Source organism: Zingiber officinale, chromosome 4A (assembly GCF_018446385.1).
Source record: "Zingiber officinale cultivar Zhangliang chromosome 4A, Zo_v1.1, whole genome shotgun sequence".
Taxonomy (NCBI): domain Eukaryota; kingdom Viridiplantae; phylum Streptophyta; class Magnoliopsida; order Zingiberales; family Zingiberaceae; genus Zingiber; species Zingiber officinale.
In genome coordinates this window covers 125119683-125191601 of record NC_055992.1, presented here as the reverse complement: position 1 = coordinate 125191601, position 71919 = coordinate 125119683, and the positions used below count along the sequence as shown (strand labels likewise).

The following is a 71919-nucleotide window of genomic DNA, read 5'->3' as shown; positions in this document are numbered from 1 at the left end:
ACCAAAAATAAGTGATATGATTTTCTAGTTTCAACCAATACTTGACATAACTGAGAAAGAGAAGCAATATTCTGAAAATCTACATGACGAAGCACTGCATACTCATAGTGCTCCAACTGTCTTCTCCAAGCATCTAACTCAATTCGAGTAAAATCTTGAGGATAGAAAATTTGAGCAAGAGTATAAATATCCTTAATATGGAACGATTTGAACCCATCAATAAGATCCAAGGCTAAGCTAAGAGTTAGGAGATGCATTATTTGTTCAGTGAATCTATTATTCAACTCCATCAATTGAAAATCTATCACAACATTGAATATGTTAATGTGATAATAATGCTCAACAATGATATATTTCTTTTGTTGACAAGAACGTCTTGTTCCTTCCAAATATCGAGCACTCATATTGGGCATTTCAATGTGATGCCTTTCAAAAAAATGAAAAGAAATATTATCATCATATAACAAATTTCATGTAAAAATGAAAAATAAATAGTTAAATAAATAAATAAATCTATACCTTTCACAAAACTTCAATACACTTTCCAAAAGTTTCTCCCATCCAACTTCTCGTAACTTTTGAAGAAGTCTTGGTTGATGAGACCAAATTGATTGCATTTAATATGTCTTGAGATTTCATTTGCAATGCTTGACAAAGAATATTAGAGATTCCCAAAACTTCATTCATCAGGTGCAAGATAAACACAAATTCAAATGACATCATCTCTTTGTAAATGCTTTTAGCTTCTCCACGTATACTACTATTGAGCCCATTATCAATCATTCTTTCAAGAAGTATAAAAGTTGCACCATACATATCAATTAAATTATTGACAGAAGCAAAATGAGAGCTCCATCGAGTAGCTCCAGCTCGTTGTAAAGTATGAATTTGATTAGCCCCTGTGCCAGTTTTAAGTTCTCCCGAAACTATCATATCGGTGGTTTCATCTTCTCGAATAGATTTTAACTCACATTGACATTTGAAAGAAGAACCAAAATATTGATAATGGAACTCAATTTTGAAAAGAATAACCATACCTCATGCACTTCTTTAGATACCGCAACTAAAGCAAGTTGCAAGCAGTGGGGAAAACAATGCATATAATAGGCATACGGGCAATCTTTGAGAAATAAGGCTTGTAATCCATTCCATTCACCCTGCATATTACTAGCTCCATCATATCCTTGACCTCGTAAATTTTCAACCAAAAGATTGTAACGAGAAAGCACATTGCATATTTCTTTTTTAAGCGTTAATGCATTTGTGTCAATCACACTAAAAACTTTAAAATAACATTCTCGAACAATGCCCTTGCAGTCCACATATCTCAAAATGATGGCCATCTGTTCCTTATTAGATTCATCAAGAGCTTCATCAACAAGAATACAGAACTTGGCATCCCCCACTTCTTCATGAATCATATTTCGCACTTTATTAGCAAAAATATGCAATAATTATTTCTGAATCTTGGAAGATGTATACTTGGCATTTTGAGGAGCATTTTCTAAAACAACTGAAGCAATTTTTTCATTCACTCTTGCTTGCAACTTAACTAATTCAATGAAATTTCCACGATTATTAGAATGGATAGATTCATCATGACCTCTAAATGCACACCCTTGCATAGCTAACCATTTCATACTCTCTATTGAAGTCTTTAGTCGTAATCGATTACTCAGTATTTTTTGAGAAGTTACCTTGTTTATAACTTTGTCAATGCGATGATATGAATCCACTAAATTATTTCACTTTTCCATAGCAAAATTATGTAATGAATTCGCATTGCCCTCATGTTGTGCAAATGGCCATTTCTTCCTTTCTTTGACTCTCTTCCAATCTTGAAATCCTTCATGAGTAAATGTAACATACTTCGAAGAACATTTGTCAAAAAGATAACATGGAAAACAAATGCACTATTTTTTGCTTTTGAGTACTCTAACCATGGGAATTATGCAAACCAACCATACTGAAAATGTCGATTTTGATTTGAATATGCAATAGGTGGATACTTACTCAATTTAGGTTGACATGGCCCCATTTTGATATAATTCTTTCTAGCATCATCACGCATATCCACGGGATGCGACCATATTAGCAAACGTAATCCGGGATCACATTCCAAGTAAGGAGCATCAATCATTGATGGAATATCAACTTTCTCAACTTCAATTTTTTGAGATTCTTGAAAAGGACATGGGGCATCATCAACATTCATTGAAGAATTAACTGTACTTATTTGGCCATCATTTGCTTTATTGTAAAATTGATGAAGAGTTAACCTTGATTTTGTTTGCTTGGGGATATGTTCACTTGACATTGTAATCAATAACATATATACATATTCATTAATAAAATAATTAAACACAACCAATGGTCAATGAGTTAGAAAAATAAAAATTAAGAATCTGAGTTTTATACAGATTTACACTATTAGATGCGTGATCAAGTGGAGCAAAAAGTCGCTGACTCGCTGTTAACCATTGCAGATAGGGCTGTAAACGAGCCGAGCCGAGCCAAACTTTGGGGTGTTCAAGCTTGTTTGATAAGATAACCGAGCCGAGCTTAAAATGAACCAAGCTTTTGAAATGAGTGTTCAAGCTTGGCTTGGTTTATTTTTTATGAATTTGAGCTTGTTTGAAGCTTGGCTTGAGCTTGGTTCGTTTAGATGTTATCAAGCTCTCAATTCAAGCTTGGCTTGGGCTTGGTTCGAGCTTGGCTTGAGCTTGGTTTGAGCTTGGTTCGTTTAGATGTTATCAAGCTCTCAATTTAAGCTTGTTTGATTGTTTGAAACTTTTAATTGTTTGATTGGTTATTAAGATTGATAATTTAAATTTATTTTATTTTATTATTTATTTAGCATATTGAAAGAGTTTTATTAATAAATATGGTTCGTGAACATTGTTCATGAACATTGTTCACGAACGTTGTTCACGAACGTTAACGAGCCGAACACATATGTGTTCAAGCTTGTTTGTTTAGCTTAATGAGCTGTTCAAGCTTGTTTGTTTAATTAATCTTATGTATATTGAACGAACATAAACAAGCTCTTACCAAGCCGAACACCAAGCTTGTTCACGAACGCTTGGTTCATTTACAGCCCTAATTGCAGAAAAGAATCTCCATCCTCCACCCTTTAAGAAGGAAAGATCCAAAGGCAAGGAGCAAAAAGTTAGACGCTGATCAAGTGGAGCAAAAATTTTCTGCAGCAAGCGGCAGACCCATAGCCACAAGGTGAGTGAGGAATAAGAAAGAAAATGGGGAAAAAAGTCAAATAGATTAACATATGCCCTAATGGGCTTTGGGTCGAGCTAGCTTGGGCTAAAGCCCAGGCTAGCCCCCTTATATGTTTTGTCCTTGGCTGCGCGCTTCCTTCTCGTCTGCCAGCGTACTTTTCCGTAATATCTCGTCTCTCAGATATATTGAGTTCATCGACTCTCTCCCGTGTCATTCTTCTAACTAGCTGCATTTTTCACTCGAGCTCCTGTGCTCCTAAGTTCTTGCACACTTAAATACAAGAAAATCAAAATATAATAAAACTTAACTTGACTTATTTGATCACATCAAAATTTTTAAAATTCTCATGGGTACTTACACAGCTTTCTTGGTTGACGACCAATACTCACTGCTATCGTGTGTCGATGGGGGCCACACCTTATTTTCCTATTTTATTTTTATTTTATTTTTGATAATTTTAATTTTTACAATCCAATTAATTTGGGAAGCCATCAAATAAATCTTATAAAATTTTTCTATCAAAATTTTCAGGATAAATTATGAAAATGTTATGATAAATTGTCACTACAAGAATATATGTTTTTAATGATATTTGAAAGTGTCATCATATACTACTTATATTGATATTTTTGATATAGTGACATTAAGTAAAAATGTACTTTATAGTGATATCGTCTAAAGTCTTATGACATTTATTAATGTCATTATAGCATAAAAATAATCACACCTCTGATATCATGAATAATTGTTATAATAATAAAAAAGTGTCATTATAAGATTTGTAATGATACTTATACATACCTTATTATTATAGTAATGATGACAAATTTATATGTCCTTTAAAATCATTTAGTATGACAACGTCGAATTAATACTTGTCATGATAAACTTACAGATTTTTTCCATCCATGAACATTTCGACCCACGACCACCGTCCAAATTTGTCCATCAATTTCAACGTCAATACGCATCCCATTAAAAATCAAATCTCGCAACTCCGCAACCTCTAGACCACTACGTCATGTCCGGGCCCACATCCTCATTCCCCAATCACACAAAACTTGAGCCATTAATTTTTTTTATAATCTAGATTTTAAAACTTTATTCTGGACTTTCTAATTCGCTATGACTCCAAGTCTTTCAGAAACATGAGGCAAGAAAAGACACGCTGGCCCGGTTGATTAGACAGCAGCCTAATCTTTAGGCAATAATCTCTGCACCCTTCCCTGGGGTAATGACTTTTAAGACCTGAGTTCAACACTCTGTTTAACCGTCGGTGCAACAGTTGAGTACATATTTTTTTTCTTACTGATTTTAATGAATTAACCGATAATTTTTTAATAGATAATTTATCTAAAAACATTGATCGTCTGCTATGAATGTTTTCTAATTTACCGATAGAACTTTTTTTTAAAAAGAAGCTTTAAAACACTAAAAAAAAAACTCATTATATCAGTCTTTTTCCACAGATTCTGGTTATGTAAATTTGTCGCTAAGCAATGCACACGACAGATCACCTGCGCGACTGTTGAACATTTCAAATGGAGACCATGTTCTAACGACAGCCGTGAATAAAATCACAATTAAATCGATTTAATTGAGAAATTAAATTTTTGTTAATTTAAAAATTATTTTTTAAAAAAAAATATTATTTCAATTTATTCTATTCGATTTCAGTTATAAAATTTGAGACTCAATTAAATTAATTATATTTTTTTACAATAGACAGATAACGATATCGATTTGCTGTCCAGATCCGTGATAGTGCCACAATTGATTGACATTTATAAATCAAATACAGTAGATTCAGTCTGTTCACATAGTCGATCCTTATATTATCAATCAATCGTTGCATACTTGCATTGCTTCACTGTTATAATTAATTTATTGTTTTTTTAAAAAAAAGTTTGGTTAATTAAAGCGGTTACTGAATTACTTGATTTTATATAATTCAATTTTAATACTAAACTTTGATCCATTATACTTGTTTTTAAAAACAAAAAATCGACTAACGATTAATTCAATCAAATTGATTGACGAATGTTCAACTCCACTGTCTGTCTTTTCAACGCAAGCTGCACTCCTTCCACCCTTCCAGCCTACGCCTCTATTCTCTGATAACCGTCGACAAGAGATTGGATCCTCTTATCAATTTTTTATAACTTAGAAGATGATCTATACTATAATTATAGTTGGATCATAATTGTAATACAGTCATAATTAATTGTAATCTTTTCTTAAATATTTTTTTATTTAAATTATAGTTTGAGTTGGAATAGATAATTTAAAGTCGCCAACAGTAGACAGATCGCTGGATTATTGGAAGCCGAGCAAGGGCATTGGTGGCCTCTGGACAACCTCTTATCGCCCATTCCAATTTAAATTATAACTTAGATTGAAAAATAAATTAAAAAAATTTAGATAGGTGCATCATGTGGCAAAAGGCGATTCGCTCGCCTCCAGCGCCCCCGTCAACCCGTCCCTAGGCCAACACGAAAGAGGTAAATCACGGATGACTACTAACCATTAGTGCAAATGGCTAAAACATAAGGGAGATTATGCTCGATCATATCGAATTTCGACCCTAAAACCTCATATGATAACACCCCATATTTTTAACCATCACATCGCCCCGAGCACACAGGGTAAAACTTTAGACAGGTGCATCATGCATGTTGATATATACATTTTATATTCTGCAATTTTTCTGTTCCAAGTTTTGGGCCTTCGTAGATGAAAGGGCACGCATAAGTCAATTTTTATTGATCTGTAGAAATGGTATTTGCGATGCTTTTGGCAGCAGCAAATGCAGGAAGTAGACAGCCTCGCGTAAAAATTAAATTTGCATGAAGCAGATGGTGAACGTAGGCCCCCATGTTCTTCACGAAAGCGTGAAGCTGTTCAACTCGCGGTGTGAGTTGAAAATTTGAATGGAAATAAAAGAGGCGGATGGGAAAGACTTCCAAGTGCATAGGAGTTTAATCTCACGACGTGGAGTTTGTGACTCTACGATTGATTTATAATGTATATGTCCATTGAAGTTGTAAACATACACAGGGAAGAGAGTCTCTCTCACTTAGCACTGTGACTTTGTGCTAGTGCACGTATCAAATGTTAAATCAGAGCAAAATTTGCCTAAACAAATTAACCAATAATTTATCATTCAAACTATTCTTTTATTTGTTGCTCAACAATTTGAAATGGACGACCATTGATGATCAACGGATGACTTTTAATCGGTTATTTACTAATATGAAAGGTCAGAGCTATGTATAAGGAAGTCATGACTATAAGTAGAAGAGGGTGAAAGAGCAAACGGAAAAGTAAAAAAACTCTATTCCCCCTCGCTTCCGTTCTTTCAATCGTGCACTTGCTCGACAATTCTATGATAATTAATATTTTGATGTATTATTTTAACTTTTGTATTTGTCGTTTATATCCTGTTGATTCATATCATATTTTACAAATAGGATTCATTTTGAGCTCATCATGATATCTCGCTATATTTATGACACTAATTCATTCTTAGGATGTGAACTTGATTTGGTAGGAAATTAAGATTTCTGATAATTAAGAAAAAGCTCAGTTCAATTAGGAACTTGGTTCAATTCAATTGAAGATAATTCACGTTCAAATTAAGATAAGTCAATTGGAGCTTAGCTCATCCCAATGAAATGGTTCATCTCATGAAATCAACTTGGTTCACTTGAAGCATTAATTGGTTTGATTCTTCCATATCATGGGGGGTTTCGTTAGGGAAGTAGATTTCCTTCAAGTAAGGTCGTTGAGACAAGGGTGTTGCCATATGAAGTTTTGGGATTGAAATTCGAAGCGTCTGAGTATGTCTTTCCATATACCTTGGCCACTTGCACTAATCACTAGTGGTCACCCATGATTTACCTCTTCCGTATTAGCCTAAAAACTTGTTGGTGGGGGCACTAGGGCGAGCGAATCGCTTTATCTCCATGGCAACGACTCCAACTTTTTGGAGGCGCCTCGAGTAGTCGAGGGCGCCTCAAGTCTCGTAACTAGCAATGACACCAGTCTGCATACGAGGTGCCTCGGTTCTATCTGAGGCACCTCAAATCTTCAGATCATCATGGCCTCTCTGTTCAATCGGAGACACCTCTAATGGTCAACTTCTATGTTGATCATTTTCACTCCACTCGCTTGAGTGATGCTCAGTTCATCCGGAGTTGAACTTAACTCTGACCTTCTCCTCAAGCAAACTTCCTCTCGATTTTTTGTCCCTCTCGGATGCACCTCATGTGCACTTCTCACTTCACTGGTGTACTCTTCCGTAGCTCCTCGTCCTCCGGATGCACCAAGTCTGTCGGCTCTTTTTCCATGAAATCCTTCTTGCTCGTTATGTCTTCCACTCGACTTCTTGTATTCCTATGTTTCGACACACCTAAACATAAGACATCAGACATACAAAGTATAACTTAACTCAGTTGATCAACATCAAATCAACCCAAAATACTTACAATATCTTCCTTTTTGATGTGCATGAATCCGAATTAAGTTAGATAAATCAAATAAGAAATTATATACTAAAAAATATATACTATCATAACACAAATATTGAAATTAAGTCCTCCCTTTAACTTAACACTTATTAGTTTTCCCCTTTTTATTATATTAAAAATATGTAAAAAAATAAAAATAGTAAAGAACAAATTTGAAGAAATTTTCTAGGGAATGTACATATGCCATGTAACTATGTAAGTTTGCGTATGCGTACAAAAACTATTTTTTAAATAAAATAATGTTGAAGAATTAAACTTCAGATTTGCTACAAATAATTTAAAAATTATTTTTAACATTGGAAAAATATTATTATTTTTTAAATGTAAAACATAATCAATCATAGAAAAAAATTATAAGAGAAATTATTTTTCTGATAATGTGATAATATTTTTTTTTACAGAAATAATTAATTTTAAACTTAAATACTTAAAAATAGGCTTCAGCATTAAAACAATTTGCTAATTTTTATGAACATTCATCGTATAATGGTTATTTATATAAAAATTAAGTTTTTCTAAAATCAATATCCAAAATTTTTCAATTTTAAAAATTTGATTTTTATTAAAAAAATATTTAATAGTTAAAAAATGTTGAAATTTTTTCTTATAGAAGATAGCATGCTTTTCTGTAAAAAAAAAAATCAAAATTATGTTTTTATAAACTATTTTCAAGTAAGTCAGAATTTTTAATAATAAAATTTCTAGCAAATATTAAAGGAAATCTTCTAGGTTAATAGAAATTTTATAACTCAAAATAATTTTTTTTCTACTAAATTAACTAAATATTTTCTAGAATATCATTTTTTTAATACTTTTATAATTTGGTCCCTATGATTTTTAATATACCAATTAAGTCTTTCTTTATATCTAAATTTTTGTTTGAAGCATATGAATTTGAAATATTTTTATTTGTTATTTTTGTTTTGCATTTTCATCTTTATTTTTATCAAATTCTACTACTAAGTATGCATATTCTTTATTCGAATTTATATATTTAGTCATTGTTTTACATAGTCTTCTAGGTAACATTTTTACTGCTTTATATAATTTATCTGAGAGAAATATACGTACCTCACTTACCATTTTTAACTTACAATTTCTCCCCCTTCATTGTTGCTCTCCTTCAAAGAGCTTTCGCTTTCGTCGTCTTTAGGTAGGAGGTTGGTCGTTAGTACTAGTCCGGTGTATTTCTCGATTTCATACTCTTCTAACGATGAGTCGTTTCAAGTTGCCTTGAAATTGTTGTACTTGGACTGTCTTGGCCTTTGTTCTTTTTTTTTCCCATGTCTTTAATTTGGGATATTTGTCCTTGATATGTCTGTCCTCTTCATCACAGTTGTAACAACAAACTTTCCTTTTTCTTCGTAGAAGCCTTTTTGTTTGTCTCTTATCAAAATTGTTAAAATTAAACAATCTTTTAAATTTTCTTACTATATATGTTTCTTTATCTTCGTCAAGAAATGACTCTAAATCTGGTTTATTTTTCTTAACTTTTAGCGTTATATTCTGATTCAGCTCCATTTATTTTCTTAGTCATGTACATCGAGATTTGTAAAGTTCTAAAATTGAAAATAATTTTTCTAAAATACTTATCTCAAAGTCTTTAGAGATGTAGTAGAAATCTACAGCTGAAGTTCATTCCGGAGTTCTTTAAAATACATTTAATACATACCTTAGCGAATCTCTATTTGTTACTATTTCACCAAGGTTGTTGAGGCCAGTTATTAACTCCTTGAATCTGGCTTGCGATTGTACTATCTTTTCTCCCTTTTATATCCAGAGGTTGCTTAGATGATTTCAAAGCAAATCTCGTCTTGCTAATTTGGCCTCCAAGATTCCTTCATGCAACTTTAAAAAATTTTCTTAAAGTTATTTGGCGGAGTCATAGGCACTGATCTGGTTGATTTCTTGAGACAGTAGTATGCTCGAAAGATGGAACTTGACCTTACCGTTTGCCATGAACTTGGTTTGTTGCTTCTTGTTCTATTGTTGCTCTTCTTTTTCTTTTTCGTTCTAGTCCTTGAATGTTTCAAAAACCATATCTAATAATTAATAATATGTCAAAATCAGTTTTAAAAAATATTTCCATTCGATGCTTCCAAAGCATGAACTCCCTCTCGAATTTTGGTAGATAGATGCTTGCTCCGACCATCTTGTTTGTTGTTTTAGTCGACGGTTAGTCCTGATGGATCGTAAAAACGCTAGAGGGAGTGAATAACGACTTTTGCTTTTTCGGAAGTTGAGAGTACGCAACGATAAAATGATAAAGAGAAATAAGCTAGAAAGAAAAAGATAAGTACGCGCTAACACAAGTAATTTTTTACTTGGTTCGGAACCTTTGATAACTCCTATTCTAAGGTCCGCACTTGTTGAATATTTTTGTTAGGCAATCCACTAATAGTTTGAAGTGTTATAAAATTGAAGTATAAGAACTATAAGAAAATGTTACCGACAATAAAGATAATGAATAGAACTTGATCGCCGGTTGTCGTAGGAGCATTACAGCATCTAGGGGTGAGCAAAAGTTCGGTTAAATCAAATAAACTGATCAAACCGATCAAATTTAAAAATTCGGTTCAGTTTATTCGGAAATTCAATTTTTTCTCCAAAATATCGGTTAATTCGGTTCAGGTTCGGTTTTGAATTTTTTTATTCGGTTAAACCGAATTGACCGAATTTTTTAACCAAATCGATTTTTTACACCATAAATTTTAAACCGAACCAAAATTTTATTAAGTCAAACCAAATTTTTGGAAAAAATTGATTTATTTGATTTGTTCGGTTCGGTTTGTTCGGTTTTATTGAAAATTCGGTTTGGTTCGATTTTTATCAAAAATTGGTTCGGTTCGGTTTGTTCGAAAAAAAATTGGTTCGGTTCGGTTTTAGTCGAATACTCACCCCTAACAACATCATAGTAGCTTTTTTGGAATGACGCACAGGGATGAAAGTCGTAGCACTTGATGTTCTGAACTTGCTAATCGAAGGCCACTTTTATAACCTCGTCCGGACGCCTGGATCCCCTCCTGGGCTCCTAGACCGTGTTGATATGGCGAGCTCTCGTCAAAACTTCATCCCCGAAGTTTATCCACCTCTGGGGGCCCGAACCCCCTTCGGCGGCCTGGACTGTTGATGTGGGATGTCCAATCGTCGCGCTCCAACTCAATTTTCTGGATGAACTTTTTTGTCCAGGCACCTGGACCAACTCCGGGCGCTTGAACTGCCCGGGTGTTGATGCAATCGACCTAGGTTTTGATCGGTACGATCATAGTTTTGATGTGTGTGTCAAAGAGTTTAAGTTAGGTTCACCCTTGTATCTGATATGTGTATTTGAGTTGTGCAGGTTCACATGATACACATGCGACTCAAGTTGATGGCTTCGGGTCCGGTGAAGGATGAAGCATCCGAGAGACCGTGGACAAGGCAGCGAGGACAAGGGCCGAGGGAAGCAATTTTGAGACATACGTGAAGGATGACATTGGGGACGAGCCGCAGGCTTGAATGCATCCGAGGGACGAGAGCCAAAGAAAGTATGCTTGAAGGTTCTATCAGAGCTGAAAAGGAAGCGTTAAAAGAGTTGTAAGGGTGAGGGTACGAGTGCACGAGAGATTGTACTCGGAGTAAAAGCATAAATTTTAGGGGTGATTGTAGCAGTACTGTAGCGTTACTGTAGCAGTACTGTAGCAGTCGACTGCATGTTTTAGCAGTCGACTGGTGTAGTCGACTGGTAAATGACCGTTGGTGCTGGAAAGTAGCCGTTGGCTACCTCTAACGGTAACACCAGTCGACTGATGGTTTTGCTAGTCGACTGGTGCCGAGATGAGTTGATATGATGATCAACTCTCTCCTCTTATTTAAGGGAAGCTTTGGGGCTTGAAGGAGGTTACTCATGCTTGTTGAATAACTCCTTGTCATTGCCCAAAGCTTCCAAGCCTACTCTCTTCCTCCTAAACCTAAGTTCATCATTGTAAAGAGGAAGACATCCTTTGTGAGAGGTTTGCTCCACCGAGAAGGAGAAAGCTCTAGCCGGAGATTACCGGGGATTGATCCACCGAAGGATCAAGGGCTCGTCCACCTCAAGGACACGCCGTGGAGTAGGAGCAAGCAATCTCCGAACCACGTTACATCGAGATTGTTAGCGATTTGGTATTCTTTCTTTATTGTTTTCATTAGTTAGTTGTATTTCCGCGCGTGCACTAATCTTTTGTAGAGAAGAAAAGAAGTTGGGGTGACCTAGCTATCCAACCCCCCTTCTAGCCGGTCGTCCGATCCCCTACAAGCACCCCATCCGGATGAAACTAGTCCGGGCACCCGGACCAACTCTAAGGCCAAGGGTTTGGGCGCTCGGACCACTCTTTTTCAGTTTCTTCTTTCCTATAAAAAAGAGTTAGTCCAGACAACCAAAATATGTTTATCCTGCAAAACAAAGTTAGCACAATACAATAATATAGTAGTAGTAATTAGATCATATCTCCCCGAGATCAGGATCTAATTAAGGTCTCAGCTTAGGTTTTCCAAATGAACCTAAGCTGGACTGGCGTCTATTGTTCCCTCAACTTGGAATGCGCCCTCATTGAATCTCTTTTCCAATTGGTTACCTTGTACTTACCAACTATAGTTGCTTGACTTACTTTTGATCTATCATGTCTTCCAGCTAGTTGTTAGGTCCCGCGGACCTAACTGAACTTGGACTTCGTCCAGTTGTCAGGTCCCACGGACCCAATCAGATTTCCCGCCAGATATTGTATCACTCCTTGACCTATATAGACTTCACACTAGCTATCGGGTCTTGCAGACCTAGCTGGATTTCAACTTGGTGTCAGGTCCTCCAAATCCATCAACTCCTACACACATGGTAAAACAATTAGATCACAAACACTTTAACTTCAATTCACTTGTCATTCATCAAAACATGAGTTAGATCATTAGTGTAAATTGCACGAATAAGTCATTCTAAAACGGTTGGACTCTGATACCACTTATTACAATCGGGTGGATTAGGTAGAGGGGGTGAATATCCTGCAAATAAAAATTTTTAACTTCTCTTACTAATTGCTTTGTAAGGACACACAAATCAACAATAAAAGAAATGCATAAAAGAAAGTAAAGACTCGAGAGATCTCTTTGGTTACAATATGATAATTATTAATCCAAGACAATTAGAAGCACTATGAGTCTCCTTTTTTGACAAGGGTTGGAGATGAAGTAACCCCTTACACAAATTCAAGGCTCAAGCACTTAAAATGAAGTTACAGAGTTTAGAGATTAAGACAAAGTGTGTTCTATTTATAGCTAGCTTGAGGGCACAACTTATAACCCACTACTCAAAAGTGACCATTATTGATGTGGCACTAGAGCTATCAGTAGGGATGATCATGGGGTAGATTGAAACTCAGACCCTTAACAAACTCGTCTCAGCGAGGTGGGTTTAAATCTGCCTAAACGAGTCTCAGGCGGGTTCGGGGGCGGGTCCCAGGTTTAACCGGACCTGCCTCGTATAGTATTTTTAATTAATTATTAATTAAATAAGATTTATAATTAATTTTTAATTGAATCAAAATTGATAGATTTTAATTTGTGATAATATTTTTTTTACAAAATATTATTAATATAAATGTTGAAAATAAAATTAATGTTTAATTAGTTTTTAAAATTTTTTATTTTGTATTTAAAAAATTAAAAAATAAATATGGTGGGTCTAGTGAGTCTAACCCGAACTTGCCCCACCGGGTTCGCTGGGCGGGGCGGGTTCCGGGTTTGGCCAAACCCACCCTAACACAGACCCGTTGCCATCCCTGGCTGTCAGACTAAACAACCCGTGGCGGGGCAGGTCGGCCCATGGCTGGTCAGCCATTTGGTGTGACGAGGTGGACCGACTCGTCATCTTGGCGGGTTGAAAAATTCTCAATTCAACCCAATCAAAGGTGGGTTGCAGGTTAGACGGACCAACATGTGGACCCATTAAAATTTTTTAAATTTTTTTAAAAAAAGTTTAATATCTTCAACGTTTACTTCAGAAAGATTCTATCAATCAAATATATCTAGAAATAAATATTTTAAATATAAATAGATACAAATAAGTAAACATATTTGATAAAAACTACTGCTTTTGTTTTAAAATTATAAAAAAGAAAAATAATAAATTGATATAAAATTAACTTAGCTTACATGTGTCTCTCAATCTGTAGGCCAATCCTAACCCATCATGGGTCGACTTGCATGGGTTGTGAGCCAAGGCAGGTTGGGCCACAATGGACTTGGGTTGTTAAAATTTCAACCTAATCCACTTAAATTATTTGACAGGGTGAGCAAAACCAACGGGTGAACCCAATCTAAATTGACGGCTCTACGTGACACATTGGGGACGCCTCCAGTGAGTTAGGGTGCCTCCAATGAATTGACTCTTATCCTCTTTGTAATGGTGCTTTGGTTGATTTGGTGGCATCGGAAGCGCCTCGGTTCATCGAAGGTGTTTCAATTGTCCTGAGCTGGACTTCACACCTTATCTCCATGGCAACAACTCTAACTTTTTGGAGGTTCCTCGAGTAGTCAGGTCGCCTCCAATCCCATAGCCGACAATGACTCTAGTCTACATGTGAGGCACCTCAGTTACATCTAAGGTGCTTTGGACCTTCCGAGTTCAGATCATCAGGGTACCTCCATTCAATCAGAGGCACCTCTAATGGTCATGAGTTGATCATTTTCTAATTTCGCTCGCTTAAGGAATGCTCTATTTATTAAAGTTGAGCTCATCTGAATCTAATTTTAATTTCATCCTTGAACAGACTTTCTTCCATTTTTTGTCTCTCAAATATGTCTCACGCACCCTTCTTATTCTATTAATGTATTCTTCTGTAACTCTTTATCCTTTAAATGCATCAAACATGTTGACTTTTTTCTCATACAATCTTTTTTATTTAATATATGTTCTGCCTAACTTTTTATATTTCTTAAGTGTTTATAAATCTGGACATAATAACTTAACTCGATTATTAATATCAAAATTACTCTAGGATACATAATGGTAACTCTCGCAAATATTTTTTAGATTATATAATATTAAAGTAGACCGATAAGCAGATAAGTCTCATTCCGATTATAATTTTAATTCATACTATTTTAACTTTGACAAATATCTATAAGATTATAGAATATTAAAGTCTATCGATAAATGTGATTTCGATTGTAATTTTAATTTAGATTATTGTAACTCAGATAAATATTTTTAAAATAATAGAATATTTTCTAAGATTATGGCGCGCATAGCAGTGCCGGCGGCACACCATCTGGGGAAGGCGCCATCTGCCATGCAAACGCTATCGGATAACTGTTAGAAAAAAAAATAATAATTTCAGTCCATTTCATTGATTATTTATGATGAATCTAATCCCATAAAAATACACATAATGATTAACTTAGAAATCCAATATGTTATAACTAGGATTCGAACTATAAATATTTAAGAGACAATTTAGATATTTTATCATGGTACCATGGCTTCGGGACAGGCTAATTGTTAGAAGTTCAGTATGCAGATTGAACATCAGTATATTAAAATATATTTTTATATTAATTTATCAAAATTATTTAAATTTAATTAAAATATTTGAATTCAATTAAAATTAAGCTACATGAAAATAACTACAGTTGCTTAGGGCATTGCAGTAGTTAACCTTTTACAAGACTTATGTTCCGTTGTATAATTGTTGATGCGGTGATAAGGATCCATCAAGTAGTGCAGGTCAAGAATGGAGATTGTAGATGATGTGGAGGTATGTTATAGCTATCGATCAGGTATGAAATGTTCGATCGACAAGTGACTTGTTCGAGCAGAATATTTGTATAACCAAGAGCACTACGGTAAGAATATCAGATGTTCATCACGAAATGGTGGAACGCTAAGGTGATCAGAGCACTGGTCCGGTTGGATCCCTTTCATATATCTTAATATCCCTTTGAGAGATAATGCCGCTGACAATGAGGCATAGCCAATAGACGGATTGTACGACGGAAGCTTCTACTGTCTTGTCAGATATTTACATGTCTTGTTAAGGTACGACGATGTCAGAGTAATTTCTGAAATGTCTTTTCATAGGAGAATTTAAAGAATGTGCCCACACCTTGAGGCGTGTGCACGTTGCCTACTGGGATGCTATATAAAGGGAGGTCCATGTACCGACGGAGGTACGCATTATTTACTATTCATGCTTCTGCTTGCTATTGCTCAGCTTCCTTCCATTTTTCCGATGGCCGACTTGAATGACGGAGGACCAACGCCGAGGACTCCTTCCCTTGCCCGACACTGACGTTTAGTATATTGCAAAGCGGAGCGGATTCTATAAGCGGTCAACCTAGAAATCACATCTCCAGCAAGTCTTCTTCACGATTTTCGGACATGATCAATTGTCATATCAAAAGTTTAAAACTTTACTCATTTTTAAAACCTTTCTTCACTATCATAAACCTTTTCAATAACATTTTTACAAAGAGACAGAATATCCAAGTTGTTATTCAAAAATTCACGATTCGATCCCTAACTATGACAAATTTATAAGATTTTTTTCTTCAAATAGGGCGTGCAATCAAAGGATGCTGGACTTCTAGGTCATCCATCGTGAGCGCTTCCCGATTTATTCTGTTAACTAGTGGAAAATTTTCGTGGGGCCAGCCGATCACCCCGTTAAAAGTTTTTTTTTTCCAAATAGGACACACAGCCAAATGATACTGAGTTTTGGACTGCCCACCATGAGCATTTTTCAATTTATCCTGATGATCGATGAAAAAATTTCATAGGATCAAGATCAATCATCCAAGGATTAGACAATAAAGCTAATTGAATTTATCAATTTGTTTTCAATAAATTTTTTTATAACCCCACTATCCATTTAGTTATTTTTATTTATCTTTATTTATAATATTAATTAATATTTTAATTTAATATTTATAATTATATTAGTATTTTAAAATTTGTATATTTATTTATTAAAAATAATAATTCTATATAAATAAACAAATATTTAACAAACATATAAATAAATAAAAAATTAAAAAAAACATTAAATAGGGTCGCTGACCCTTACTGTCTACTACCCTCACGCGTGCGTCAAGAGGGAGAGTTTAAACTCATTTTTGTAACTTTTTTAAATGTATAAATCAGGTTTAAGATTTTAGCTTCCATTTATAGAAAAAATGATAAACCCTACATGTATAATGAGGGTGGAGTTTATAATGATCTCACTGTAGATGTCCTTAAAACAATTATAATAACAACTTCTATATGACTCAAGTGAGGGAGCTCACTCAAGTGAGGGAGCTCTTTGTTAGCTTGGAACGGATCAATGGAGGCGTTGGGATGAACGTATTTATCTTTTGTCATCACAAGTAAGGGAACTCTTCCAGCGCATGAAGTGTTGCCATCGAATTTCGACAAAGTCAAAGTAAATATTTTCTTTACGTGCTAATCACTATTCTAAAAATTAATTGTCACCCATGATTTACCTTCTCATATTAATTTTAAAATGAATTTATGAAGATATTAGGAAGTACATATTCATCATTTGCCATTGTAACTCCTCCTATAACTTATTTATTTATGGCAAGAAGCAGCATTCTGTTTCGAAGCCGCTCCTTGCCTTTGTTTTTTCAATTTTTTTAAGTTTACTTTATTTTTTAAATATAAAAATATGGACCATAAAGAAATTGATAAAAGATTTTATTGCGGACAGGTATATGAGATTTTTTATTTTTCGAAGTGATACTAAAGACATGTTTGATTAAGTGACTATACATAGTCAAAATTAATTTATCACATAATCACATAATCAAAATCATAAAAAATAAAATATAATTTTAATATTATTTAATTGATTATAGAAAAATCTAATTTAACATTTACTAATTTATCTTCATACATCCTTCGTTCTTTATTTATTCCTCACTTGATAACAGAGGCATAGGGGACTCATTTTAGGGTAAAAATAACTCTTTCGTGTGAGAAAGTGAGGGATCGATGGAATTACCATGGCTGAGAATGAAACCTCAAGGCTCAGCTGCGAAGGCTTTGAGGTTCAGATTCAACACTTAGACTTCTCTGTCGGGGACCAAAATGGTCGAAGAACCTCCAGATTATAGAACGAAAAGGGAAGTATGATGTTAGGGCGAGAAATGGCAGATTGCGACCATGCAAGCTGAAATCAAATGGCGTGCATGTCGCCGGTGCCGGTGGAATCCTTTTTGGCCCCTGCAGCGTGAAGGAAATTAAAACCGCATGCATGTTGCGGTCGAGGAGCAAGGAGGGCGACGCGCCGGTGCCGGTGGAATCTTTTTTTGTCCCTGTAGCGCGAAGGAAAACGACGTGCATGCTGCGGGCGGTCAGGGAGCTAGAAATGGCAGATTGCGACAATGCAAGCTGAGATCAAACGGGCATGCATGCCACCGGTGCCGGTGGAATCCTTTTTGGCCCCTAAAACGCTCATACCCTTAAACATCTTTACCAGCATTTTTACCGATAACTACGAGAGTGTTGTACGGTTTGACAGTTTATTGAGCTTCTACTTAGTCGACTCCATCACTCGTCGACTTCAGATATCCAATTTGCTCCGTCTATCGACTTTGCTTGATTCATTGACTTGCCATTTTTGCCCGACATGCTCATCCCATTTGACTCGCTCAATTCATTCAATTCGTCCAACCCCAATGGACACAATAGCCCACTAATCTCGCAATGCTCTGACTTGGTTAAACTATTACTAATTCCCACTACACTCTCGTGCAAACCCTAGAATTATTGGTGGGATGTGTCCTTCATAGTTCTTTGGAGGTTGACGATCTACCACGACAACTACATCTCTAAGCATAAAGAAGCTCCACACCTCTGATCGATTGCTAGCTTTGCTCCTGATTCCGCGGTGAAGAAGCTCAGCAGTTGCTTGCAGTAGTGAGTGTATCAGACAATAAAGAACAATAAAGCGTTGCGTTCCTATCACTGAGCGATGGATTTACACCTTCAGACTGCAACACATTTTGCATTTGCTCAAACTGTGCCTTCAAGCTGTAGCAACCACTAGTTCATCACCTGCTCAGATAATGACGAGTTTTGGTTGCTCAAATGGAGCTGCCAATCTGCCTGCCCACCTACCCAATCGTTTAGTTTAAGGAAGACAATTACTGTGGTGATTCAGACAGTGATAGAACAACAACATTGTAATATCCTTGAAGGTAAAGTAGCTATGGATGGAGTAAATGTATAGTTTACAATCATTCCGAAGAGACCATCTATCAGCTCTTCTAGGGTTAGATTCCACTGGTCCAGTCATGTTTTTGGAAATTCTTGTGTCGCCTTCGGGAACATCGCTATATCTAAGCGAAGAATCTGATCAGAAGAGGAGCCATGACTGATCCAGGAGAACAAGGATGAAGTCTGCAAGGAATCCTTCACTTTCACGGATTGAGGCAAGGAGGGCAGGCAACGTGCTCATCGTTGCCATCGTGATCATGCCTCTCTGCATCCTCTCCCTCATCAAGGCTCGATACTGCGCAGCTCCGTTTGGTTCGTGTTCTCTGTTCATCTTTCTTTCAGCTAGCAATTTAAGGAATTTATGTTCTGAAGAGAATACTGTTCTTGCTGTTCTTGCAGCAAAGCCACAGGCTTTGGCAGGAGCAGAAACGATTTCGAAGAGTGAGGAGGCTGCGATAACAGGTAATTTGAACGATTTTGAAGCAAAGATCGAATTTTTAAGAAGAGGCGAAGATTTTGAAGCTAAATCTGGAACAAAACCCTACCTGTTCTGTGCAGAGGATGAAGATGAAGAAGAGACCACTGCAATAGCTCGAGAAATTGTTGCAGAGAAAGCTGCGATCGTCTCGCAGGAGCCAATTTGCTCAAGAACAAGCAATAGATCCGTTGTTTGCGAAGCGGAAGGAGATGTGAGATTGCAAGGAAGGTTGCAGACCGTCTTCCTGCCCCCTTCCTTGACGGAGAGAGAATGGAAAAGCAAGCCTTACTGCAGAAAACAGAATAACTCTGCGACCATGAAGCACATCAAGGAGTGGACTTTGAAGCCGTTCCCCGGCGGTGGACCGCCGCCGGAATGCACGGTCAACCACAGCGTCCCGGCGCTGGTGTTCTCGCTCGGCGGGTTCACCGGAAACCACTTCCACGACTTCACCGACGTGCTCGTCCCCCTTTTCATCTCCGCCTACCGATTCCGCGGTGAGGTTCAGTTCGTGGTCGCCGACAACCAGGACTGGTGGGTGACCAAGTTCGCCCTGATTTTTAGGCAGCTCTCCGATTACGAGATCATCGACGCGGACATCGAAGAGGAAGGAGCGGTTCATTGCTTCCCGCGGGTGATCTTGGGGCTGAGCTACCACACGGTGTTCGGCATTGACCCGGCGAGGACGCCGACGGGGTACTCGATGGTGGATTTCAAGGCGATGCTGAGGAAGGCGTACGGCCTGGAGCGGTCGGCGGCGGCGGCGGCGGCGGCGGACGACCGGCGGAAGCCGCGGCTGCTGATCATCGCGCGGAACAAAACTAGGGTTTTCCTGAACATGCAGGGGATGAGGGATATGGCGGCGCGGCTAGGGTTCGACGTGCGGGTGGCGGAGCCGCACAAGGGCACCAACGTGAGCGACTTCGCGCGGCTGGTGAACTCCGCCGACGTGATGATGGGCGTCCACGGCGCCGGACTCGCCAACATGGTGTTCCTCCCCGACGGCGCCGTGATGATCCAGGTAGTGCCGTTCGGGGGGCTGGACTGGCTCGCGAGGGAGACTTTCGGGGACCCGGCGCCGGCGATGAGGATCGAGTACTTGGAGTACTACATCGAAGCGGACGAGAGCACGATCGGGGAGGAGTACCGGGCGGATGATCCGGTGATCAAGGACCGCTACGGCGTGCACAAGAGGGGGTGGAACGAGATCAGCCGGATCTACTTGGAGAACCAGAACGTCCGACCGCACCTCGGCCGGCTGAGGAACACTCTGTTGGAGGCGCTCAAGCGCCTCCCCAATGGCCGCCATGCCAGAGGTTGACCAAGTCATCGATTAATTTATAGTTTTTTTTTGTTTTTTGGGATTGATCGTAAAATTGATCGGTACGTTTGACTTTTGGCTTTTCTGTACGAAAAACAAATCTATATTGTCAAGTTTGTGGATGAACTTTTCTTGTTCAACTATCACCAAGAAATTGATCCAAACAAAATTCTCATCGCCTCTGTTCCAACTGTTCATCGTAGGGTCGATCATCAAATCCTCGTCGGCGGCGTAGCGACGGCCACCGATTTCATCCTGCTCATCACGCTAGGTCCCGCTTCCGGGCGGCGGGCGCACGGGTTCACCTTCGGCGACTGTTGCTCTGCGGCGACCACGCGGACAGTCTCCGGCATTGTGTCACTCTTCCGGCGTCCTCTCATTCTAAACTTCGACCAAAAATAACATAACTGAACAAAGATAACGTAACTGACATGGAATAACATAACTGAACAAAGAAAACGTAACTGACATGGGGAGTATGAGAGTCCACGTGTATTAGCCTATTAGGAAGCATTAGGAAGGTCAATAGATGTAGTCAAATTCAAGCGGGATCGTTCCTAATCTGTTGGTCCGAAACGAGAAGCTTTATTATGCTCGTCAGTTTACTCGAGACGATATTCTCCACTAATTTGATCATCGTCTCAGCGTCACTGACTCAGCACCATTGGCTTAGTCCGTTCGGCTCCATTGATCGGACATCCTATTCCTTTCTATTTGACCCTGTCGATCGGACACTACTCATTCCCACTTGACCTTGTCGATCGGACACTCTGATTATTCTTGCTTAGTCCGTCAATTTATCTTGATAATATATGCGTTGTAGATAATCCCATATCTCCTTAGCTGTACTGAAGGAACGTAAATTTTTCATCATATGAGGTTCAACAGAATCTAAAATCCAAGAGATGATTCGAGCATCCTTCGTCTTCCATTAACTAAGTTTTGTACGTTCTTTAGAAGCAGGAGTACACCCGTCAATATGATTCCAAAGCTCTTCCCTTTCAGAAACATTCTGAACTGAAATTCTCAAGTTGCATAATTCTTTTCTATGAATTTGATAGCCAAAGTCTTTGTAGATATTCTTCCAAGAAAATTCTTAGCAGACATTATTCTAAACAAAATAAAATCTCAAAGTCAAAGTTGTTGATTAGAAATTAATCAACACAAAAAAAAATTATAACAAACCAGAAAACTTTTTTAATACAGAAGCAAAAAGAAACTCATAGAGATTCGAAGATTCAATTATGAATTTTAGAAGCTTACTTTGATACCATGACAAAACTTGATAAAATGATTTTGTGCCTCTTTTTTTGACGATCTCTTTTTTAAATAAGAATTACAGTACAACCTATTTTAAACAAAAAATTATTTACAATTGATCCGGCGGTAAAAAGCCGGAACCCCACAAGGAGTCAACGCTGAGGGGAGGTCAAAGGGTCCAGTGGCTCACCCGAAAGGGGCGAGCCGACCGGACTCGGAAAAAAGGGAAATCTGATAGTAAAAAGACACCCTGGTAGGGACCAGGGTTCCGACGCTCAAATGAAGCAGTGCACAATGACCGAGCGGAAGGAAGCACCCCCCGGACGGCGCAAATAATCAGGGCCGTCCGGACGACTTTCACCGCGTCCGGACTTTCACCGCCCGCTCGGTGGGCCGGGCTCCCCAGACAGGTGGTGGGTAAAAGATGGGAACATTTTCTGACAGCCGTCAAGTCGTATGGCTATGCCATACGACTAGCCTGACAACGGGGGTCCTGCCGTCCCATCAAAGAACATTCTCTCACTGTAGCAGTATGGGATCAGGTAAGCTCTCTGACAAGTGCATACCGTGGTATGGGTTGCTGACACGTACGCATCTCGATGGGCGTGCATCAATTCTTTCTCCGTCCTATATAAAGAGGCTATTACTTCGCCAAAGGTACGCATGATACAGATTTGGCAGCCACTTTCTCCATAGCCTACCTGACTTGAGCGTCGGAGGACCGTCGCCGGGAACCCCTCCCGGCCCGGTTTGTTGCAGGTTCGCCGGAGCACTCGAAGATCCAGCAGAGAGCGCCACGTGCCCAGCGTCCGCTGACTCTTGGTTCGGACAGGATCAAATTGGCGCCGTCTGTGGGAACGCTCCTGCATCCGAGCAGAGACAATGGACGAGGCTGGACGACAGCACACGGTGACGCTTTCAAGGGAGGAACTCGACGCTCTGGTCGAGATAAGGGCCGCCAAACTCGTGGAGCAAAAACAAAAAGCATCCGTCGAGCGGGCGGAGCAGCAAGCAACATCTGCGTCAGGTGGCCGAGCGGAAGCACCTCCAGCCACCGTCGCATTCCATCGGGCCTTATTTCGCACCCCTGGAGCCACGCCGACCCGAAGAGATATAGGATCTTCCTCAGATGAAATGCCAAGGCGGGATGACAGGAAGGGGAAAGCTCCCCGAGCGGACTCCTCCCCCGAGCAGATCAATCGCCAATTCTCGGAGGCTATACTACGGGACCCTCTGCCCAAGCACTACGTGCCTCCGACAATCGGCGAGTACAATGGAACAACGGACCCGGATGATCATCTGGGTAAGTTTGATAACACAGCCACGCTCCATCAATACACCGATGGAGTGAAGTGCCGAGTCTTTCTTACCACTTTCTCGGGATCTGCTCAACGGTGGTTCCGGAGGTTGCCGGACGGATCCATCACGAGCTTCAAGGAATTCCGAACGGCCTTCCTCCACCACTTCGCCAGTAGTCGGCGTTATCAAAAGACAAGTGTCAGCTTGTTCGCCATCAAGCAAGAGCCGAGAGAATCGCTTCGAGCTTACATTCAGCGGTTCAACCAAGTGGCGATGGACATCCCAACGGCCACCTCGGAGACGATGATGAACGCCTTCACGCAAGGCCTAGCGGATGGAGACTTCTTCCGGTCGCTCATCCGAAAGCCGCCCCGAGATTATGATCACATGCTACATCGAGCCAACGAATATATAAATGTGGAAGAAGCGCAAGCCGCTCGGAAAAAGGAAGCTCCTGCCGAGCGGGCACATACTCACGCCGAGCGGAAACAGCAAGCCGCTCAGCAGCCGCCCAGAGGACCGAGGGCCGATGCAATCCGACCCCCCCATGCCAGATCTCACGTACAAGAGGTGGCTGCCGCTCGGCCCAAGCCAAAGAGGAGGTGGACCCCTATGTTCTGCACCTTCCACCAGACGGATACACACAACACGAGGGATTGCCGAAGCATTCCCTTGTTGTCCAATCCCGTTCCCAGGAAAGCCGAACGACGGTCTCCTCCCATCGACAGGAGACATAGGACTCATGAAGCTGACCGGACCCACATCGAGAGGCGACATCAGCAGACACCCGATCGGCACCGATCTCCGAGGCAGGAGAATCGCCGGGCGTCCAGAGAACGGTCACGACCGTCTGCTCGGGAGGAGGAAAACCGGAACAATACTTCCCGGGGCGAGATCAACGTTATTGCCGGCGGACCGACCGGAGGAGACTCCAATCGAGCCAGAAAGGCGGGCGTCCGACAGCTGCAGATCCACGCGGTCGGCTGTAGTCAAGAACGGGCAAGTGGACCGGAAATCACTTTCGGACCCGGGGACTTAGAAGGAGTAGAAGTGCCCCACGACGACGCGCTGCTCGTTAAAGCGGTAATAGCAAATTACACCATTCACCGCATATTTGTTGACACAGGGAGCTCGGTCAACATCATATTCAAGAAGGCGTTCGACCAGCTGCAAATTGATCGAGCCGAGCTGCTGCCCATGACGACCCCGCTCTACGGGTTTACGGGCAACGAAGTTCAGCCGGTCGGACAAATCCGGCTGGCCACCTCGCTGGGAGAAGAGCCGCTCAGGAGGACCAGGACAATCAACTTCGTGGTGGTCGACTCTCCATCATCCTACAACGTCATTTTGGGACGACCGGCGAATTCCGAGCGGTTGTCTCAACCTTCCACCAAAAGATAAAGTTCCCAGTGGAAGACAAAGTAGGAGAAGTGCGGGGAGATCAGCTAGCAGCTCGGCGCTGCTATATAGAGATGATCCGAGCGGAGGCCTGTTCCGCCCGGAAGGCACCCCGAATCGAGGTACACGCCATAACTGAGAAACCTCCTGCTTTAATTTATGATGAAAAGGAGGAAGTCCAGATCCATCCAACCCGATCGGAGGCCACGACTTTTATCGCCTCTGATCTGGGGAAAGAACAGAAGGAGAAGCTGATCCAGTGCCTCCAACGAAATTATGATGTCTTCGTCTGGTCGACACATGAGTTACCTGGAATTTCGCCGAGCCTGGCGCAGCATGAATTGCATGTCCGACCGGACGCTCGGCCGGTGAAGCAGAGAAAAAGGGATTTCAGCGCCGAGCAGAATACTATTATCCGGGCAGAAGTAGAAAAACTTCTGAAGGCCGGCCACATACGCGAGGTGCAGTTCCCAAGCTGGCTGGCCAACGTAGTCTTGGTCTCCAAGCCGGGCGGCAAGTGGAGGGTCTGCATCGACTTTCGAGACTTAAACAAAGCATGCCCCAAGGATTTTTATCCTCTGCCCCGGATAGATCAGCTGGTGGACTCTACGGCCGGCTGCGAATTAATTTGCATGCTTGACGCCTACCAAGGATATCATCAAGTCCCGCTCGCCCGGGAAGATCAAGAAAAAGTAAGCTTCGTAACGGCCGACGGCACATATTGCTACAATGTGATGCCGTTCGGATTGAAGAATGCCGGGGCCACCTATCAACGCTTGATGAACAAAGTGTTCAAGGAGCAGATCGGGCGGAATCTGGAAGTTTATGTGGACGACATTCTTATCAAATCCGTCCAAGCGGCCGATCTTTTCAAGGATATGGAAGAAACCTTCCGCACACTGCGCAAATATGGAGTCAAGCTAAATTCCCAGAAGTGCTTGTTCGGAGCTAAAGGAGGGCGTTTCTTGGGGTACATAGTGACCGAGCGGGGAATCGAAGCAAATCCCAGCAAGGTAAAAGCACTGCAAGACATGCCGCCCCCAAGAAATACAAGAGAAGTGCAAAGGTTGACCGGTCGGATAATTGCTTTATCCAGATTCATCTCCAGAACCGCCGATCGGAGCCTGCCATTCTTCAAAATCCTGCACAAGGCTACTAAGTTCCAGTGGGATGAAGAGTGTGACCGAGCATTTGAAGAATTGAAGACATATCTAAATTCTCTGCCTGTGCTGGCCAAGCCGATCGGGGGTGAGTCACTGTATATGTATCTGTCGTCAACTGAGCATGCTGTAGGCTCAGCACTTGTGAGGGCGAGCGGCGAAGAGCAGCCGGTGTATTTTCTAAGCCACATTTTAAAAGATGCTGAATTTCGTTACACTGGGCTCGAGAAGTTGGCTTTAGCTTTGGTTTTAGCCGCTCGGCGCCTTCGACCGTATTTCTTGGCTCACACCATCATTGTCCGGACGAACAGTCCACTCGGAAGAGTGCTGTTGAATCCAGAAGCGTCCGGACGGCTTATCAAGTGGACGACAGAATTAAGTGAATTTGACATCCAATATCAGCCCCGCTCGGCGATTAAAGCCCAATCTTTGGCTGATTTTGTGACCGAAGTGCAAAGACCAGAGCCGGAAGCTATGTGGAGAATATATGTGGATGGATCCTCCACTCGGCTCGGAAGTGGGATCGGAATATTACTACTCTCACCTCAGGAAGAAAAGATGCACCTATCCGTCAGGCTAGACTACAAAGCTACTAACAATGAAGCAGAGTATGAGGCCCTCATAGCCGGATTGCAGGCAGCACGGCATGTGGGAGCCGGTCGGGTGGCACTCTATTCTGATTCACAGTTGGCCGCTCAGCAACTTTCCGGCACCTTTGAAATCAACAGTGTTCGGCTCAAACTCTACGCTGAGGCTTTTGAAAAACTCAAAGCTGCTTTCCGAGAGGTGCTTATTCAGAAGATTCCCCGAACGGAGAACCAGGAGGCCGATGAGTTAGCCAAACTCGCGAGCTCAATAACGCCGGTCGCCGTTCAGCAACCAATTGAAAAAACGCTGCTGGTGGCGCATGTCGACCGGATGCAAGGCCTCGCGTTTTCAAATGACTGGAGGACACCTATTATAGAATTCCTCCGTTCGGGCACCACACCATCAGATGAATATGCAGCCCGGCTCCTCAGAAGAAGAGCCGGTCGGTTTACACTAATCGGAGATCAACTTTACAAGAAAGCTTTCTCGCGCCCTTTGCTGAAATGTGTAAGCTCGGAGGACTCAGCTTACATCCTCCAGGAAGTACATCAAGGATCATGCGGAGGTCATCCGGGCGGACGCTCGTTGGCCAAGAAGATTCTCTTGGCCGGATACTTTTGGCCAACTTTACAAACAGATGCCGCTCGGACAGTATCTACATGCCTTTCGTGCCAGAAGTATCACAACTTCTCCCACCGACCGGCAGAGGAGATGAAGGCATCAACCATCTCATGTCCGTTCGATCAATGGGGAATGGATATTGTGGGTCCATTTCCGATGGCGACCGGGCAGAGAAAGTTTTTACTAGTGGCAGTAGACTATTTCTCCAAGTGGGTGGAGGCCGAGCCGTTGGCAAAGATCACTGAACAAATGGTTAAAAAATTCATCTGGCAACACATCATTTGTCGGTTCGGCATCCCTCGCCGACTAGTGTCCGACAACGGACGGCAGTTCATAGGGAAGATGTTAGAGGATTGGTGCAAAAGCTACGGCATTGAGCAACATTTCACGTCCGTGGCCTATCCTCAGAGCAACGGTCAAGCTGAAGTCGCCAACCGGGAAATTCTTCGTATTTTGCGCGCTCGGCTCGACCATATGGGAGGAAGTTGGCCGGATGAAGTGCCGAGCGTCTTGTGGGCCATCCGAACGACGCCAAAAGAAGGGACAGGAGTCACACCGTTCCATTTGGTATATGGCGGTGAGGCTGTCATTCCGGTCGAAGTCGGCATTGAGTCAGCCCGGATCCAGAGCTATGGTGATGGCAATGCCGAACGAAGAAACATGGAGCTGGACTTGGTAGAAGAGGAGAGGGCAAAGGCGTCCGTTCGGCTGATGGCATACCGTCAGCGGATGAGGCAAAACTACAACCGGCGCGTCATTCCCAGATCGTTCCAGGTCGGCGATCTTGTCTGGAAGAAAGTGAAGCCGGTCGGCGATGTCGGCAAGCTTGAAGCTCCATGGGCAGGTCCCTTCAAAGTCATCGAAAAGCTCCGCTCGGGCGCGTATTATTTGGAAGACGAGGACGGTAGGCAGCTAGGTAGACCGTGGAGCGCGAACCACCTCCAACCTTATCGGTCGGGGTGAAAGGTGTATCACTGTAAATCACCCTGTGTACTTCATTTTTCGACTAAATACTTGAAATGCAGAGATGAAAAGTCAAAAGAGCGAATATAAGGCATTATCATCGTGACCCGAAGGCCCCCGAGCCGATCGGCCGGGAGGTTTATGTCCGAACCGGGAGCTCGAACTCGAAGACCCCGAGCTGTTCAGCCGGGCTGCATACTAGTGTGGCAGGAAGGAAACCAAAACCCTACGCTGATCAGGATGATAGAGGGAGATTATTGCCTGGAGCGAAGGCCTGAGCCGTTTGGCTAGGTACATTTTAGCCGAGACTACCTCGGATGATTATATACAAGCCAAGCGCTCGACGACGAAGGCCGCGCCGTTCGGCCGGGTGTGCAGTCTCACTGGACGCGCCGACGAGCTCCGTCGTTAAAAATCGAGAGCCGCGCCGACCGGCTATAAAAACCGCGCCGTCGAGCTCCGACGATAAATATCGAGAGACGAGCCGGCGTCGTTAATGGCGGACGAGCTCCGTCGTTAAAATCGAGAGCCGTGCCGACCAAAACCGCGCCGTCGAGCTCCGATGATAAATATCGAGAGACGAGGCGTCTTTAAATAATCCGAGCGGACGCGCCGACGAGCTCCGTCGTTAAAATCAAGAGCCGCGCCGATAAAATCCGCGCCCTCGAGCTCCGACGATAAATATCGAGAGACGAGCCGTCTTTAAATAATCCGGCGGACGACGAGCTCCGTTAAAATCAAGAGCCGCGATCGGCTATAAAACCGCGCCGAGCTCCGACGATAAATATCGAGAGACGAGCGGCGTCTTTAAATAATCCGAGCGGCGCGACGAGCTCCGTCGTTAAAATCAAGAGACGGTCCGGCATCCATGCCTCGAGCTCCGACGATAAATATCGAGAGACGAGCGTCTTTAAATAATCCGAGCGGACGCGCCGACGAGCTCCGTTAAAATCGAGAGCCGCACCGACCGGAAAACCGCCGAGCTCCGACGATAAATATCGAGACGAGGCGTCTTTAAATAATCCGAGCGGACGCGCCGACGATCCCCGTGCCGAGCCGACCGGCTATAAAAACCGCGCCGTCTATAAACGCCTGAGCTGGAAGTCTTGCGAAAATCCAGCGAAAACCCCTTTGGAGACGAGGATTTCTAGCTAAAATAGAAGCTAAAATAGAGAGGAACAGAAGATTATCTAATATGCAAGTCAAAAAAGTCATTACATAAGCCGGGCCGAACGGCGGGAATTCAAAAAAGCCTACAAAAACGCTCTTCACACATCAAAATCAAAAAGAGCGTCGGGAATGGCATCCATCACGCTCGCTAAGTCCTGGGGGGGGATGGTCAGCTCGGCAGACAGGTGACCTTTGGTCTTCAAGTAGCCCACCGCCGCCTTGATTGCCTCCTCGAACGTGAGGGATATCTTGTCGGTAAACTTCTCTCCGAAGCCTTCCGAGCGGAGGAACGCCTTCCTCACTTCCTCCGAGCGGGCCGACTCTCCCTCTTGATATTCCTTGAGCGCGGCATGGGCAGCGTCGCTAGCGGCTTGGAGATCCTTCAAGTCTCCATCGAATCTTTGGAGATCAGCCGAGCGGTTCTCTTTTTCGGTGGCCAGCAGAGCATCCAGGTCCTTAATGCGTTGCTCCAGCCCCCGGATCTCCACCTTCATGTGGTCCATATCATTGATGGCCTGTTGCTTCCGAGTGGTCGCCGTCTGGATCTCCTTGTCTCGTTGTTTAATCATTGTTTCAAGCCGAACGACCTTGCTCGCCAGATCGGCAGCCTTTTCCGCTCAGCTTCTAGTGATTTTTTGGCCTTCTCCAGAGCGGCCGTCGACTGCCTGGCGTCCCCAGCTGTTTTTTGTTTCTTCAGTTCCTCCTCCAGCTCGGCCAATCGATCGCTAATGGCGATCTGCTCCACCCAGTTCTGCTAGCAAACACGAGCAGGTTAAAAACTTCAAATAGGAGAGAAAAGAAGGGAAGGGGCCATACCCCGGTAGCTGATTGAAGGTTGCTGTCGCCGAGCTGCCCGGGAGTCAATTTGGCTATACGACTCCGAGCATCTATCCAAGCTTGTGCGAGAGGACCCGTCAGGGTGATCATCTGCTCGGGAAATACCGGCCGATCGGCGGCAGCCATGTACGCCTCCGAAGGGAGGCGCAGGACGGTTTTAAGTAGATTCTGGCCGCTCGGCCCGCTCTGAGATGGCCCACCAGCAGAAGAGGAGGGTAGCTCGCCTAAACGCTTGAGACGTCGTCGAGTCCTCGAAGGGCTGGACGGCGGAACTTCCGAGCTGGCCCTCGGAGAATCCTGAGGGGTAGGGGTACTCTCGACGGAAACTGTTCCGGATAGCACCAGCGCACCTACACCCTGCTCAGGTTGTGGCTCATCAAGTGTAGAGGCAGGTGCGGATTCCGGTCGCCGGCGTTTCCGAGTGCGCAGCGGCGCATCATCGGCCGAACGGGCCTCCACTTCAGCTTCACTTCCATGTTCTATATTGCCCGTGGCCTCATCAGGAGGGGCAGGGGCGTCCGGGGCTTCTGAGACCGTTGGCGTCCCCTCACCTTCTTCGCCAGCCGGGTCAGCCGGAGCCAGGCCCCGTTCGGCGGCCTCCTTGCTCGTCACCGCCTCAATCTGAGCGGCTTTCAGTTTGAGCTTCTCGGTAGCTCTGGCTCTCCACATGACCTCAGCTGCAGAAGCAGAGAATAAATCAGTTAGAACAAAATAAAGGAGGAGATAGGGAAGCTTACTCATGCTACAAGGCAGATCGGCTGGTGCAGAAGACAAGCCGAATATATGCATTACTCCTGGGAGAAGCATCTTGTCAATGTGATAGCGCTGACCTACTAGCCGTTCGGCTGCATGGAGATAGTCTGCGTCACCTCTAAACTTGCCGAGTTCCGGTTGCGCAGGCATAGCTGTCTGCCACTTAGTGCGGAAAGTAGGCCGCTCGGGAAAACGAATATAGAAAAAATGCTCCTTCCAGTGTTTGTTGGAGCTCGGCATATTATCGAAAAGGACGAAGCCTATCCTAGATTGGAAAACAAAGGTACCCCACTCGGCTTGCTTGGGATAGTAGAAGTAGTGGAAGATTTTCGGGTTTAAGGGAATGCCGTTCAGTTTGAACAAAACTATCACTCCGCTCAGCAATCTAATAGAATTGGGAACTACTTGGCCGAGCGGAATGCGGAAATAGTTGCAAACTTCTAAGAAAAACTTGTGAGGAGGAAAACGTAGGCCGGCCAGGAATTGATCACGGAAGAAGACAACAGTGCCGGACGGAGGATCGTTAGGCCGATCGGAAGGCGTGGCTAACACTATTTCGTGGTCGGTCGGTAGGTCATATGCTCGAATAAGGCGCATGGCGTCTTCCTCGTCGAACCGACTTTCCATGTTCGAGTACCAAAGACCCGGAGCACCGCCGGTTGACTGCGAGGTACTGGTCATGATCGAAAGGCCAGAATGCGGGATAGAAGAGGATGGTTCAAGCAAAGGAAGAAAACCGACTGACGAGGATGATTAACAGAAAGAAGAACGCGTCTCGAGCGAGAAAAAGGATCTTACAAGCGAGGGAGATGATCGGAAGTTGCCGTGTGATCGTCGGGAAGTCTGAGCACAAGGTCGCCGGCGAAAGGAGGAGCGACAGGAATCTGGAAATGAAGAAGATGAAAGGCGGCGGAAACGGAGTCAAGGGCTTTATATCACCGCCCGGAAGCGATCTCCACCGTCCGATCCAGGTCGTCGATATCGAGGTTGTCATCTGATCGTCCGTTTCAAACGGCGGCTGTCCCATCGGAAGTGACGCAACCGCCATACTCTGACAAATGCACGATCGCCACGTGTCAGCCGGTTACTAGCCGCATTTAATGAACTCCCCTTACCGTGCGCAGAGCACGTGATGGGAGGTGTGGAAGAACAACGGACGTCGATTCCAAGAAAATACAAGGCATGGACAAAATATCGCCGAACGGACAGATATCGCCGCATGGATGAGCAGCCGTATGTCGCGCCGAGCGGCCTAATGCAATAATCATTGTTCGGCAGATCGACAGTCCAGTCAGTCGGACCTTGCCTCCTTCGACTAGACTCGAGAGGAAGGCAAGTGATCCGGCGGTAAAAAGCCGGAACCCCACAAGGAGTCAACGCTGAGGGGAGGTCAAAAGGTCCAGTGGCTCACCCGAAAGGGGCGAGCCGACCGGACTCGAAAAAAAGGGAAATCTGATAGTAAAAAGACACCCTGGTAGGGACCAGGGTTCCGACGCTCAAATGAAGCAGTGCACAATGACCGAGCGGAAGGAAGCACCCCCCGGACGGCGCAAAGAATCAGGGCCGTCCGGACGACTTTCACCGCGTCCGGACTTTCACCGCCCGCCCGGTGGGCCGGGCTCCCCAGACAGGTGGTGGGTAAAAGATGGGAACATTTTCTGACAGCCGTCAAGTCGTATGGCTATGCCATACGACTAGCCTGACAACGGGGGTCCTGCCGTCCCATCAAAGAACATTCTCTCACTGTAGCAGTATGGGATCAGGTAAGCTCTCTGACAAGTGCATACCGTGGTATGGGTTGCTGACACGTACGCATCTCGATGGGCGTGCATCAATTCTTTCTCCGTCCTATATAAAGAGGCTATTACTTCGCCAAAGGTACGCATGATACAGATTTGGCAGCCGCTTTCTCCATAGCCTACCTGACTTGAGCGTCGGAGGACCGTCGCCGGGAACCCCTCCCGGCCCGGTTTGTTGCAGGTTCGCCGGAGCACTCGAAGATCCAGCAGAGAGCGCCACGTGCCCAGCGTCCGCTGACTCTTGGTTCGGACAGGATCAACAATAATTACATTAATTAGAGCATCTCCATGGGGGATATTTAGAGGGGATATTTCTCCAAATAACCCCCCCCCTCTCTCTCTCTCTCTCAAATATCTCCCATTGTGGGGGATATTTGAGGGATGAATGGAAATCAACGAGCACAAATGTTTGCCCGGTGATTTCCTCTTGTGGGGCCCATCATTTTGGTGGGCTGCCACTATTTACATTTTATATTTTATATTTATTTTTATTAAATATGGTGGGCCCCATAAAAAATGTGGGTGCCTTGACTTTTAGATTTTTTTTATTTTTTTTAATTTAATTAAATTTAGAATATTAAAAAATTAAAAACAAATCAAACGTTAACGTTCGAAAAAATAACATTCGGAAAATTAAACGTTTGAAAACTTAAACGTTGGGTAACGTTCAATTTCTCCCTATATATATATCCTTTCTTTCATCTATTTTCATCATTTTCATACCCATTGCCTACCAAAAATTTAGAGAGAAATGGATAAAAATTATAGTCATTATTTTAGAGATTTGTTCGACTCTCAAAATATTGACGAAAATTTTAATGAAGAAAGTTCTCAAGTTCGTCATAATATTCCTGAAGACACAACGAGCCCTACAATATCAGATCCCGGTGAGGCGTTATTCATGATGGTAGTGCACAATCAATTTAGAGTGGCTGAATTCATGCAAGATTATCATGGGAGTACACAAAGAAGAAGAACAATTAACAGAGACCGTGCAGCTGGACACAGTCAACTTGTCAATGATTATTTCTGTCTTGACACAGTGTATACCGATGATATGTTCCGAAGACGATTCCGAATGAGAAAAGAATTATTTTTGTGCATAGTCACTGATTTGGAAAATCATCCTAGTGGATTTTTTAAATGGAGGGAAGATGCAGCAAGGAGAAAAGGTCTGTCGCCGCTTCAAAAATGCACGGCGGCTATCCATCAACTGGCTTATGGAGGTTCTGCCGACCAATTTGACGTGTACTTGCAAATGGGTGAAACAACTGCTCTCGAATGCTTGTCCAACTTTTACCAATGCGTGATACAAATATACGGAGGTGAGTACTTAAGAAAACCCAATGCAACTGACATCACTCGTTTGCTTGAAATGCATGAACAAAAGCATGGTTTCCCTGGGACGTTAGGAAGTCTTGATTGCATGCATTGGGCCTGTAAAAATTGTCCGATTGCATGGAGGGCACAGTACACACGAGGCGATCATGGCTATCCAACAATTGTGCTTGAGGCAGTCGCATCTGTCAATTTGTGGATATGACATGCATTTTTTGGGGTTGCTGGATCTCACAATGACATCAATGTGTTTAATGAATCACTTATTTTTAATGACGTCTTGAAAGCAAATGCATCGGAAGTTAATTTTATTATGAACGGTACACAATATACAAAAGGGTACTACCTAACATATGGTATATATCCGGAATGGGCCACTTTCGTCAAGAGTTTTTCCTACCCTCAAGATCCGAAAAGAATGAAATTTAAGGAAAGACAAGAGGTTGCAAGAAAAGATGTCGAGCAGGCATTTGGGGTACTCCAAGCTCGTTGGGCAATTATAAGAGGTCCAGGGCGACATTGGTTTATGGACAAATGCAAAGAAATCATGTATACACGTATTATTTTACACAACATGATTGTGAAGGATGAAAGTCATGCAATATCGATTTGAGATCGCGAAGAATAAGATACAATCACAGCGAATCATGGCTCAACCAGTGAATTTGCTGAATACATTCGAAGAAATTCCGAGTTACGTGATACTCAGGTGCATCATCAGCTTCGTCGTGATTTGGTTGAACACATCTGGGAAACATGCCATCGTGATGAGTAAATAACTAATTTATTATATATGAAACATTTAGTTATTCAATTCTGATTTTGTGAAATATTTGAACTATGTTGTAGTTTTTTTTTTAAATGTGTAGATGTTGTATTGTTTTCATTTAAATAAAATATTATTAAAATAATTATATTGAATAATTGTCTAAAAAATATTTATGAATAAATGATAGACAAAATATATTTAAAATATATATTAATTTTATTTAAATATAAAATTATATGTAAGTTAATAAAATGATCATGAGATCCATAAATATTTGATTGTGAAATTGAGGATATTTGAGAGTGAGATATTTGATTGGTGGAGCCCATAATATTTGGATGGTGAGATATTTCATTGTGAAAGTTGAGATATTTGAATAGTAGGATATTTGAAAAGTGATGTGGAAGTAGGGACCACAAATATTTGGGAGAAATATCCCATGCTATTATGGATGCTCTTACCGCTAACTTTAGATAAAAATATATATAATCATTACTGCTAATCTATTTTAGGTAAGAATATATACTGTTAATATACAGATTATGGTAAATTAGATCTTGAAATATCAATCACAATTTCTGACATGAAATATCAATCATAATTTTTACCATAATCTTAACAATTGATATCCATAATTTCTATCATAATCTTAATCATTGATAAAAAAAGACATGGCAGTTTGATACTTCAGATTATTATTTAAAAAAAGAATCGATATGTAACACTTAGAGTCTGATAATTTTGAAAGAGAACGATTCAGTCCCTAAAAATTTTCATCAGGTAAATTCTGTAGATAGGTTTCAACGTACAGTTCAACATTATAAGAGGTTCAAACTCGTGTGAGTTCAAAATTACCCAATATAAAATTTGAAATTCATTTTACCTCTTACCATTACATTACGTCCCGGGGTGAAATCGTCCCCTCAAAAAGATGTGATAATTGAGACATGAATATGAGGTTTTGAAGTCAAAAATCGCCTTTTGCCACGTGTCTCGGGGGTGAAATCAGAGCATGAATTTTTTTTACCAGGTATATATTTCAACCTGGAAATCAGGGGCATGATTGAATATAGAAGATTAATTATTTAACAAACATATAATAAAAGTCAACTGCCGCCTATATTGAGTCATCATTAATTAATCGTTATTTTTTATCTAATCGAAATTCGAACGAGGTCAAGATACGAATAAAAAGATTAAATTTAAAGTGCGACGATGTCGTGGAATATTAATTGATAAGAATTTCCCGATTTAAGAAAATAATAAAAAAAGGAATTTAAATTTGTCTATATTTTTTTAAATAATATATATATATTTTCATTGGGTTGTTTCTGTGGTAGACAAAGAAAAATGGAAATAAAGTTTTACTTTTTGTGCCAAAAATAATGACGACTGCGGCGGTGGCGCGACGTTGACCAAAGAGAAGTCTTCCTCCCTCGTTGTTCTCCTACTTCTTCCTCCTCCTCGGCCTCCACTTCTTCCTTATCAGCTCAATTGCAGCAATTCCCTCTCGTTACCATCGCCTCGCAGTTTGGAGCGCCAATTTCTTGGCGGAATCGGGAGATCAGGATTGGTGTTTTGCTTTTTGATCCTTTCGGGGCTTGCTGTAGAGGGAGCGAGCGGGGAAGGCTGAGGTCAGACGAGTAGATGGGGAGGAAGAGATGGAAGGGGTTTCAAGCGGAGGCTGCCGTGGAGCTGCTGAACAAGGTGATGCAGGACAAGCCCCTGTTGCCTTTCTTGATCCCGCTTTTTCTCTTCGCCTGGGCCGTCGAGAGGTGGTTGGTTCCCTTCTCCAACTGGGTGCCGCTTGCTGCCGCCGTCTGGGCCACTATCCAGGTGAGTGGCCGACGCCATCTGTGATCTGTACCCTTTTTTTTTCCCTCAAAATCATTTTTGTTGCGGAAAGGTTGCTCATTTTTTATGGCTCGAATCACTTAATTGTTCATTTCGATTGTTTGTTTGTTTCGTTTCTTTTGCTTCCCTTTTTATGGTTCGCATAAGGGAAGCTTTTGGGGGATCCAGCGAGATAGTTCTGTATCGAGTGTAGCGGCGAGATCCGAACAGCTAGAACTATAGCTTGTTACCCAAACCCTTTTTTGCTTTGGTGGTTTAGCTCCAGCAAGAACTTCGGATTAAGTCAACAAGCTTGCAATGGGCGACGATTATAGGAAACATATCATATACAGTTTGATGTCTTCCTTTTCCTTCTTCTGTTGTTTTTCCTTCTGTCTGCCCCATTGAACGAGGGTATTCAACTTGAGAAATTACTGGGGCTAGCAATTTCAGGCTCTTCCTTATACACTCCTATATTAAGTTAAACTCAATAGAGAGTTCCTTTGAAGATCTTCTTGACACCAATCGAAAGGAGGGTGATCAATTAGGATGGCAATTGATAAGGTCAAATGATTGCTATTAGTTTTGATTGATAGAGGATCTCAAGCTAATGACTATAGTTCATTATAATAGTCCTTTCCCAACCGTCAGTTTGTCTTTGAGCTTCTGTTATTCCTGAGGAATGGATTAGTTTTTTCAAGGTAGAAGTAGATCCTCCATGGAAGATAGAATTTTAGTACGTATACGAAGTTTTTTTTTTCCCCATTGAATAATGCTCCTGGAGTTACTTCTTGGATGTTAGAAAGTTACAATCAGCGTGTATGCTAATAGAATGTCTCTTAAGAATCAATTAGGTACCTGGAGGTAATGCCCAATTGAAATGCTTTAATTATTGGAGAACATTATGGGGACCATGGAGTTTCATTCCATTATTTCTTGATGCCCACATGTATCCATATGTTTTAACATGCTGACCCCAACAATAGCTTTCGTACAAGTAGATATCATCTAGACAATTGGGTGTTATTTGGAGTTAAGAGTTTGGGTAATCAAGGAATGCCAAGGGATATGATACTGAATCAGTAGAAAATTGGGACTCTCAATATATTACTATTAGCATGTAAACCAAGGTATTTTCTAACCCTAGGTACACTAGTTTGTTCATTCAATTTCTTGGTAAAAGTCAAAAGTTATGTTTTACTTTTCTGTACTATAAATTGTTGGACATAAGGATTGTTTCTTTATTCGCCTTTATTTTCTTTGCAGTATGGAAAGTTCCAACGCAGGCAGCTCGCAGAAGACATGAATAAAAGATGGAAGCAGCTCATCTTAAATACATCAGTATGCTTCTACTATATTATTTGCATTTATCTGATGATTGACAAGTGACTTATTTGTAAACATTATGCAGCCTAACACGCCATTAGAGCCTTGTGAGTGGTTGAACAAGCTTTTAGTAGAAGTTTGGCCTAACTATATGGAACCAAGACTTTCAAAAAGGTTTTTCTCAATGGTAGAGGTATGTATATTAATTCTATCCAATTGATACTGTATATAAGAACTCCAACAATAAATTAATACCTTGAGGGAAATTGTGTGTGTGTGTGTGGATGGATGGATGCATGCATGTATGTATGAGGAGAGCTCCAAAAAGGGCCTTTGAGTTTTGGTATAGGTGCAAATTTTCAAGATATGTAGACAAGTTAACTTTTTCTTCGTGCTCTGGACTTAAAAAGGTGGGGAAAGCCTGCAAATTGGATTTTTATAATCCTAACGAACCCAATCATATACAAAATTGGTTAAATGGTAGACGAGACAATATGCATGAATGCACATATAATGTTCTATGGTGAAGCAATTTCAAAGGGTACGACTACATGTGTCTTGGCCTTCTTGTATACACATACCTATCAGGAATGTTTTTTTACCCACTTCTTCACTTCTGCATCATAAACTATAATCAGTATATGAAGGGCAGCACACTTCTGTGCATGCTCTCTGCACATTCTAAGAAGGTGAACCAGGAGTAATTAGGAAGTTGGCGAAATATATAAAAGATTTTTCTGCAAGACAACTTTTTAACTGTAGCTAACTGATTTTTTTTAAACATTTTGCAGAGGAGACTAAAGGACCGGAAACCAAAGTTGATTGTAAGTACATACTTAATCATGCTTATAGGTCATTAAGGCTCTGTTGCAGAGGAGTAATAACTCACTCATTCATCCAAGGATACTATTGCTGCAGGAAAAGATAGAACTTCAAGAGTTCTCACTAGGTTCCTGTCCACCTAATTTGGGACGAAATGGCATGCAATGGATTTCTTCAGGTGATCAGGTTTGAGATTTGAATTCTGCTCAATTATATGTAGGCTTGTCTTAATAGTCGTAATCAGGATTTAATAATGATTATAATTAACTCAAAATGGCAAACAGGCATAAGACTGCTAGGGTAGCAAATAGTTTTGTAATTAGTCCAGGGCTATAGTTCCACCATAAGAAACTAAGTTGGTGCCAATTATAGACTTTGCTTTATGTTGATCTAAAAAAGTTGCTATGGAAAGTATATCAGCATTTTGTTAGATTGAGACGCACGTGAGAGGGAGGGGTGAAACACGTGGTTTTCAAAAACTTGTCCTTTCGTTTTGAAATCAAAGTATACGCAGTGGAAAATAAGTACGGATTCGAAAATAAGGAACACAAGAAAACACGTTCGATTTTAATTTGTTCGGAGCCTTCGGTGACTCCTACTCTAAGACCCAGGTCCCGCGGACCTATCGACGGATAATCCACTAAATACTTCTTCTGGAACCACCAGAAGAGGGGATCGAGTACAATGAAAGAACAAGAAAAAGTGTAACCTACACTTTTCTTTATGCAACAATTAACTACAGTATTAAAATTTCGTTACCAACACCCTCGAAGATGATCAGATCAGGCTCGGTGTTGGACGACTTCTCAGCAGTAGTCAGGTACAGCAGTGTCGTAGCAGAGTAGCAGCAGGAAGTCGGAGCAGTCGAAACCTCAATCGGATGCGTAGAAGCTTGTATATGAGTTGTGTCGTGAATGTTGCTCAAACAAGGCTTATACAGGCTGTGGAAGGCACCTTTAACCTCCTCCAAGGCACCTCCACAAGTAAATTTTATTCCCCTATCTTCGATGGTGATAAAATTTGCAAACTGCAAGTTTTATCCTCTGGAAGGCACCTTCAAAGCACTTCAAGGCGCCTTCTAGCAAGCTCAAGGCGTCTTTCACTGCTTGAAGGCGCCTCCAACTGTTGGTTTGACACAGCAACCTTACGGAGGCTATAACTTTTGACTTTGAACTTAGAATCAAGCTCTGTCAGTTGCCACGCGTGCAGAATTCGAAGGTCTACATTTATCTCTACAACTTAGAGTTAGAAAAATATATGTATGAACAATTTATATAGATTTATGAGTTAGATCTTGTCTCTCTGAGACTAGGATCTAGTTAGGGTCTCAATTTAAATTTTCGAAATGGATTTAAATTGGATCGACGCCTACTGTCCCCTCAAATGGGACCCGTCCTCACTGAGTCACTCCTTCAGTTGCTTACCTTTTACTTACCTACCAAACATCTAGTCCTTCAGACCTTTTTGGACTTTCTCTGGCCTTGCTTAGTATCTGACCAAGCTGATCTATTAAGACTTGCCTGCAACATTGAGTTAGCACAATAGATATAAAATAGTAAAAACAAAACAGTGTTAGCATTATTAATAATTCATTGGTCCGATCGACCGCGCGCGATTGACAAGAAACCAGTCGATCACATATTACCTAGGGTTACCTTCCCCTAGGGATGCCTAGCTTCACTCACTAGGACTTCCATTACCTGGCTTCACTCACCAGGACTTCCACCACCTAGCTTCACTCACTAGGGCCCGACTTCACTCACCAGAACTTCCATTGTCTTGCTTCTCTCACTAGAACTTCCACCACCTAGCTTAACTCACTAGGGCCCGGCTTCACTTACCAGGACTTCCACTACCTAGCTTCACTCACTAGGATCTGGCTTCACTCACCAGGACTTCCACTACCTAGCTTCACTCATTAGGGTCTGACTTCTCTTACTAGGACTTCCACTACCTAGCTTCACTCACTAGGGTTTGACTTCACTCACCAGGACTTCTCCTTGCCTAACATCCAGTTAGGACTAGTCACTCAGTAGACTTCTCACCTGCCTATCCTTCGGTTAGGACTTACCCTTGCTAGTCATCTAGTCCTAACTAGGCTTTTCTCTTCCAAACATGAAGTCCTGTTGGAATCAACCCTTGGTCAAACTGACCAGACTAAGGTACATTGTTAAACATCGAAACCCTGGAGGTCGATTGCACCAACACATTTTGCCACTTATGCCAAATTGTTATACAATCATCATAATGATATGCAGTTCCACAATTTGTGGTCTCATCGTGCTGTCGATCTTATATTGATGGTATGGGGTTAGGTTGGGTACCGCCTTGTCCTGGACAAGTTGAGGGAATGAAAATGGTTCTAATTACTGCATAATTACAGTTAGATTTGGTGTGCTTTTACTGTGTAATAATTCAATCTACCATCATTGGTAATGATGGGAAACACTTGAACACAGTGAACATTTATCCTACTAATATAGTCTACAAGGTAGTATTCACAAGGAAGAAATGATACCTTTATCTGACAGACTGACTGTTCACAGAAATGAAATTTGTTTATGTAGAAAGATGCTTTGTTTAAACCAATAGTTGAAACACAATGTAAGTAAAGGACCAGAAAATGAGGGGAAAAAATATAATCTAGTTGTAAAATATGTCAAATTAGTTATAGCACTAAACTCAAATTGACATTCTTAGACTTGAGAACTTGTATGGTTAACAGGTTTCTTGTATTATTAAATCTGTTTACCAACTCCAAATTTAATCCCAATTCTATGCTTAATTCTTGATATGATTATAGCAGTATTTTCTTAAATTATACATTTTGGATGAGTTATTCCGGTAATTAAACCTATTAGATGTGATTAATACTAGTCCTACATTGTAATTCCTTTTCAAATATTTGACACTTTGTTCCTTTTCTTATTATACTTTCTCAATTGCATACTTTGTTAGTTCCCATTAAATAATAGAATGCATTTGAGATACCGGACTGAGTATTCACAAATTTTCTTCACTTACAGCAAGTCATGCGATTGGAATTTGATTGGGATTCTGTTGACATGAGCATATTGTTGCATGCTAAGTTGGCAAAGCCATTAATTGGAACAGCTCGTATTATCATCAACAGCATTAACATCAAGGGAGATGTATGGAAGATTTTTCCCTTTGCTAGTTTTGATTGTCTTCGTAGTACTTTGCTTTGCTAGATACTTTTAATGACTAAGTATTATGTTCTTTAAATGCAATTTGTGACATTTATGGACCATTGGAGTTGAGATACCAAAGAAACAGCATGAATGCTTTTAAGTTTCTTATTACTGCTTTGGTTTGATTGCCATTTGAAAAATTGACATTTCCACTTGACCTAGATTTCTATTAATTTTCATTTCACAAGGTTCTGTCAAATATCAGTTTGAACAAGCTTATACTGCCATATAATAAATCACAACTGTGCTAATTATCTAGCTTCAATTGTTAACAAATATATCGGTTCTGCTAATGGTTTACAAGTTCTATATACGCTGAAATATATTAGAGTTACGTTGTAGAATACAGTTGTATCAGATACTGATCACTAGTTCTTCCATATCCCAGAGACTTTTTCGGCCTCTATCATACTAATGTATACTATTGACTGCTACGGGTTATATGTTATGTATATATGTATATGCTAAAATTAGAATGATCTTGAAAATACACTTGTATCTCACTTTAGCCTTAAGTCAGATCTAACTTCTTAGCCTTTACTATATTGATATATGCTATTCTCAACTGCTAAACACCATCATATTATCATTATGAATCAAGGACCATTCTTTGTTTTTCGATGTTGCAGTTACTCTTAAGACCAATTCTTGATGGTCAAGCTGTCCTCTATTCATTTGAATCAACTCCTGATGTCAGAATAGGTGTTGCATTTGGAAGCGGTGCTAGCCAGACACTTCCTGCTACAGAGCTACCTGGTGTTTCCAGTTGGTTGGTGTGTTTCTCATTTATGATCCCAATTTTAGAGTTGCCAACATATTTCATTTTGCAAGCTTCAATTTACTATATAAGTTGATCCTCTCATCACATGTTCTTTCCTTTACTATTATTAGGTAAAGCTTTTCACGGAAACAATAACTAAATTGTTAGTTGAGCCTCGCCGCCATTGCTATTCTTTGCCAATCGTGGAGCTACATAAGAAAGCTGTTGGAGGTGTCCTGTCTGTTACCGTAGTCTCAGCCAGTAATTTAGGCAGGAATAACATAATGGTCAACAATTCAGAAACTCACCGAAACTTTAGTGGAAGCAGTCAATTGTCAGGAAATTTTGGGAACAAGACATTGGTTGAAGTGGAAATTGGTAATTTAACAAGAAGAACAACCGTTAGTAATGGTTTGAACCCGAGATGGAATACTACCTTCAATATGATGCTACATGGAGAAAGTGGAATTCTCAAATTTCACCTTTACGAATGGAATCAAAGCGGTGTGAGTTTGAACTACTTGACCAGCTGTGAGATAAAGGTACTGGTGTCAATACCAGATTCCAAAATTTTATTGGTTATTGACATGCGATCGATCTTACACACTAATAAATTCTTACAACCGGGTGCAGATGAAGTATGTTGCAGATGATTCTACAATGTTCTGGGCGATAGGACAGGGATCTGGAGTGGTGGCAAAACAAGCTGAAAACTGTGGGACAGAAGTAGAGATGACCATTCCATTTGAAGGATTTAGCCAAGCAGAGGTATTTATTCTTTTTCTAGGACTTTAGTAAATGTTATCTGTCATCGTCAAAATATAACCAATTTTATGCTTATTTGTGTAATCATTGTCTCACATCTATTCATGTCAATTGGTAGTGGTTTTGTGTTAGGCTTACGAACATTACTGCTGCCATAGCCCTGAGGATCTTGCTTGTAAAGAGGCAATCCAACTTTCATAATCCAAAAAGCTTCCCTAAATTTTTTTCCCCCGCTTTCAGTTAACTCAGTTGTTGTTGCTTCCTGTAATTCTATACAAGAGTATTGAATTGTCAACTATTCATGGTTCAATTTGTATAGCTTCTCATCCACAAAATTTCTGATGTGATTTCATTTATTTCAGTTGACAGTTAAGCTTGTTCTTAGAGAATGGCAATTTTCAGATGGTTCTATTATCTTGAATAAATCTGCGAATAGTACCCCTCAGCTATCTGCTGATAGTCCACACTACCTTCAGACAAGAACAGGAAGAAAGCTTAAAGTAACTATACTCGAAGGAAGGAATCTGACCACTAAAGATAAATCTGGGAAATGTGATCCCTATGTTAAGCTTCAATATGGAAAGGTTGTCTGACTCAATATTGAGCTCCTCTTGTTACTGAATATGTATTAGCACTATAATAATGCTTCTAACCCGCAAGTGTTTTATAGGCTTTTTATCGAACAAAAACCATTCCTAATACTACAAATCCAGTGTGGAACCACAACTTTGAATTCGATGAAATAGTAGGAGGTGATGAGTATCTCAAGATCAGATGTTATAGTGCAGAGATCTTTGGAGATGAGAACATAGGAAGCGCACGAGTGAACTTGGAAGGAATTTCAGATGGTTCGAGCAGGAATGTCTGGATTCCTCTAGAGAAAGTTAATTCTGGTGAAGTGAAGCTCCTAATAGAAGCACTGAAAAATGATGAGAATGAAAGTTCAAAGGTATGCGGTTAATGCTTAATACTCTTCCACCATACCTTGCGTAAAAAAAGAAGAATGAAAATTTGTGTGCTTGTTTGGTTTGAGTTTTTCATATCTGACACGTGTGACTCGTAAATTTGCAGAATCCTGGAATGAAACAGGGGTCTGGCTGGATTGAACTAGTACTCATTGAAGCTAAGGATCTAATTGCTGCCGATATAAGGGGAACAAGTGATCCCTATGTGAGGGTACATTATGGGAATTTGAAGAAACGAACTAAGGTAATAAAAAAACTTGTTCTACACAGTAGTTTTGGCATGATAAAAATATTTTTTTATTTAAATCTTGATTCATTCAATCAGCAGATATTCCAAAGAGAAAACCTATATCTTAGTCAATTATTGCTTGTGAAGAGTCCCAAAAGTTATTCTCATTGTTCATACTGAATTCGTCACATTTATCCTACTGGATATTTCATTGGGTGATGCATCTTTAATAGACTTATCTTGAGACATCACCTGAAACAAACTAATTCCAGATATCTTCTTCTATAGGTTTCATTGTTGACGCCCTGAAAATTATCCTTGTTAACTTCTTACGTATCCCATTTTATGTTATCTAATTTATGTTTTCACGTTTCAGGTTATCTACAAAACATTAACTCCACAGTGGAACCAAACATTGGAGTTTCCTGACACTGGCAGTCCCTTAACTTTGCATGTTAAGGACCATAATGCTTTGCTGCCGACATATAGTATAGGGCATTGTAAAGTTGAATATGAAGGCTTGCCACCAAATGAAACAGTCGACAAGTGGATTCCTCTTCAAGGAGTAAAGAATGGGGAGATCCACGTGAGAATAACAAGAAAAATACCAGAGCCACAGAAGAAATCCAACTCGGATTCTGTTATTTCTCCATTTGGCAAAGCACATGAGATATCTACAAAGGTAAGAAATTTGTTTGTTTAGTTTTATCTTTTAGTAATTTATCAAATAATAAATATGGATACTTTCTTTGGCATATCTTTAAAACATGGTATGTAGCTAATTCTGGGGTATCCTACCAAGATGAGAAAGCGGAAAAAAAAAACAGTGATTAAATATTGCTTTAGGTATTGATCTCAAACACAGTGGGAACAGTATTTTATCACTGCCTATCTGATTCACATCAGTTTCTCTGTGCTGATGTACATTTGTCGTATGAATTTACCTTATGTACGAGGTTATAGATAATCTCTCTGACTCTTGATGAGCCGTAATCTCAATTCTCTTGAACAAGATTATTAGATTTTGCTTTATATTGAACCATCATCATTTTGTATTCCTGTTTATGCTACTAAATTGCACAATCTTGTAATGATGTTTGACTGTTGTCAATTTCACTTGACTCTCCTTAAAGACTTTGATCTCAGATTTCATAACTGATCTTGTTGAAATGCTTACAGATTACAGATAACAACACTATGAAATAGACTTATGCTTGCTTTTGTTGTGTAGCTTAATTATATGACATCATTTTCATTCAATATTCACCTAAACAAATATTTGAGAGGTTTCTCAGTTTAGATGTGACAATTTTGAAGTCATATTGGAAATTTGGAAATGTGAAATTAAGTATATTTCTCAGACCGATAGTATGCAAATTGTATATGTAGTTAATTTTGGAATAGTTAACGAATCTCTAAGCACGATCTTACAATTATATCCCTAGTTCAGATTTCCTTAGTGCCACATTTCGATTGGCATTGGAAGAAAAACAAAAAATACAAAAAAAAAACTCAATATGCTTGTGTTGCGCCTATGTACCAATCTCAACATATTATTGAAACTGTCTCTCACCAGTATTGCTTTATACCGCATGAGTCTCAGATCCATGAAATCAATAGCTTTTATCTACTCTGTTTACAAAATACTATTTTGTTAGTCGACAATACAAGTTGTGGATTTATTTGAGGTATTCTTATAGAGTGCTCAATTTTGAATGAATCTCTTCATGAAAGAGTGTGTGGATATTTATTATTAAAAATACAAGAAGACTGTGCTTCTACTTAAACTAGACTACTAAATTGTTCTACAGATTTGCATGGGCATTGACAAAGTTTGTGATGTAGTATCTTTTGTTAGTGCCCAAGTCTTCTTCGCTTAACCTATGATTCTAGTTCTAAGTGGACAGTGTAATCCCTTCTCTTGAATTCCAAGTTATGTCCAGCTAGTGTTTGTATGTGCATGTGAAAAAAAGCATATCGTAGCATGTGAAAACCAGCTCTCGAAGCCTATGAAATTTTCTTCTCGAATGCTCGGGTTTTTACTCGATCTGTACTGCATCTTCCTAGTGCCTATAGATATATCGAAAGCTTTATCACTATCTCTATCTGTTCCTAAGTAAAATTTATTTGTTTTTCTGTTTTCCATGCATAAACTGCATGTTTATGCTTTAATGAACTCTCTAATCGTTTTAAATTCAGATAAGAGACGTGGTGAAGAAATTACAAGGACTAGTTGAGGACGGTGATCTAGAAGCGTTGTCCCTTGCTTTCAGTGAAGTAGAAAGTGCAGAAGACGAACAGGAGGAATACATGATTCAGCTCGAAAGAGAGAAGTTTATGATGATCAACAAAATCAACGAACTTGGTCACGAGATCACAAGAACGGCCTCTAGCCCCCCCAACATACAATATTGAGTATGTTCTTTTGGTTTGCCTTTTGCTCCATTTTCATTCCATTTTATTCCAACTTACAAAATATTATAGTCGATATAGACTTTCTAAGAGTTCATACTAATGAATTATAAATATATTTGATTTTGTTATCTAGGTGTAGGTTGTGCGATAGCATACAGAAAAAAAATACAAGGCTAATTGGAGACATCCGATTCAGTGGCTGATTACTGATTGTGCAAGTATATCTTTATATTGTATAGCAACCGATTGAACTTGTTGATGTGAATGAATATTGTACAGAATCATGAGATATGAGAGATTCAAGATTATATTGAACAGAGTTGCTTTATGAAAGTGTTTAATGTTCCTGTTGAGGTTGGAGATTCCTTCCACATGCAGTTAGATGCATGAAAGTATTAGGAGAGCGTGGCATAATCATGAGTTTAAATCACGAAAACAACCTCTTATCGTAAATACAAGTGGCAAGATAAATAATACACGAACACGTTGTAATACTTTGAGTTTGCAAAGAGCCAAGTAGCAAAAGGTGAATCTTAAGATTCTGAAATGAGAAGCCTTCAAAAAGGCTAGGAAGATAAGACTTCTAAACTCCCCATCCATTCACAAGTGGGAACCATAAATCAGTTCAACAATGAGTAACAAAACAGAAAATTGATCACCTCTCAAGGCCTGTCTACAACAGCTACACATTAATTTATACTTCGCATGTATTTGTCATTCTCCATTTGCCATCATCAAACAAAGGGGCCAGGAATATTTTGAACACAGATTGTGGTTCGAGCTAGTACGGGCGAATTGATTGTTGAGACGGCAGTATGCCCTGGCTTCCGGAAGACATATAGGGTGGTGGAAGATGGCCGCCCTGTCCTGGCCTTGAATATTCTGAAGGACCGTGCATGTCCATGACATTCTCCGGAACACCCAACATAGGATTGTGCGATTTGACTCTCGCTCCAGGGGCCTAAAGGCACAGAAGATTATACACAACCAACATAAGCATGACCCTGTTTCTTTAGAAGCAAAAGCTTCTACTATTGGTAGTTGAAGATATATCTAGGAGCAAATAGGTATCACGCCAATAGACAAACATGTACAAAGATATTAAAATGTTTTATAAGCAGGAAAGTTAAATCAATTAATGCGGAAGGTATAATGGACGGACCGAAGGCAGACACCAAAATATATAATTAGAATAAAAAAATAGTTTAGAATATTTGAATGTTACTAGTGATATAATCTTTCATAAAATCCAATTGAATGTACAATTCAGATAGACAATCATAAACAGTTGATTACTTACAAGTTTGACTGATAAACAAACGACCAGGGGATCCATGACTACATAACCAGTTTGATCAGGTTCGCATACCCCGTGGGATGTGTGTGCGCGCGCGCAAGATTTAAGTTGATTCCATGTAAAGTGCTGGTGTGTGTGATTGCAAGATTTAAGTTGATTCCATGGATTGCAAGATTTAAGTTGACTCCATGGAAAGTGCTCAGGCTTCTTAAGCAGGTGACACAAGGCAGCATCTTGAGCCAATGCCTGTGTCCTATTAGGCCAAAAATGACACTCTTCTCTCACATGTGTTCTCTGCCTCCGCCAACGACAATAGTACCCTCACAATTTGTGTGTGTGCATGTGCGAGCAAGATTTAAGTTGATTCCATGGAAAGTGCTGGTGTGTGTGATTGCAAGATTTAAGTTGATTCCATGGATTGCATTATTTAAGTTGACTCCATGGAAAGTGCTCAGGCTTCTTCAGCAGGTGACACAAGGCAGAATCTTGAGCCAATGCATGTGTCCTATTAGGCCAAAAATGACACTCTCTTCTCTCACATGTGTTCTCTGCCTCCGCCAACGACAACAGTACCCTCACAATTTGTGTGTGCGCGCGTGCGAACAAGATTTAAGTTGATTCCATGGAAAGTGCTGGTGTGTGTGATTGCAAGATTTAAATTGATTCCATGGATTGCATTATTTAAGTTGACTCCATGGAAAGTGCTCAGGCTTCTTCAGCAGGTGACACAAGGCAGCATCTTGAGCCAATGCCTGTCCTATTAGGCCAAAAACGACACTCTCTTCTCTCACATGTGTTCTCTGCCTCCGTCAACGACAACAGTACCCTCACAATTTGTTATTTTTAGAGGTTCAACTTGTTATAGTTAATATTATATGTAGCATGTTAAACAGGAAGTGGGTTCAGATTTGGTTAAATGCCTGCAGGGTAGTGAGGAGATGGGTACCCATCACAGGCATTGTGAGTCAGCGCAAAGAAAGACCTAACATTTGCTGATTCAAATTCTACATCAGAATCTTATACAATCATATCAAAATCCTAACGATCTTGAGTCAGAGGAATTCATTTATAACCTATTGGCAGCATTAAGGAATATTAACATGAGAAATTATATTACAAAACTATATGTTATTACAATACCTGACGAATATCAAAATTGCTTATATCAGCTCTGCCAACTGAAGGGGCCCCACCATAAGGAATCTTAGGTTCAGCAGGGGCATTGTAATTAGTGTACCTAAAAAAATAAGACAAATTAGTGAGATAATAGCATTTTGAGATCAAGCACTTGCCATTTGAGCGGCCTGAATAAAGAAGAGAGACAGGTACTATACCCAGCAGCAGCTGGTGAATGGTAGTATGGAGCTTCATATGATTGTCCGTAAGCCTGAAAGAGAAAAGATCATCTTCATCTCCAAAGGAGCGATGAAAATATAGGATACAAATACAAATTAATTTAATAACACTGAATATAAGTAACCATCAAACACGATGATGATCATGGTTACATTTAATAGATATGTTGCAGTCAGGTTATGACTTTATTGAGCTCATTCTCACCAAACTTGACCCACAAGGAAGTCAGGTTTTCTAAATCTAGACTTTGACAATACTGTCAACTAGTGAGTGAATTGATGGATTTACATCTGCTTTGTTTGAAGGAAGACTACAAAGATCAATATGGTTTTAACTCTAAACTCTACTGTAAAAAAAACAAGTTTTTTTTTACACATAATAGATGTAAGATACACTTAGAGTCAAGACTTGGTTATTGACCAATCCCATGAACTAACATATGTAGATGGGTAATGTCCAAATCAACCAAATTTGATTCAGATTGAACTAACTACTCGATTGCAACATCCATTCACAGGTTCTTATTACCAGTACAACAAAGCTGAAATGAATGAGTAATGCACATAAATAAAATAGTGTTCTCCGTAAGCATGTCAATGGTGTCTAAACCACAAAACAACAGACACCAACAGATCAAACATTGAGGATTTTTTACTGTGTCACCCAATGCAGAGGGTAGGCTAAGTAATACTAAACAAACAGCAAAATAGAGAGTTCTCATCTAAACCAGTGCAAACAAATATTTTGATCCAGTCATTAAGTAAACTAGCAATTTGGAGTACAGAATGAATGCTCCAGAAAGAGCTTGTAGAGACTAGGAGATGGACGTGCAAAACTGTACGTTCACACATGTACATATGGAGAAAATCATAAAGAAAACAAAAGGTTGCAGGGATCATGGATTCCATGAAAGGTACTTGAAATTATAGCAATAACAGACACAAGGAGCCAAAAGACAACAAATCATGCTATCGAGTATGCAAGGTTTTCGAATTTGGAAGGGAAAAAAATGCCAACCAAGCCAAAACAGAACAAAATGGAGAAACAAGTATAATAGAAGCTACCTTCCGGTAATCATACCCAACAGATTTCTCAGATTCAAACATGCTAGATGATGAAATTCCTCTATCAGGATATCTTTCAGTAATATAACCACGAAAATGACCAGGTCGTGCAGAACCCAAATCTGCATTTCCAGCTGATGGTGCACCTCGATGAGGAATTCTTTCAAAAGGAGGAACCCCACGAAAAGGACCTGCAGGTGCAGGGTTAGCAGAAGAATTCCCACTTCGAAAAGTTCTTGCTCTAAGCCTTGAAGCAATCTCCACAAGTGCATCCCAAGCAAAATCTCTAGGTCCAGAAATCTGTTACAAAAGATGTGATAAGTGCCACAATTCAAAGGAAAGCAAAAGACATCCATTCTTACAATTGCAATAACCCAGTAACTGGCAGAGCACCCATTGTGGAGATAGGAAGGGAATCCAAATATAAATGTATGTAAAAGTAGGCTGGCTGGGAGTGATAAATGTTAATAGTGAAACAGCACCTGTACTAGTTCTTCATTTGCAGATGTATATTTTGGCTTGTCGTCCTTGGAATAAACACGAATGTCTGCTCTAGTTCGTCTTCTCATTTCTGTTATGACGTCACCTCCTTGTCCAAGTATGCAACCAACTTTACTTGATGGGACAAGAAGCCGTGTTGTGATAGCATCATCATCAGAGTTCGAACTTGTCTTATTTTGAATCTGAAGAGCAGCTTCGATTGTAGGAGATCTTGTCTCCCATGGAACCTACAATTTTAATGAAAAGCCAATTCTCCACCACCCAACATCAAAGTCAAAGAATTCTATTTACCAAGATTTCACACATCTATGTTACTAAATGGTAGCTTACCTCCTTGCATGAAATATTGATCACACGTTCTTCAGCATCAGGTGCAGTATCCTCAACCTGAATACGAGCACCTGTTTGTTGCTCTAATTGTCTGATATTGGTCCCACCCTTGCCAATCACTCCACCAATCTTCACAGTAGCACACAAAATTCTCATGGAAAATTCTTCTGCCATTTCACCCTCCTGGAAACTGTTTCTGCTAAAACTACCAGAAGGATATCTCGATGGCTCATCTGGATAGCTGTTGAATCTTGAGACTGTTGATGGATCACGGACATCAGAGTAATACGGAGACCACACTCGATTTCCCTGAGGCAATGGAGCTGGGATAGATGAATCTGAACGATAAGAACCTCGGGTACTGGCATATATGATATCTTCCAAAGACGGATTTTCTTTATTAGGATGCTGATGCAGCAAAGCTGATATTCTGTATAGAGCCTTCTTTGCAATAGATGGCACTCCTGATACCTGGTAAAGAAATGCAAACAGCACTTACCAAGCTGATAACAGTCAGGTTAAACAAGTAAAATTTTGTTGGATAAAAAAAAAAAGAAACTGGAAAAGGTGCAAAGATGAACTGTGGTCATCTATAAACAACTAGTGAAACAAAGGTCATTAGCTTATATTCACAAATCACAATATCAAATATGATGACCTTCATCTCGAGACTTTGCTATGGTCAAGGTTTAAAATGTCTGGGGTTCAATTACCTGCTGGAAGAGTGAAGTTTTAGTACTGCATCCTGCCTATACTCGGCACACTTTGGCGCACATCAATAAGAGTATAATTTAAATAATATTTAATTCACTTGCACTTAGTTTATTTATTTCTAAAAATAACTCCAATAATTAGATGATTAATTAAACTAAATTTTATAGTAACGCATTATGTCAACCAGCCAATACTCAACATACTTCAAAATGTGACAATGTGTGTCTAGATGAATTTAAAAAGGGTTTTACTAATTTAATCCTATTCTGTTTAGACTTTAAAAGTGAATTTTATTATTAGTAATATTATTTTACTTTAACATGTGTCTAAATGAATTAATATAAAATTTACTGTAAGTTTCTTTCGTTCAAGCATAAAGCATCTTACCATGATACCATCCATTGGGAAAAATAGGAAAAGGTAATATTGAGCACAAAAAAAGATGTTTGCTTTCCTATTCTCTTCAAGAATTTCAACAAGCATGAAAAAAAAGTTCATCTCTTTTGGCATAGATTAAAAAAATTACACAAAGAAAAGAAATTTCTGACAAAAAATACTTACTAGAAAATGGTGTTACCTGTACTAGCTCATCACTGCCCATGGCACATGGAGGAAGGTGATCAGGAGGCAATATGCGAATATTTGCACCAGTATTTGTTCGCAGTTGCTGAATAATATTTCCACCCTTGCCAAGAAGGCATCCAACTTGATTTTTTGGGACCAAAATTCGAGCAGTAACAATATCATCAGATTCAGTTCTCTCTTGCACGACACCACCACGTAAAATCTCATCTGCAGCAATCCTGTCATGAATCTTGAGTAAAGCATCCTGAGCAGGACAGTGGGGTAGCATGTCCTCTAGGTCATTTTTATCACTATTTTCAGTATCCTGACCAGGATTGTTTTCTTCAGATTGGGATGGGTAATTAAAAATAATAATTACTCTCTCGTCTGCACCGGTAATAGCATCTGCAACCCTTATTTTTGCATGGGTCTCATCTCTAAGGGCGTTAACAATATCACCTCCTTTACCCAGAACACTACCAATCTTTTTAACAGGGCAAAGGATGCGGTAAATTGTATCAATAGGTTTATTAGTAGAACCATGATCACGGTTAGAATTGTGTTTCTTTCGTTTCCCATTATCAAATTGATCACGGGGCCGTTTCCTGAAATTTCCTGATGTTTGCTTTGCATACCTCTTTTCATCCATACCACTCAGAAACCTTCAAATTGAAGACATATACAAGAAAAAGAAAGTTAGATAACTTGACTCGAACAAAGGAACACTGCCTATTTGTATGACAATGGATGGGTAGCTCAAATAGAACTTAGACATGAGAGGATAAAACACAATATTCTAAATAAAGAAGGATTTTATTGAAAAAAAATTACAATGTGCAAATACTCCAAGATGATGGAAAAATATTCTTGAAAGAACCATCTTTCTTCTAACAATGAGCAATTTTTTACACAGACAGAAACGAAATGCCATAAGATGATGGAAAATAACATGAAAATGATGATGGAGAAAATAAAATCTTGTTCAACTTGAGTATACTCCATGTGATAATGTATTCAAGCAAATGATAGCTCCACCCAAAGTGCAAACGTGGAACCACAGTCTTCCAAGCTCAAGTCTGGAAGGTAGAAACTACGCGACGCAGATTTACCCATCCAACTACCATTAGACACCTCTAAATCAAGTCGCGTAAAAAGACAGCACCTTTCGATTCAGCAAACGAAACGCCAATTTTTCGAAAATAAATCACCCAGATAGCGACACGGAGAGTTCAGGCATAAAAATCCCGTATCGCGCTGCCTCAATGTTGTTAAGCCCGAAGATTTCGAGGGAGGAAATGAGAGAGAGGACGAACCCTGAAAGGCGAATCTGATATGACCCAGGACAAGCGATTCAGAAAGGTCAGACAGGCAGCAAGAGGCTTACCCGTAGTGCGCGAAGTCCTCTTCTCTTCGTCTTCCGATTCTCTTCGTCTTCTTCCTACTCGAATCGGAGAGGAGAGTGGGAGGCCGCAGAGAAAGAGAGAGAGTAGGGTTCAGTCCAGCGCTCTATTAGAGAGATAGGTTTTGTTTAGGACGACACGAGACAACGAGAGTGCGTTCGAGCCGGATGCAAATTCCATTGCGGCTTGACCAGACCGGAATCTAATTGGGCCGTGTTGGATCCTTGATAGGCCGAGTCAAGTGGTCCGTTACGATGATCGAACGGAGATAAAGAGACCTTGAAATTTAATATCTTTGTAGGGCAATAATAAAAAGTCCCCAGTTATATTTTCCGCAAAAGATGTTTCTTTAATTTTTACTGTGGTCCTTTTTTTTTTTAATCAGAGATAGTCCATAATTTAATTATGATTTGATCGTAATTTAGTCATAATTAAATTATAATCCCCTAGATTCACCTCTCAATTTAAGTTATATTTTAGGTTGGGACATACGGTTAGAAACCATCCGAAGGATGCCCCTCTCCGCTCGGATCTCGACAATCTGGCCATCCATCCACTGCGGAATAGACCAGAGGATCCTCTCTCTAAAAAAATAAAAATAAAACTATAACCCCAATAATATTTCTCGCTTTAAAATTTCCCTTGAATAAAATATTTTCTTTTAAATTTAATTTCTCAAAAATATTATTGATGCGGTAATAATGAGGGGTCCTACCCTGCTACCATAGTGGAAATCAAAGTCAAGATCGTCAACGTGTATAGGGCATCACCCGGTCGAGGAAGCATTCCCCGACCGGGAGGAAGGATCCGATCCACTGTCGCCCTCGACACGGGGAGCATTCAAGCAACCAACGCTTAAGGGAGAACGACGTGCAAAAGCCGAGCCGAGTGGCTCCTTCGCTCGGCCGAGCGGCTCCTTCGCTCGGCCGAGCAGCAGACTCAGCATCAACCGAGCATGCAGGCAGGGGACTGTTGGGACCGAAAAGAAGCTAGAGGGGGGGTGAATAGCTCTTCGCGTACTCGTCGTCGGCGTTGCTCGTTTCTTCAGAGATATGCAGCAGAAATATAAGAAACAAAAACATACAACGCTAACAAGGATGGTTTACTTGGTATCTACCTCACAAGAGGTGACTAGTCTAAGGATCCACACCTACTCACGCACCCTCCACTATGAATAACACTCCTTTATGGTAACTACCAAAGGCGGAGAAGCCCTACAACACTCTAAATACAAGAAGAAGAAAGGGAAATACAAGATAAGCAAAAGCTTACAAGATGTGCAATAAAAACCCTAACCCTAACGTCTTCTTCTTGTTTTTGATCTGCCTCTTGACTTGAAAAAGCTTCCAAGAATCTTCAAGAACTGGCGATCTGAGCTTGAGAGAAGTGTGGAGAAGTCGTTGTGTTGATCTGAGATGAAATCGTAAAGTTCTTTTCCAGCCATCGCACGCCTGCAGCTCAAATACGACGCAACGATCGGATCTCGATCGATTCGAAAGCTCCCAATCGATTGGGGAGGCTTTGGATCGATCCACGGATCGATCCAGAGTGCCTCTGTGCTCTGGGAAAACGCCTGGATCGATCCACGAATCGATCCAGCGCTTATCGCGCGAACCAGCAGCGTCCCAATCGATCGGCTGATCGATTGGGACCTCTGGATCGATCCACTGATCGATCCAGAGGCTCTCTGTTCGCTGGGAAAGGCCTGGATCGATCCACTGATCGATCCAGAGGCTTTTTGTTCGCTGGGGAAAAGCCTGGATCGATCCACTGATCGATCCAGCTCTTTGTTTTTGCCCAAAACCAAGTCCCAAGCTTCTCAAACCAACATTCGGTCAACCTTGACTTGTTGGTACATCATGCCTAGCATCTGGTCACTCCCTTGACCTGCCAGGACTCCCCACCAAGTGTCCGGTCAATCCCTTTGACCCACTTTTTTCTTTTCGTGCCAAGTATCCGGTCACTCCCTTGACCTACTTGGACTTCCACCAGATGTCTAGTCAACCTTGACCCATCTGGATTTCCTCATGCCAAGTATCCAGTCAATCCTTTGACCTACTTGGACTTCCCAACACCAAATGTCTGATCATCCTTGATCCATCTGGATTTTCCCTTGTCTGGCTTCACTCACCAGGACTTTCACCTAGCTTCACTCACTAGGGTTTTCCATCTGCCTAGCTTCACTCACTAGGACTTTCACCTGGCTTCACTCACCAGGATTTTTACCTAGCTTCACTCACTAGGGTTTTCCATCTGTCTAGCTTCACTCACTAGGACTTCTCTTCTGTCTGGTTTCACTCACCAGGTCTTTCACCTAGCTTCACTCACTAGGATTTTCACCTGGCTTCACTCACCAGGATTTTCTTCTGCCTGGCTTCACTCACCAGGACTTTCTTCTGCCTGGCTTCACTCACCAGGTCTTTCACCCTGCCTAACATCCCAGTTAGGACTTCCCAGTCAAGTATCCGGTCATCCTTGACCTACTTGACTCTTCTTCAATCAACCTTGTATTGTCAAACATCGAAACTCAAACCAAGACTCAAGCTTGGTCAACTAGGTCAACCTTGACCTGAGGGATGTTGCACCAACAATCTCCCCCCTTTTTGATGTTTGACAATACCAATACTATCACTTACAATACCACATGTAAGTTAGGCTAATCCCATAGCCTAAACCTTCTTCATGCCACTAGGTAATGAATACATAAGTTAAGCTCTTCATTTTCCCCCTGAGAGGGCAAACTCCCTCTAGGTAATGAAAGCCTAACTTACTCCCTTTCATTCTCCCCCTATTGGCACACATCAAACCATGCCCCATTTTTGGGCACACATCAACAAATTCACTTGTTGAAAACTCTCCCCCTGAAGAGTTGCTCATCGTTGTTCACAACTTCACTCGTTGTGATCAACATGATAATGAAGGTCCCATACCCTTCATTATCCTTAACCCTACATTCTCCCCCAATGTAGGCAAATGTCCATCCTTGAGCATTATCCACTTGAAACCACTTGAACAATGAGGATATCCACTCCCCATTAAGGTTCAAACGCTCAACCTTGAGCATGTTCTTGACGGAAGGTTAAACACCTTCCAAGGTTCATGAAAAATAATTTTTTATGTCTTTAAAGAGTCCCTCCCCCTAAAGACATGGTGGTAACTTTTGTCATTGCACCAACAATGACTTGGAATCCCTAAAACTTTAGGAAACCCAATTTTAGAAGTTTTGAGGCTCAAATATTCAAAATTTGAAACAAACCTCATCCTAAACTTCAACTTAGCCTTCTTTAACCAATTCATCCTTGTTTTTCACATGAAAACACCCTTTTTATGTATACAAATGTATTTTCAGGGGTTTGGAATGGTTACCTAGACTAAAATAGGTTCAAAGATGCTGAAATCAGGCCTTCCCAGCCAAAATCAGCAACTTGGATCGATTGGAGTTGGGTTCCAATCGATTGAACCTTGCTGAATCGATCCACTGATCGATTCAGGAGGGCTGGATCGATCCAGAAAGCTTCTGTTCGCGAGAAGCTTGCTCTCAATCGATCGCCCGATCGATTGAGACCCTTCAATCGATCGGGTGATCGATTGAGGTCTGATAGTTGCTGAAATTCACTTTCTGTGAATTTCAGAAGCCCCTAGAAAAATCTACAAAATTCCAAAAATCGTAAAAATTTGTGTAGACATTATTTAGGATATATACTATCAAGGAAAAATAGTTTTCTAAGAAAGTACTTCATATTTTCAAAGATTGACACAAACTTGAAACCTTGCAAAAGCTTTAGTGTTTTCTTCAAGTTTGTGTCTAACTATTCAATGGTGATTACTCTCAAAAGATAGCCTTCACCAAGGTTTTTCAAAAATTATTTTAAAAATATTTTCAAAACCAATATCCCACCATATTCCTTGGGCTTAATGCACATGACTTGTGCATTAGCTTTCCCAATGATGAGAAAACACATAACTATGTGTTTTGATAAACCTAAAACTCAAAAGAATGCACTAAATCAACATCTTGAGTTTTGTTCATCTTCCTAACATCTCACTTGTATCTAATGTGCACTAAAACACATACAAGTCACCTTATGGTCCTTGTGAGATGTGAGATTTTGGTTTTGCCCTATTCTAGGAATTATGCATATCTATCTAGGCATTTTAGAGATATTAGACATCCACCTAGGATGTCACTTGTTAATAAGTGTTGTTAAATGACATTTGTCCTTAATTACAAGGAATTTAAACTTAATGCATGATTTTGTTATGGCATACATCAAAAGGAAATAATTTTCAAAATAAAATATCTTATAACTACATGATGTACGAATGTCATGACATGGTATTTTTGGATTTTTCATAATAAAACATTAATGCAAAAATAGACATGATGTCATGGCATATGATGGGCAAATAATCATGGCAAGGTTTAGCATAAATAAAATATGCCTAGATTACCTATCTAAGTATCCCTAACCACTTAGCTAACTCAAAATATACAACTTGTTTTAACTTAAAACGTTAAACCTAAATTGCCCTAAATGCTTCAAAGAAATGCCAAAACCTAAATTGACATTTATATTTCTCTTGATTTGTTTATGTCACTTAAAAATTAAGCATATCCTCAAATGTTGGCATATTCTATTTTTCCTCAAGAGTAATCACATAAATCAAGGCCCGGATTGCCTTAAGTTTCTAAAAGAATACCAAAATCCCAACTTGGTATTTCTCTAGGTTTTCCCAATTTATGTCATTTTAAGATAAAATCAATTTTCCATCATTAGGCACATTTTACTCTTTCAAGGAGTAAATAATAATTCCATTTTATTTTCAAAGGTTAACAAAAATCTTGAAAATGCTCCTTGAGTGTCAATTTCCTTAAAGTTGGGTTAACTACCCTTCTAATCGGAGTTGACACTCTCTAACCCATCTATGGGGTAGAGAAGATGCTCCTAGGAACCCAACACCTATTGGTGCTCCTTGGATACTCTAGGTACTCACTAGGGATAACTTCCCTAGATATCTTCCTAGTGACCTTGTTGGTCTTCTTAGAAGCCTTGGTCACATTTTCTAGGTCAACCCTAGGGATTGCTTCCCTTGTGACCTTCTTTGTAACTTTCTTGGACTTCTTAGAAGTCTTAGTCACATTTGTTGCAAAAATAATCTTAGGGATGACCTCCCTAGTATTTTTGGCTTGCCCACTAAACCTAGGGTTTGTTCCATAACTATATGGAACTCTATGATAAGTAGGTACATCCTTTTTGGTTTTAAGTTTGTATCCCAAACCTCTATGACTCTTGGATGACCCTTGTAGTACTCCTAAACCTAGGTTTTGCTCATTTTGCCCTTTTAGGATATTTTCCATCTTTTTTAGGGTATTTTCCATTTTATCAAGTCTTGACTTCAAGACTTGATTTTCTTCCCATAAATCCCTAGATTTTGGTTTTCTATTTAATCCTTGAGCGTTTTTATTTCTAGGTATATAGTTATTGATCTTAGTGTTCTTGCCTAGATTTTTATCTACATTCCTAGCCCTAGGTTGAGAGGTTTTAGCATGAAAAGCTACATGATTTTCCTTAACTTTATCATGTCTTCTATTTTCATGGTAAATAACATTAAAATGATATAGATTAGAATTAACATGCTCTTTACCATATGATCCTGTCCGAACCAGGGGTCAACGAACGCTGGGGACGTGGCGCTCCCTGCTCGCTGATGTAGATCTCCAACGGATGGCGCGATGCTCCGACTAACCTGCACAGAAGTCATGCCGGGAAGGGGGTTCCCGGCGGCGACCCTCCGACGCTCAAGTCAGTTAAACTACGATAAACAAGGTGGCTCCCAAAGTGATTTTTTTGCGTACCTGCGGCGAAGTAAGAGGCTCTATATATATAGAGCGAGGAGAGATCTAATGCACGTTTACCGAAGTGCAGACGTGTCAGCAACCCATACCTCGGCATGTACTTGTCAGAGAGCTTACCTGACCCATATCGCTACAGTCAAAGCATGCCCCTGATGGGACAGCATAATCCCCTGTCACAAGATTTGGAGCATGGCACACACATGAAACCTACCGGCTGTCAGAGAAAGAAGTCTCTTGTCCTTTTCCCTTGCTCCAAACTTGTTGTCCGGGCGGACAGCTCCCTCAACATCCGGCCGGACGTCCGCAGTAGTTTACTTGTGCTTTGTGGAGACTAATAAACAGGGGTGCTTTATGACTTTGGTCGATCGAAAGGTCAGCTCTGTCCATGACCTTTTCAACTGAGCGTCGGAACCCCGATTTGACAGGGTGCCTTCCAACCATAAGCGCGAGCAGGCCGGAACCTTCCGAGTATTCGCTTCCATCGGTCGGCCGGCAGTCCGATCAGACCGGCCGTCTACGGCCACCCGTCTGGTCGGACCACACTCTCCCCGGATGGGCGGCTGCTCCGGTGCCCTCCACGGGGCGTTGACTCTGCTAAATGGGGTCCCCCATTCTTACTGCCGGATCACTTGCCTCCCCTTCAAGTCTAGTCGAAGGAGGCGAATAGTCCGACTGACTGGACTGTGAGTCTAGCCGAACGGCTCATCCATGCTAATACTTTCCGCCCGATCAGCCGTAAAGATATCCTTGAATGAATCGATGATGGCCTTCACCGGATCTCCTCGCGTTCTGCGCCAATCTTCGACATCAAGGTTGATCATACCTTCATTAAATGCTCCTAATGATTGACTGCCACGTGGAGCAACGCCATCGGAGTACGGAGGCGGTGGCATGATATTTTGATGTGATCGAAGCAATTCGAAATAAACGGCTAGATGCATGCTTCGATTCCTGTAACCTGGATCCGACGGTGGAGGCCGCCCGGCCCTCGCCCTATAAATTCTTACGCTTCCTTCTCACCTTCACTTGCCTCCATTACCTCTACTGTTGCCCTCTGCGCTCTGGAGTTCCGGCGATCTTGTTTCTGCCCTTTGACGCTCTTCGGCGCTTTTCTTCGATCCCTCTCCTCTCAGTAAGCTTTTAGATCTTTCCTTCTTCCTTTCCGGTATCTAATTCGCATTTCTTCCCCTAGCTCCAGACTTTAAAACTCCTTTTCTTCGTCTTTGAAACTTCCTTTTTGATTTCTTCTGTCCGGATCATGGCCAGTTCTTCTCATCCCGAAGAACAATCCCTAGGCCCATGGTATACCACCATGCGATCCCGTTTCGAACAACGAGATTTTGATATTTTGGCTGACAATTTCGAAATTCCCGAGGATTTCGAAGTTCGCCTAGCTGGTCCCGCCGCTCGGCCACACCGACCGCCGCGCGGCGGTTTCTGTGTCTTCCGCGACCAATTTACCGCCGGTCTGCGGTTCCCCGTCCATCCTTTTATAGTAGACGTTTGTAATTATTTTGGCGTGCCGCTCGAAAGTTTAGTACCAAATACCTTCCGTCTCCTCTGCGGTGTTGTCATTTTGTTTAAGATTCATAACATTCCCCTCCGACCGGAGGTCTTCTTTTACTTCTATTACCCTAAGCAAGCCGAGCCGGGCACCTTTATGTTCCAAGCTCGGCCCGGTCTGGTCTTCTTCAATAAACTACCCACTTCTAATAAACATTGGAAGGACTATTATTTCTACATCTGCATGCCCAGTCAGCCAAACTTTCCGACCCAGTGGCAGGTCAATCTACCTCCTACTCCCGAGTTGAAGAAATTCAAGACCCGACCGGATTATCTTCACGCCGCAAATGTACTAGCCGGTCTGCGGCTCGACATCAACAAACTTCTTCACGAGGGAGTGATGTACATTTTTGGGCTGAGTCCTATACGGACTCCTCTTCCGACCAGCTTCGGTAAGAATTTTGCTTGGGCATTTGCTTTAATTGCTAACTGATTTCTTCTTCTTTTCATGCAGCTGACATCGTTATGGACTCGGTGATGGTCGGCGTCCTGAAGAGAAAAGCAGCGGCGCTGGAGGCCGCGGCGGCCAAGGAAATGGAGACGCTGGGTATTCAGCCGGTCGGTTCTCACGAAGGAGAGAGCGGCACCCAGGCCGAATCGGACGCTCGGGCCTCTCAACAGCAGGTGGCCAGCGGAGCAACCCCCTCCAGGGAACCAACGGGCCCCGAGGAAGGGTCCGTTCGGGAGGAAGAACAGCCACTGCAAAAGAGGCGCCGGGTAGAGACTCCGCTGCGCTCGGCTACCTCCGCGGTCCGACCCTCCGACCGGGCCGCCGTGACTGCTAAAGGCAAGGCGCCTGTGCCCGAGACCATTTCGTCCGACCGGACTCCGTCTGACTGGGACGAGCTGACTGCTCCGGTTGAGGCCACTCCGGTCGACACTCTCCCCCCTGCTCACCGTTCAGCCCAACGCTCGACCATCCATTCGCGGTTTTCTGCGCCAGCTTCTGATCCCGGCCGGGCGATCCCTGGTCACGGCCGCACAATACGGGTAACTCTTCATCTTCCGACTGAAGAGTTGCTACCAGAAGCCGACCAGCCAACCGTGCCCGAGCACACCATTACTTTGAAAGGGCCCCTCGCCGAGATGTGGGCCGACGCTCAGGCGCGCGTAGCAATGATCCCCCTTCGGAACTTAGCCAACAACCACATGCAAGCGGCTACGGGGGTAAGCTTGTTGAAGTTTTGTCAGAATATTTCCGCTCGGCTTTTAACAACTGCGCCTTCTTGCTTCAGAGATGGGTGGAAGAGATAGCAGTTTCCAACCGCCTGGCCATGGCGGACGAGGAGATAAGGCAACTAAAGGCGGCAGGTGGTCCGAGCGGCTCCCAAGGCCCTTCCTACTCCGAGCTGCAAAGGGAGCTGAAGAAAGCTCAAACTCTGCTGGCTGCTGAGCAGAAGAAGACAGCTGACCAGACCCACACCTTAGCCGAGTCCGAGCGACAAGTCAAGTCGCTTGACGCAAAGATAACTCTGGCCACCACTCGGAAGAACACAGCCATCTCCGATCTGGAGAAGAAAAACGTGGAGGCCCGGGGCCTGGAGTTGAAGATAAAGGAGCTGACGGAGCAGCTCGACCGGGAGAAGGCAGGCCGCTCGGCCGATGCAAAGAAGATCGAACATCTGAATGAGGCCCTCACAAGCTCCCAGGCAACCTTCAAAGAATACAAGGATGCCGAGCCGAGCCGAGTTGCCGCTCTACGACAAAGCCATATCCGATCGCCCGAGTTCTCGGAGAAAATTTGCGAGCGGATGTACTCAGCTTTCGACTTGGCCATTACAGCCACTATGACTTATCTGAAGTCGAAGGGCCTTCTTCCGGAGTCCACCAATATTCCAGCCGGCGATCAGGTGGAGCTCCTGAACAACATTCCGAGGGACCTCTACGACTACATCGAGTAGTTCTTGTAATTTCGCCGCTCGGCTGAACATGAATCTTTTTGTACTTAGGCCATTCGGCCTAAGGTTTTAATTTCAATGAAATGCTTTCCTTTCGTGCACCCCCTCTTTTTGCACTGTCCCCTCGCTAATACTTGTACTGCCCGCTCGTCTACTATCACACCTTTGACCTTCGAGGTGCATTCTCGCAAGTGTTTTCCCCAGCCCTTCCGTTCGGCCGAATATCATCCGATGTTGCCAAGAATCGCTCGTTATAAGCCGATCAGAACTTTTGTACCTCGAATCTGAGCGGAACTTAGCGCCGGTTTAACTATCGCCGGAGAATACGGATAATTGTAGTGTCGACGATATTCCGCTTGGCTTATTTATAGACGCCGAGGCGTCTCTCGATATTTAACCTCGGTGCTCAACGGCGCGGTTATTTATAGCCGGTCGGTGCGGCTCTCGATGTTTAACGACGGTGCTCGTCGATCTTCCGCTCGGGGATTTATAGACGCCGGCTCGTCTCTCAATATTTAACGACGGAGCTCGTCGGCGCGGTTATTTATAGCCGGTCGGCGCGGCTCTCGATGTTTAACGACGGGGCTCGTCGGTCTTCCGCTCGGAGATTTATAGACGCCGGCTCGTCTCTCGATATTTAACGTCGGTGCTCGACGGCGCGGTTATTTATAGCCGGTCGGCGCGGCTCTCGATGTTTAACGACGGGGCTCGTCGGTCTTCCGCTCGGGGATTTATAGACGCCGGCTCGTCTCTCGATATTTAACGACGGAGCTCGTCGGCGCGGTTATTTATAGCCGGTCGGCGCGGCTCTCGATTTTTAACGACGGGGCTCGTCGGTCTTCCGCTTGGGGATTTATAGACGCCGGTTCGACTCTCGATATTTAACCTCGGTACTCGACGGCGCGGTTATTTATAGCCGGTCGGCTCTGCTCTCGATGTTTAACGACGGGGCTCGTCGATCTTCCGCTCGGGGATTTATAGACGCCGGCTCGTCTCTCGATATTTTTCCATCGCCACTTAGTTGAATCGCTGGATGTAAGCTCGAAGCGCTTCTCTCGGCTCTTGCTTGATTGCGAACAAGTTGACACTTGTCTTCTGATAACGTCGACTGCTGGCGAAGGGGTGGAGGAAGGCCGTTCGGAAATCCTTGAAACTAGTGATAGATCCATCCGGCAGCCTCCGAAACTACCGTTGAGTCGATCCCGATAGAGTGGTAAGAAAGACTCGGCACTTTACTCCATCTGTATATTGATGGAGCGTAGCTGTGTTATCGAACTTACCCAGATGATCATCCGGGTCTGTTGTTCCATTGTACTCGCCGATCGTCGGAGGCACGTAATGCTTGGGCAAAGGGTCTCGTAGAATAGCCTCCGAGAATTGGCGATTGATCCGCTCGGGAGATGAATCCGCTCGGGGAGCTTTCCCCTTTCTGGCGTCTCGCCTGGGCATTTCGTCGGAAGAAGATCCTCTATCTTTCCGAGCTGGTACGGCTTCAGGGGTGCGGAATAAGGCCCGATGGAACGCAACGGTGGCTTGAGGTGCTTCCGCTCGGCCACCTGACGCAGATGTTGCTTGTTGCTCAGGCCGCTCGGCTGCCTCTTTCTGTTTTTGCTCCACAAGTTTGGCGGCCCTCATCTCGACCAGAGCGTCCAACTCTTCTTGTGAGAGTGCCACATTGTGTATTCTTCCAGCCTCGTCCATTGTCTCTGTTCGGATGCAGGTGCGTTCCCACAGACGGCGCCAATTTGATCCTGTCCGAACCAGGGGTCAACGAACGCTGGGGACGTGGCGCTCCCTGCTCGCTGATGTAGATCTCCAACGGATGGCGCGATGCTCCGGCTAACTTGCACAGAAGTCGGGCCGGGAAGGGGGTTCCCGGCGGCGACCCTCCGACGCTCAAGTCAGTTAAACTACGATAAACAAGGTGGCTCCCAAAGTGATTTTTTTGCGTACCTGCGGCGAAGTAAGAGGCTCTATATATATAGAGCGAGGAGAGATCTAATGCACGTTTACCGAAGTGCAGACGTGTCAGCAACCCATACCTCGGCATGTACTTGTCAGAGAGCTTACCTGACCCATATCGCTACAGTCAAAGCATGCCCCTGATGGGACAGCATAATCCCCTGTCACAAGATTTGGAGCATGACACACACATGAAACCTACCGGCTGTCAGAGAAAGAAGTCTCTTGTCCTTTTCCCTTGCTCCAAACTTGTTGTCCGGGCGGACAGCTCCCTCAACATCCGGCCGGACGTCCGCAGTAGTTTACTTGTGCTTTGTGGAGACTAATAAACAGGGGTGCTTTATGACTTTGGTCGATCGAAAGGTCAGCTCGGTCCATGACCTTTTCAACTGAGCGTCGGAACCCCGATTTGACAGGGTGCCTTCCAACCATAAGCGCGAGCAGGCCGGAACCTTCCGAGTATTCGCTTCCATCGGCCGGCCGGCAGTCCGATCAGACCGGCCGTCTACGGCCACCCGTCTGGTCGGACCACACTCTCCCCGGATGGGCGGCTGCTCCGGTGCCCTCCACGGGGCGTTGACTCTGCTAAATGGGGTCCCCCATTCTTACTGCCGGATCACCATAATTTAAAGGGGTAGGCTCAATAAAAGATACCTTCTTTTTTACCTTGGAGGCTCCCCCTTGAGTTGAGCTTCCTCCAAGAGCCTTGACCACCTTCTTCTTCCCCTTAGGGCATTGACTTCGGTAATGCCCCTTTTGATTGCAAGAGAAACACACAATGTGCTCCTTGCTCTTCTTTGTATTGGGAATGATCTCCTTGGGCTTCTCCTTTCCCTTTTGTGCCACTTGGCCCTTCTTCTTGGCCAATTTAGGGCATTTACTTTTGTAATGCCCTTTTTCCCTACATTCAAAGCATATAATATGATTTTTATTATTAATTGAAATGTTTATACCTTTTTGTGTAGGGATGGCTCTGTCTCCTTTGGATTCGGAGGTAGAGGCTTCCTCTTGTTCCGAAGATGATTCTCCTCCATTTGATTTTGCTTGACTTGTGGAGGTGGAAGCTTCTTCATCCTCTTCTTCTCTTGACCCGGATGTGGAGGATTCTTCTCGCTCTTGATCTGGTGCCAATGAAGATTGCTCCCCCTCAATCCTAGAGGTGGAGACTTCACCTTCTTCTTCATCCTCTTGTACATGAAACAAGGAATATACTCTTTCCTTGCTCTTTTGATTGCACTCCTTTGAGGATGAAGCTTCTTGGACTCCCTCTTCTTCGGAAATTGAGCATCTCTCAACTTCAGAATCCTCCTCTTGATCTTGCTCCAATGAGTCGCCCTCTTTGGATTCTTCTTGATTCGGTACAGTGGAGGGGATCTCATGAATTGATGTCAACTTGCTCCAAAGCTCCTTGGCATCCTTGAATTCTCCAACTTGAGCCAAAATATTGCTTGGCAATAAGTTGACCAAAAGCTTGGTCACTTTATCGTTTGCCTTGTTCCTTTGAACTTGCTCTTGACTCCATTTGCTTTTCTTGAGAGGCTTGCCCTTGGAGTTTGTTGGAGCTTCAAATCCTTCCATGAGAGCAAACCATTGCTCTATCTCCATCATCAAGAAATTTTCAATTCTTGACCTCCAAGAATCGAAGCTTATGGATGTGTACGGTGGAGCCACCCTAGTGTCAAATCCAAGTCCATCTTGGAATTACATCTTGAAGTTGAGCCTTTTGATGAAGTCTTCGACTTGTAGAATTTCTTCACCTTCTTCACCCTCTAGTTTTGCTTGTTTTGTTTGCCCCTTCCGGCGATGATTCCGGTGAAGAGCGGCCTCGCTCTGATACCACTTTGTTGGGACCGAAAAGTAGATAAGGGGGGGGGGGGTGAATAGCTCTTCGCGTGCTCGTCGTCGGCGTTGCTCGTTTCTTCAGAGATATGCAGCGGAAATATAAGAAACAAAAGCATACAACGCTAACAAGGATGGTTTACTTGGTATCCATCTCACAAAAGATGACTAGTCCAACACTCCTTTATGGTAACTACCAAAGGCGGAGAAGCCCTACAACACTCTCAATACAAGAAGAAGAAAGGGAAATACAAGATAAGCAAAAGCTTACAAGATGTGCAATAAAAACCCTAACCCTAACGACTTCTTCTTGTTTTTGATCCGCCTCTTGACTTAGAAAAGCTTCCAAGAATCTTCAAGAACTAGCGATCTGAGCTTGAGAGAAGTGTGGAGAAGTCGCTGTGTTGATCTGAGATGAAATCGTAAAGTTCTTTTCCAGTCATCGCACGCCTGCAGCTCAAATACGACGCAACGGTTGGATCCCGATCGATTCGAAAGCTCCCAATCGATCGGGGAGGCTTTGGATCGATCCACGGATCGATCCAGAGTGCCTCTGTGCTCTGGGAAAACGCCTGGATCGATCCAGCGCTTATCGCGCGAACCAGCAGCGTCCCAATCGATCGGCTGATCGATTGGGACCTCTGGATCGATCCACTAATCGATCCAGAGGCTCTCTGTTCGCTGGGAAAGGCCTGGATCGATCCACTGATCAATCCAGAGGCTTTCTGTTCGCTAGGGAAAAGCCTGGATCGATCCACTGATCGATCCAGCTCTTTGTTTTTGCCCAAAACCAAGTCCCAAGCCTCTCAAACCAACATTCGGTCAACCTTGACCTGTTGGTACATCATGCCTAGCATCTGGTCACTCCCTTGACCTGCCAGGACTCCCCACCAAGTGTCCGGTCAATCCCTTTAACCCACTTGGACTTTTCTCTTCGTGCCAAGTATCCGGTCACTCCCTTGACCTACTTGGACTTCCACCAGATGTCTAGTCAACCTTGACCCATCTGGATTTCCTCATGCCAAGTATCCAGTCAATCCTTGTTGGTTGCTACTCGGAAAACCTAGAGGTTCCACTGTACAAAAATTTTGTACAAAGGTCTGAACCTTTTTCTAGCTACCATGTGTTCTTTTAAATTAAATTTTGGATCGCCTGCTGAACTTAACACGTTTGATCCAAAACTGAATCTATTTGTTCTTTTAGGTTTTGACTTGGGTCTCCTGCGGAACTTAACACGTTCGACCCAAATCACCTTAAGTTATTAATTCCATTAAATATTAATTTCCATAATTGGTTCCCAGTACTGACGTGGCGAGGCACATGACCTTCTTGGATATGGGAGCAACCACCACCGACTAGACAAAACCTTTTATGGAAAGCTAATATTTAATTTCCTAAAATAACTTTAGGTTAACCGAAAAGAACAATCAAATCACAAGGGAAAAAAAACAAAAGAACACTATATCGAAAACAAATTCGAAACTCTAGAATCGTATGCCTCTTGTATTTAGTATTATTTCCAAAAATAACTAGTATGATGCGGAAACAAAAATTACTAGTTATACCTTTTAGAAAGACCTCTTGATCTTCTACCGTATTCTCTTCTAACCTCGGACGTTGTGTGGGCAACGATCTTCGAGATGAGAACCACCAAGCACCTTCTTCTTCCTTACAAGTTTCGCCATCAAAACTTCTCCTAGGATGAAGAGGTTCACCACCACCACCATGCTCCAAGGATGCTAGAAAGAGGCTTCTTTTCTCCTTCTTCTCCTTCTTAGATCCGCCACCAAAGTTATCTCCACCATGAGAAGGTTTCGCCACAAAGGAGAGGAGAGGAAAGAAAGGGCCACACACCCAAGGAGAAAAGAGAGGAAAATAGAATAGAGTCGTCATTGAAGCCTCCTCTACCCCTCTTTATAATCCTTGATCTTGGCAAATAAGAAAAATTTAATAAAACTTCCTTAATTCTTTAAAAGGAAAATTTATTTAATTAAAATAATTTTCTTTTCAAATTATAATGGCCGCCACTCTTCTCCCTAAAACAAGGAGAGTTTTAATTAAAACAAAATTAAAACTTCCTAATTTGTTTCTAGAAATTTATAAAATTTCTCCAATAATTTTAATCCTTCATGATTGGTTAATAAAAGAAATTTTATAAATTAAAATCTTTCTTTAAACATGTGGATAATTTCCAAAAGGAAAGTTATCTCTAAAATTAAAATCTCCTTTCAATCTACAAATAAGGAAAGATATTAAATCTTTTCTTAATCTTTGTAGAAACTAATAAAAGAGAATTTTAATTTTTAAACTTTCTTTTAAATCATGAATATAATTAAAAGGAAAGTTTTTATTAAAATCAACCTTTAATCTACAAATAAGAAAAGAGATTTTAACTCTTCTCTTAATCTTTGTAGAATCTTATAAAAGGAAGGATTTAAATTTTTAAACTCTCTTTTAAATTATATTATCCACATAAGAAAATTTTAAAATCTAGGGTCGGCCACATGAACCCATGAACATACCTTTGGCCGTCCCTAGCTTGGTCTCCAAGCTAGGCTTGGCCGCCACCTTAGGATGGGTAAGAAGGTAGATATAGGTGGGTATAGTACTCTATAATTAAGAGGCTACGATAGGGACCGAGAGGAGGAATTGGTTTTGGTCTCCGATGAAATTAGCATCCCGTGTTCGCCTTGAACACACAACTTAATTTCATCAATAATAATTCATTCACTAAAGAACTATTATTGAACTACCGCACCAATCCCAAATTACATTTTGGGCTCCTTCTTATTATGAGTGTGTTAGTCTCCCTGTATTTAAGATAACAAATGTCCACTAATTAAGTAAGTTACTGACAACTCACTTAATTAATATCTAGCTCCAAGAGTAGTACCACTCAACTTCATCATCATGTCGGACTAAGTCCACCTGCAGGGTTTAACATGACAATCCTTATGAGCTCCTCTTGGGGACATTCTCAACCTAGATCACTAGGACACAGTTTCCTTCTATAATCAACAACACACACTATAAGTGATATCATTTCCCAACTTATCGGGCTTATTGATTCATCGAACTAAATCTCACCCATTGATAAATTAAAGAAATAAATATCAAATATATGTGCTTGTTATTATATTAGGATTAAGAGCACACACTTCCATAATAACTGAGGTCTTTGTTCCTTTATAAAGTCAGTATAAAAGAAACGACCTCAAATTGTCATACTCAATACACTCTAAGTGTACTAGTGTAATTATATAGTTAAGATAAACTAATACCTAATTACACTACGATCTTCCAATGGTTTGTTCCTTTCCATCTTGGTCGTGAGCTACTGTTTATAATTTATAAGGAACCGATAACATGATCTTCTGTGTGTGACACCACACACCATGTTATCTACAATATAAATTAATTGAACAACTACATTTATCATAAATGTAGACATTTGACCAATGTGATTCTTATTTCTAAATAAATGTTTATACCAAAAGCTAGGCTTTTAGTATACATCCCAACAATCTCCCACTTATACTAAAAGACTAAGTTGCTATATCTGCTGCCATACATCTGATTCCTAACCCTTCAACATGCCCATCAAAAGCTCTTGCCTTAAGGACCTCAGTGGAAGGATCTATAGGTCATCACCTGATGCAATCTAGGTGGCAACAACTTCTCCTCGTTTATACGATTTCTCGTATTGGGTGGCACTTGTGCTCTATTGTGTTTACTTGCCTTATAGACTTATGGTTTCTTCGAGTTTGCTACTGCACTATCATTATTACAATAAATTGTAATAATCTTTGAAAAACCAAATCATATCTAAGTCTATCTTGAGGTTATTGAGTCTTTCAGCTTTTATGGCTACCTCGAGGCTTGCCATATACTAAGCTTCTATGGTGAGTCCAGAAACACTCCGATGCTTATCACTCTTCCCGAGTTATGACTTTACCTCCTAACGTAAACACAAAACCCCAAGGTTGACTTATTATTGTCTCTATCTGATTGGAAATCAAAATCCATACAACCCACAAGGACCAAATTAACTGCCTTGTAAGCTAGCATATAATCTCTAGTGCCTCTAAGGTACTTCAATATATGCTTTACTGCAATCCACTGTCCTTGTCCAGGGTTACTTTGATATCTGCTAACTATGCCCTTGGCAAAACAGATTGATCTTGCATAGCATACATTAGGCTTCCAACAGCCGAAGCATAAAGAACTGCCTTTATTTCCTTTATCTCCTTTGATGTCTACAGAGACATATCTTTATATAAAGTTACTCCATCCTGAAAAGGTAAGAAACCTTTCTTGGAGTTTTGCATGCTTAAAACGAGCAAGGATTTTTCTGATATATGAAGCTTGGGATAAGTAAAATATTCTTTTCTTGCCATCACTTAATACTTTTATCTCAAGAATATATACATTCTCCCAAGTCATTTATATCGAATTGTTTGGACAACCATACCCTTACTTCTGACAACATTTTGATAT

The 71919-nt window shown here is 41.6% G+C and overlaps 3 protein-coding genes across 5 annotated transcripts; 2 read left to right on the top strand and 1 right to left on the bottom strand.

Annotated features, from left to right (window-relative positions):
- Window positions 1–18844: 18844 nt before the first annotated feature.
- Window positions 18845–20972, top strand: LOC121970985 (alpha-1,3-arabinosyltransferase XAT3-like). The gene is made up of 3 exons (XM_042522024.1): window positions 18845–19308; window positions 19396–19458; window positions 19555–20972. The coding sequence occupies exons 1-3, from the start codon at window positions 19173–19175 to the stop codon at window positions 20793–20795; spliced, it is 1440 nt and encodes a 479-aa protein (XP_042377958.1). The 5' UTR covers window positions 18845–19172; the 3' UTR covers window positions 20796–20972.
- Window positions 20973–36126: 15154 nt separating this feature from the next.
- On the top strand, window positions 36127–47430 carry LOC121970984 (synaptotagmin-5-like). Of its 2 annotated transcripts, XM_042522022.1 has the most exons (15): window positions 36127–36586; window positions 37850–37924; window positions 37995–38102; window positions 38701–38733; window positions 38828–38917; window positions 41758–41883; window positions 42573–42716; window positions 42835–43245; window positions 43337–43471; window positions 43831–44052; window positions 44139–44417; window positions 44540–44677; window positions 45039–45344; window positions 46862–47077; window positions 47211–47430. In XM_042522022.1, exons 1-14 carry the CDS (start codon window positions 36398–36400, stop codon window positions 47075–47077), a joined length of 2472 nt encoding a protein of 823 aa, XP_042377956.1. In that variant the 5' UTR covers window positions 36127–36397; the 3' UTR covers window positions 47211–47430. The 2 variants fall into 2 exon arrangements, with proteins under 2 accessions (XP_042377956.1, XP_042377957.1); XM_042522023.1 differs by lacking the exons at window positions 36127–36586; window positions 37850–37924 and having other exon boundaries at window positions 38828–38909.
- Window positions 47431–47544: 114 nt separating this feature from the next.
- LOC121970983 (KH domain-containing protein HEN4-like) lies at window positions 47545–54443 on the bottom strand. Of its 2 annotated transcripts, XM_042522021.1 has the most exons (9): window positions 54288–54443; window positions 54066–54217; window positions 52917–53565; window positions 51626–52096; window positions 51277–51522; window positions 50795–51094; window positions 49709–49761; window positions 49515–49611; window positions 47545–48038 (listed from the first exon to the last, which is right to left on the bottom strand). In XM_042522021.1, the coding sequence occupies exons 3-9, from the start codon at window positions 53550–53552 to the stop codon at window positions 47859–47861; spliced, it is 1983 nt and encodes a 660-aa protein (XP_042377955.1). In that variant the 5' UTR covers window positions 53553–53565; window positions 54066–54217; window positions 54288–54443; the 3' UTR covers window positions 47545–47858. The 2 variants fall into 2 exon arrangements, with proteins under 2 accessions (XP_042377955.1, XP_042377953.1); XM_042522019.1 differs by lacking the exon at window positions 54066–54217.
- Between the last annotated feature and the right edge of the window lie 17476 nt (window positions 54444–71919).

Bases quoted from the DNA above. Each gene is read 5' to 3' on its own strand.
- LOC121970985 (XM_042522024.1), top strand. From the start codon at position 19,173: ATGAAGTCTGCAAGGAATCCTTCACTTTCACGGATTGAGGCAAGGAGG. The intron at 19,309-19,395 runs GTTCGTGTTCTC...CTGTTCTTGCAG, and splicing joins ATACTGCGCAGCTCCGTTTG to CAAAGCCACAGGCTTTGGCA. The intron at 19,459-19,554 runs GTAATTTGAACG...TGTTCTGTGCAG, and splicing joins TGAGGAGGCTGCGATAACAG to AGGATGAAGATGAAGAAGAG.
- LOC121970984 (XM_042522022.1), top strand. From the start codon at position 36,398: ATGGGGAGGAAGAGATGGAAGGGGTTTCAAGCGGAGGCTGCCGTGGAG. The intron at 42,717-42,834 runs GTGTGTTTCTCA...TACTATTATTAG, and splicing joins CTGGTGTTTCCAGTTGGTTG to GTAAAGCTTTTCACGGAAAC. The intron at 44,678-45,038 runs GTAATAAAAAAA...TTCACGTTTCAG, and splicing joins ATTTGAAGAAACGAACTAAG to GTTATCTACAAAACATTAAC.
- LOC121970983 (XM_042522021.1), bottom strand. From the start codon at position 53,552: ATGGATGAAAAGAGGTATGCAAAGCAAACATCAGGAAATTTCAGGAAA. The intron at 51,523-51,625 runs GTAAGCTACCAT...TTAAAATTGTAG, and splicing joins TCAATATTTCATGCAAGGAG to GTTCCATGGGAGACAAGATC. The intron at 48,039-49,514 runs GTATTGTAATAA...CTGTGCCTTTAG, and splicing joins GCAATTTTGATATTCGTCAG to GCCCCTGGAGCGAGAGTCAA.